The 71,733-nt window shown below is 37.7% G+C and overlaps 5 protein-coding genes across 14 annotated transcripts in view; 2 read left to right on the forward strand and 3 right to left on the reverse strand.

Moving 5' to 3' along the window:
- Positions 1-6,049: 6,049 nt before the first annotated feature.
- LOC149833625 (uncharacterized) lies at positions 6,050-20,669 on the forward strand. Its single transcript, XM_090010910.1, has 3 exons — positions 6,050-7,396; positions 9,654-10,677; positions 20,101-20,669. Exons 1-3 carry the CDS (start codon positions 6,218-6,220, stop codon positions 20,334-20,336), a joined length of 2,439 nt encoding a protein of 812 aa, XP_089867036.1. The 5' UTR covers positions 6,050-6,217; the 3' UTR covers positions 20,337-20,669.
- Positions 20,670-20,978: 309 nt separating this feature from the next.
- Positions 20,979-28,514, reverse strand: LOC149833626 (uncharacterized). Of its 2 annotated transcripts, XM_090009776.1 has the most exons (8): positions 28,304-28,514; positions 27,948-27,976; positions 25,404-25,488; positions 24,039-24,075; positions 22,894-22,967; positions 22,709-22,802; positions 21,804-21,886; positions 20,979-21,676 (listed from the first exon to the last, which is right to left on the reverse strand). In XM_090009776.1, the coding sequence occupies exons 3-8, from the start codon at positions 25,473-25,475 to the stop codon at positions 21,500-21,502; spliced, it is 537 nt and encodes a 178-aa protein (XP_089865902.1). In that variant the 5' UTR covers positions 25,476-25,488; positions 27,948-27,976; positions 28,304-28,514; the 3' UTR covers positions 20,979-21,499. The 2 variants fall into 2 exon arrangements, with proteins under 2 accessions (XP_089865902.1, XP_089865903.1); XM_090009777.1 differs by lacking the exon at positions 25,404-25,488 and having other exon boundaries at positions 27,948-28,514.
- Positions 28,515-29,849: 1,335 nt separating this feature from the next.
- On the forward strand, positions 29,850-45,085 carry LOC149833627 (uncharacterized). Of its 5 annotated transcripts, none has more exons than XM_090010913.1 (7): positions 29,850-30,381; positions 30,752-30,969; positions 38,860-39,160; positions 39,264-39,349; positions 39,462-39,553; positions 41,182-41,490; positions 44,535-45,085. In XM_090010913.1, the coding sequence occupies exons 1-6, from the start codon at positions 30,112-30,114 to the stop codon at positions 41,442-41,444; spliced, it is 1,230 nt and encodes a 409-aa protein (XP_089867039.1). In that variant the 5' UTR covers positions 29,850-30,111; the 3' UTR covers positions 41,445-41,490; positions 44,535-45,085. The 5 variants fall into 5 exon arrangements, with proteins under 5 accessions (XP_089867039.1, XP_089867038.1, XP_089867042.1 ...); XM_090010912.1 differs by lacking the exon at positions 44,535-45,085 and adding an exon at positions 42,626-42,788; XM_090010916.1 differs by lacking the exon at positions 44,535-45,085 and having other exon boundaries at positions 29,852-30,381; positions 41,188-41,952.
- Positions 45,086-45,341: 256 nt separating this feature from the next.
- Positions 45,342-53,559, reverse strand: LOC149833628 (protein DEHYDRATION-INDUCED 19-like). 3 transcript variants are annotated; one of them, XM_090010919.1, is made up of 5 exons: positions 53,226-53,559; positions 52,942-53,090; positions 51,641-51,733; positions 48,542-48,798; positions 45,342-45,804 (listed from the first exon to the last, which is right to left on the reverse strand). In XM_090010919.1, the coding sequence occupies exons 1-5, from the start codon at positions 53,296-53,298 to the stop codon at positions 45,786-45,788; spliced, it is 591 nt and encodes a 196-aa protein (XP_089867045.1). In that variant the 5' UTR covers positions 53,299-53,559; the 3' UTR covers positions 45,342-45,785. The 3 variants fall into 3 exon arrangements, with proteins under 3 accessions (XP_089867045.1, XP_089867043.1, XP_089867044.1); XM_090010917.1 differs by having other exon boundaries at positions 45,342-45,764; positions 53,226-53,549; XM_090010918.1 differs by having other exon boundaries at positions 45,342-45,764; positions 48,542-48,802; positions 51,654-51,733; positions 53,226-53,547.
- A 14,210-nt stretch (positions 53,560-67,769) lies between these two features.
- The window catches only part of LOC149833629 (exonuclease DPD1, chloroplastic/mitochondrial-like), a 9,325-nt gene continuing 5,361 nt past the window's right edge, over positions 67,770-71,733 (reverse strand). For 2 of the 3 annotated variants that reach the window (XM_090009779.1, XM_090009778.1), the window contains exons 3-4: positions 68,671-68,876; positions 67,770-68,221 (exon numbers count right to left, since the gene is read on the reverse strand). In XM_090009779.1, the coding sequence (XP_089865905.1) occupies positions 68,028-68,221; positions 68,671-68,876 (400 nt within the window). In that variant the 3' untranslated portion in view covers positions 67,770-68,027. The remainder of the gene's footprint in view (positions 68,222-68,670; positions 68,877-71,733) is intronic. The other variant, XM_090009780.1, reaches the window with a different exon arrangement.

Below are 71,733 nucleotides of genomic sequence, written 5' to 3' on the forward strand. Positions count from 1 at the left end.
CAGAGTGAGCAATGAAGAGGGAGGGAGTCACCGAAGTGAGCAACGAGAGAGGGGCAGGGGATCATCGAAGTGAGCAACAAAGAGGAAAGGGGGTTGCTAGATTGAGCAATGAGGAAGAGGGAGGGAGCCAGGCACGGGGGTCACCGAAGTAAGCATTGCATAAGGAGCTGGGTCGCTGGAGTGAGCAGGGAGAGACGATAAAAAGAGAAAGAGAGAGGCCCTTGTTAGGCGGAAGCAGATCAGGTCATGCTGAAAAATGAGTGTTTTGCTCATGTTGACATCGTGGCAATCCCATTTGCATTTTAAAAAGCTCAAAAGTCAACAAAAACCACGTGGAATTCATCCAAAATGCAAACAGACGGTCACGATGTCCGCATGAGCAAAAACGCTCATTTTCAGCATGACCTAATCTGCTTCCCTGTTATGCCCCCCTCTTAATTTTTTTTTCCAAATATTGGTTAAATGGGTGCACTCTACAACGATGACATAACTATCGTCATTATATAGTAATCCTATAACAATAATCGTCAGATCTTGCCGTTATTAATTAATAATGGTGAGAGCTTCCGATTGTTAAATATATTCATTAATGTGTTTTAACATAATATCTAATGGTCAGAAAACTATCACCGTTATATAGTAACCCTATAACCAGATATTATCGTTATTGATCAATAACTGCGAGATCTTCTAGCCATTAAATATATCTATTAATGTGTTTTAATGCAATATCTAACGACAAAAAAATCTTGCCTGTTACACATAGGCACAGGAGCAAGGCATTCATGGGGACATAAATGTTGGCTTTATTAATGAAGCTATATATAACGATGACATTTAGAATTGTAGTAAAGTAATAACAACGAGATATTTATGTCCCTACTTTAGCAGTGAGATTATTTGTCATCGCTATTGACCTCATCCTTGTGTATGATCAACCCAATGCTCATCACACGAACATGCCATAAGTGTTTCTAACATCTAACTTTAAAAAACAAGGATTTTAGTGAGCAAAGAAACATGGGATTAGTCAACTTGCATGAACTATGAATTCTGCATAATATGTCAATATTTGTTGAGGTTGTTTCTAGTAAAAACCAGTCATAGTCTATCTTGGAATGTTCACTTCACACACTCATTACAAATAGGTTTAACTCATCCAATCATCACAATATGTCATATTGCTTTTGGGATGGTAATAGACATACCTTAATCATTTAATTTAAGCTGACACTCTGAGTACAGATGTATGACATGAATAACATTCTTGAAAACCTTGTCATTTAGAAATGTATTATCTTAGATATCTTCAAGGATTTCTCTTCCTCAGAATGAGCTTGTAGAATTAATGACAACTTAGGTAGGACCTTCAGGGATAAAACCAACAAAAGAGATGAAAAGAGTTTGTGGGAAGGAATAGGGATAACCCAAGATCATTAAGTTTAGCAACTTGGGATTTTCACAAAGCAAAATTTCTTGGGCCAGCTTCTGTCATTGAGAAAAGAACAATTACAATAAAAGTTACAAACAGTAAAACTGACAAAAAGACCACTCACAGCCCAATTTGGAATCTATGCCAAAATGGTTGGTGACAGGCTACGGTACGTGCCACACCCTCCTTTAAATATTTGTTCCAAACTCCCAACCAATGTTGTCAGTATCGGTATCGGCCCTTAATCTTTTTGTATCGGACGCCAATACTGGCTGAATCGTTCGGAATCGGCCCAAAAATTAATGAAAATTATTACGTGTCAATCATAATGTGACACGTGTTAAAATCATTAAAATAATTTAAAAATAATATTACAAAATTGATGTTTTTATATTTATTAAAAATTAGTTGAATCGGCTTTTCAGCTTATCAAAATTATGCTGATACGATGCATATAGTCCGATACACACCGATACTGATAACATTGCTCCCAACTATAAGACTTTTAAAATACCCAATTTAAATGGTTGAGAATAAGATGTACCATTCAGCCATCAAACAAGGCTGGGATTAGTCCGAGATAAGTCGCTAGTGGCTTGTGTTCTAACTTTTTGTTTTTTTGAAAGGCGAGCTGGGGTTGGGCGGACCCCTACCCTAACAACAACAGCCCCATGTGGCCTTCAGCTTGACACAGGACCCCGCTTATCACATGGTATACCGCTTCGCTTCGGTGGTGCTTGTGTTCAACTTATAAAGAGTTTGTTCGAACTCGTAAAATAGATTCCTCAAGTCCGACATGAACGGCAAGTGTTTGTCTTAGCTCGGTCGGTGAGTAGCAATAAGTATAATTTACATGGTAGATTGTAGATGGTTTGCCTTGCAAATTCCTTGGAACAATGTATTTATATTGTAAACAAGTCTGTTTTAGCTTGGCTCAATAGGTTTAAAGGGCAACTTTTCTTATTTTTTAATTAAAAAAATGCATTTCTTTTGTAAACAAGCTAGCTTCAGTTTGCCTCAATGGAGTTTGGCATAGTGGGATGGGACCTAAGCTGCTAGGCAGACGGTTTAGGTTCAAATCCCATGGATGTCACTCCTTGCACAAGCTAAAAGAGTGGCAAATCTTTGGGGGCAAAGGGTAAGCTCACCGAGTTTTACGCTGTCAAGGCATGGCAGTGATAGTAAGTATGGCAGGCAGAGCCAGCACGGCTAGATCTTTGATCCTGGAAGCAGTTTCTTTATGTAATTATATAAAAAAAAAAGTTTGGCTGGAGTTTGACTCATTTAACTCAACCTTGCCATGAATTTGAACTTGGCTCAGCTTGCCATACGAAGGAAATGAGTTTTTTTTTTTTTTTTTTTAAATTTATAACCTGAAGAAATTGCACCCTGCACTAAAACCTAGTCGTGCTGGCTCAGCCTGCCATACCTACGGTCATCGTGCCAATAGCGTAAAACTCCGAGGCTAGGACCCCCTGCCCCGGGGTGAAGGAAATGAGCATGAACACTCTTTTTTCTATTGGTTTGTCCCTTTTACCAGTTCTACGTGCGATTTCCATTGTGTCACATTTGGATCTGGTTTGGCTTGGACTGAGCACTCAGCATCCATCCCTGGTCTGGTTGGACGCTTTTAAACCTAACCGTTCTAAGGCCAGACTGGGTCAGGTTCGATTGAGAGGTTTTGTTATTGTAAAGTTATCTTTGGGTTTTGGATCTGAAGCCAGCTGGTCAATTGGGTGGACCATCATAAGTAATGGTGGTAGATATGGCAATAGACCCATACCGTATTGGGTCATGGTTTAAAGCATTCATCACACTGTCCACCCTTCCAGTGCAGGTTGGACCCCACATTATCCATGCACAAGGAAGTTGACCCCACCATGCCCTTGTCTGAAGTGTGAGATTCGGAGATCCACGATCCAAAATCCAAATCATTGGAAGTACATCTACAGGGGACCCACCAAAGAGCATGATCTTGTAAATGAGTACCCACCCCATGTGGGTTGGAGTCTATATCACAAACATTCACCGACACGAGGACGCGTGACACGAGGATACGTGACACGAGTTCGACTGATAAGTTCAAAAACTTTTCAGAACATATCATACAGCGGGCACCAAATTATTTTTAATCAATAAAAAGCTATTTTTTCATATTTTAGTAGTAAAAGTGTATGTTTATTAAAAATGTAAAAAATATAAAATAGTTTCTAATATTAAAATAACATCCCTTATTGTTCGCATCCATCCATGTGACGTGTCTGCTCGTGTCATTAGTGACACACACCCAAAATATCGTGTCCCCATGGCATAAGTACATGGCTAAGGGAAATTCAACAATACTGGTGCTACCAGACACTGACTTGCAAGTTTGAAATTAAATAATAATGCATGAGAATATGAGATATTTCAATTGTTAATCAATAAAATATATATTTAATATTTAAAATACATTCTTATTAAAATAATATTGAAAATATAAAAGCGATTTAAGATCCAAAATGTAATAAACAGGTCACACTTTTTTCCTTTTTTGTTAGTGTACAAATCAGGAAATAATCGGAATCCAACTGGTTGGGAATCTGATCCAAGCCCCATGATCCATGATGGTGCCAACACTCAATCCGATCTCATTCATTTATGCATGGATCCACACCTTATTACATCCCGATACGGATCCATTAAGTTGGAGACCATAATCTTTGTATTTTTTTTTGGCATGTATCACTAGATTCCTCCAGACTATTTTATTGCTAAAAAAAACACTGAGTTTAAGTGAGCTGAGTTGGATGGATCTGTTCCCATTAAAATCAGATCCAAAATGCCAGATATTATTCTTAAGGCGCATCCCTTATAGCAATACCGTTAATTATGTGATTTACGAGCAAAATATAATTAGAAAGCTGCTAAGTCAGGATTCAAACGCATATTGGACGGGGTGTGGATGTACATGTCTGATCCAAGTGATCCAGATTTCAGTAGCAACAAATAATCCCCAATCTATCGCACCACCGAGAAAATCGGAGCATCTCTGATCCGATCCATTGAAGTGGAGATACCGTCCGTCCTCCTTCGTCAAACTTGATCGGGTCAAGTCAATTCGTCGGGCCGGTCAGTACTGTCGAGTCGCTCGGCCGCGTGTCTGGCGAGCCCCACGCGACACGCGTAGAGTTGAGCCAAGAACGTGCTGCTTTTCTGCGTCAGTACGCCTCGTTTCGCCGCCTTCGTAAATGCCACCCGATTATCGCAATTATTACAATGATACCCTCAGCCTCTCCCCAATGGCGAAAAAGGTGCTACGTACCCAGACCCGCAGGTTACGTTCAAGTTGGGGGGGGCAATGGGTCTTATGATCCGATCTTGACTTGTACCGGATCCAGTAAGGTCAGGGTTTGGTATTTATCTGAGCCGGACCTGTGAGGCTTGACTACCGTACCAAGTTGCGTATTGGTTATAAAATTTCATATTAGACCCGGGTCAAACCCAATTTTTGATTGAGATCTGCAAATTTAATATAAAAGACAAAAAAATATTATTTTACTCGATATGGATCGGCTCTGGTTTATGTAATATTTATTGAATTTGTCATGCTGTTCTTGTGGTAAATTAAATTTATTGAATTTGGTTTGGCTTAGTGGGATGGGGGGGGGGGGGCATACTGTTAGATGGGCAGTCTAGGTTCAAATCTCATGGGCGTCATCCTTTGCGGAAGGCAAAGCTTGGCGACTCTTTGGGGGTAGAGAGGGGTAAGCCCTCAGAGTTTTGGGTCAAGAGGTAAGCCTTCGGGAGTTTTATGCCAATATGGACAGAGACCGTAGTATGGCAAGCTGAGTCAGCATGGTTAGGTCTCTGCACTTGGGGTAGTTTTTTCAAATAAAAATTTAAAAAAAAGTTAAATTTGGTTTAACCTGAGTTTGGAGTCTGACCTTCCTAAGTACAAGCCATCGGGTCATAAACATAAAGATTTTGATTTTGTGGTTCTGTCATAGTTATCAGAAGCACCTCTCTTCTCTAGGAAAGAAGTGCACTTTAGAAGCGGGAAGCGTTAAGCTTCCCCCCAAAGGCATAAACACGGAGTAAACTTGCTTTCCATTTGTAAGAAACCTGTTTTTCACTTGCTTTCTGCTTGTTTCTCTTTCATTTTTTTGTGATTTTCATATTAATACATATTTTTTGGCTTCTCCTTATTCCTATTAGGTCCAGTAAACAAGGTGAACGAACCGAGATTGTAATGTTAAAGCAGGACTCATTCTTGTGGTGAGCTAAGCCTGAGTTTGGGCTTATAATGAGCCTTAGTTTAACGAGCCACGTTTAAGTTGGTTTGTTTATGCTTCCCGCTTCTCACTTCTGTCCTTATGCTAGTTTTAACATCACTTCCCGTTTCCATTTTGCTTCCTGGTAACTGTAGTTTCTGCTAATAATTTATTCAGGCACAGGTCAAATAGTTCAGATCGGGTATGTGACCCGTTACTGGATTGTGAATCGGGTCTTTGATCCGCGGTTCGGGGTACCCAATTACCTCGTCCCGTAATGTATTGATCAAGAGTAGGGGCATTATCGTAATTGTTGAAACGCGGTGGCTTACAAATTCTATTCGTTATTGTAGGCGCTACTGGTTTTGGGATTAATCTCTCGCCTGCCTTCGTCTCTCTCTCTCCTCTCTCTCTCTCTGTTCAATCGGTCGATCGCTCCCTCGCTCGCTCTCTATGGGATTGTTCGATTAGGGTTGGCTTTCCTCCTTCTGCAAGTTCTTGGAATTCAGAGAGGGCGATCTCTGCGTTGGGGATGAGTTGGGGCAAAAGTTCGGTGAAAGAAGGGAGGAAGAAGAGGAGGAGAAGCCGGAGCTCGGACGATTCCGATGAGGATTTCGTCGTGGATGACGAAGAAGAGGATGATGAAGATGAAGATGAAGATGAAGATGATGATGAAGACGATGATGACGACGACGACGAAGATGATGATGATGATGATGACGACGACGAAGATGATGATGATGATTACGACGATGATGATTGTGAAGACAACGGCGACGCGGATGACGACGAGGAGGAGGAGGATTATGAATTCAGCGGTTCCGGCGATTCGGAAGATTCGGATGTGAAAACCAGACGGAAAAAGCCTAGCAGAAGATTGTCGATCAAGAAGATGCGAAGGAGAGATAGGGTTGGGGACGAGGAGGAGGAGGACGAAGATTTCGATCCTGGATCCGAGTATAGCACTGGGGATGAGGATGAATCGGCGGTTGTTAATAAGGCTTTGGTCAAGAAGAAGGTAACAGGAGTCAGGTGGAAGAAAACCAGAAGAAGGGCAGGTTCCAAGCGTCGGAGAAAGGCGCGGAGGTCTAGGGTTTCCGAGAAGAGGAAGAGGCGTGTTCGGAGAGATGCTATGTCGGATGATGATGATTTTGTGGTTGATGAAGATGAGGCGAGTAGGAAGAAGGTAAGATTGAAGCCCAAGGCCGTTAAGAAAAGATCAAGACAGATTAAGACGATAGAGTCTCTATCAGATTTGGATTCGTTGTCGGATTCGGATTTCATAGTGTCTGATGAAGAAATTGATATGCTGAAAGGAGTTCCGGGTGGTACGACTTCAGCAACTCGCTCGAGGAACTCGCTTGGATTGAAAAGGTGTCAAGTTGCGGGTGATTTGGATCACCAAGTACAGAATGGAAGGATCTTAAGGCTGGCTGAGAAAGCTGACGGAATTGAGAGCAAAGGCAAGGAGAAGGTTGCGAATTTGGGTAAGCAAGTGTGTGGGATTTGTCTATCAGAGGAGCGGAAGGGTATGATTCGTGGTAAGCTAAATTGTTGTGATCATTTTTTCTGCTTCATTTGCATAATGGAGTGGTCCAAGGTGGAATCGAGGTGTCCCATGTGCAAACAGAGGTTTGAGTCGATTGATAAATTATCCAACTCGGGGATTTGCCTAAGGAATGTAACAGTGAGGGTTCCCTGCAGGAATCAGGTACCTGCTTTTTCCTTGAGCCTGTTCAGTAGCTTTTCATAATTGTGCTTTCGCATTTTTTTTTGTTTCATGCCTTTGCGCCCATCCAATTTATCCTCCCTTTCTCCTACTATCTTAAACTTGATCGACATCATTGGTTTGCAGTAGACTTTTACCTTAACCTTCACGTTTGAACCACACACACTCTCACCACTTTCTTGTCTCCCTGTAGGCTGATCATACTGGTTTCTAGGTGGTGATAAGTCTTATAGAAATCATTGGGTTTGATAGATGCAAGCCTTTTCAGCTTGTTACTGACTGTCAACATAGAAGTGACAATTTTAGGAACTCATTGCTCAAGTTCACAGTCTTACGGTATAATGGGGACCGGACATGATAATCTATTTCATGATGGCATCCATAAGTTTTGCTGTCCAGCCCTGTCCTATACGCATGGTTCACTAACACACGACCTATTAGTATTTGGATACAAATTCTTTCCATATGTACATACACAAACGTTAACGGATGTGTACTGGAATTTGGGTCAGGGGCCAAAAGACTGATGACCACCCAGCCACTAAATCGTTTATAAAATGTGAGTATGGTATTTTATATCTAAAGTATCTTGATCTGGATTGGATCAAACTGCATATGGTTCTAATATTAGGACCTGACTGTAACATCTTGATTAGTTATCAGGCTCAACCTAGATAGAGTTTGCTAAGTCACAAACTCCTATTTCTAGCTGCTAGTAAGGACTTGAGTTAACCCTATGTTTGTTTAGATCTGCAAAGCTGGATAAAAATACCTTCCTTTTGGGCACTGAAGCCTGAAGTTATATTATGGTGTGCAGCTTGACCTGGGACCGCCTGGTTTTAGTCTCACATTTGACCCGTGGGAACCAACGGGTCCCTGTTGGACCCATTGCTTCTCCGCTGCATTATAAAAAGAGGAGGGGGCGGAACCTGTAAGTTGTACACCCCCAGGGGTGTGACTCACACCAGGTGGAGTTTGTCCAGTGAGTCAAACACAGCCTAAGGGTTTTAACTTGACCTATTATGCACGGAATGTACTGTCCATTGGAATTGTCCACAAGGCAACAACATGTTTTTTACTCTAGACTGCATGTGGGAAATCTGTGGAAACTTGGAAATCCTATAGTCATGAGAGCGTGCAGTACAACATATACCACATGTTCACATGTTCTATTCTTTTCTATAGTCAGGAAGTTAGCTGTTGACCTCTACTTTCAGGCTAAGTCCATGGATGAGTTAGCTGTTGACCTTGTTCTACTTTCAGGCTAAGTACATGGATCAACAATAAGCAAAGTTATGATTGTATCTCAGTTATAAAAAAAAGAAGGCAATGATCTGTATATCGGGGGAAATGATATCTTGAAATTGCATGCCATGACGAACATCCAAAAGGTTGAAATTTCATTGGCAACCTTGTGGACTAGAAACATGCAGGCCAAAGAGGATATTTTGTCAGGAAGCAGCTAGTTGGCAAGTTATATACAGCAAATATTTTCTTCCTGTTATGCATCATCTTCCCAAACACTGTTTTGAATGAACTAGGAGCAGACAAGAAAGAGTGAAGAAGACATCTTTTGGTTTCCAAGTCTGACATTTTATATGTTTTTTATTTGAACATTTCTGATGAGGAACTCCTGCACCTTTTTGATGAGTGGATACTTTTCATCATATAAAGAAGAGGGTAGGTTTAGCTGGATGCAACAAACTCTGTTTCAACTTTCAACCATTTCTTCCTATATCTGAAGTATAGCTTCATCAAACTCGAATAGCAGAGTGAAAAATGATTCTCAGTAATGGACAAACTTACTACTAGTATGATGAATGCCATAATACTGTGATACTGTGAGAAGGATAAGAGTTCCAAAAATCATTTTGCTAAATTGAATTTTGTCATGATTTCTAATAACTTCTTGTCATTTTATTATGAAGGGTGAACATGACACAATAGTATTGTGATATATCATATTAATTTATCATCATTTTGTTGCAAAAACGATTATATCATGCTATTATCATGATATGTTAAGTTTATTTGCAATTTATCTTGATATTTATTCAAGTTTGCATATGACTATTTCTGTATTTTTCTTTGTCACAATTCTTAAAGTGGCAAGAAGCAAGAAGGTACAGACACAAAAATCTTTCATTTCTAGTGTTTCCTGGTAAATTTAGTTGAACTTTGATGCTGATTTTCCAGTGAACTTTACTTCTCTTTATAAGTTCCTTGGGTTTTTTTACAGGTTTACCAGCCTTCAGAAGAAGAGTTGAGGAGTTACCTTGATCCCTATGCCAACATAGTTTGCATGGAATGCCACCAAAGTGGTGATGATAGCCTCATGCTGCTTTGTGATATCTGTGATTCCTCAGCCCACACTTATTGTGTTGGTCTTGGGATGGAAGTTCCTGAAGGCAATTGGTACTGTGAAGGTTGTAAAGCTTCTGATCCCAGATCATCTAACTTACAGGCAGTACAAAATTCTGTACCAGATCAGTTTGCTCATAGTGGTTTATGTTCTGAAGATCCTACTGGTGGCAATAATTCATACATTCAAACACCTTTCAACCCTAGTTCTGAATGTTTAAAAACTTCACCAAGCCAATCTTCCTGTCAAAGAAGTGATGTATCTCCTAGATTTCCTTTGTGTGGAGATTCTGTAATTACATCACAGGTATTGGGAGCAGGTGCTTCGACTGTTATGGGTAGGCGCAGGTTAAGACACCAGATACACACAATGCTTACTAGTAATAGGATGAGTCCCACTCCTAATTTGGTTGGTGTAAGTGATAGGTTGGTAAATGCCAACTTTGAAAGTGATGCAATCAAGTCTGAAGTTGAGCAAGATGGTGAAGAAAAGGAACACTTTGGGAGATTGGAACATGACAGATCTCATGATCTCGTTGATAATGAGAGGGGCTGGTGTGGCAGTTACAGTTTGGTAGGTAGCTTTGGACAAAGTTCCTCCCAGCAACAACATATAGATTGCTCTTCTAGTGCAAGTTTGAGCTGTTTTAGAAGGCATGTCACTCAATGCCAAATTAGTTCCACTATCAACAATCCTGATGATGAAAGTATGTCCAGTGATCAGCTTAAAGAAACAGTTCCTTCACAAGCAGCATGTGCTGAGGAAATGCAAGATCTGGTAGGACGGCACAGCATTGGGTCAAACAATGAGCTAAACAGCTCACAAGTACATGATGCAAAAGAACGAGTCTGTTCTTTGGTTAAACGTCATTTGAGATCTTTGGTCAGGGAGGGGACTATAGGTATTGATTTTACTATGATCAACTTTGTACATCTTTCTTTGCAAGCATTTTGATGTTATTGTGACTGTCAATGTGCAATATGTTTCTTTATACTTAGATGCAAGCATATTGTCATGTTTCCATGCTTTTGCTTCTTATAGTGTGAAGTGATATTTCAAATGGCGAGATTATATTGGTAAATTGTCACCTTTTTTTAGTGAAAGTAGAAGTTTAAGAACATGTTTATTGTTTAATGTATTTTTCAGCTTTACATGACTATTACTGATAAGCTATGTAATGACTTATTTACTTTCCTGAGCTGTTAATGTTATTACAAACTGTGGCATACTGTTTTTTTTATCTCCCTTCTGTATTCTTAATAAAGCTTTCTCTTGGATTATTTCAAAAACTAGAACAAAAAAAGGAAATTGGAACTTGCAGCTATGTTCTTCCCAGCTTATCTGGGATGCGATGAAGAGAAGAGAAAGTAACCATGGACTTGTCTGATTGCTTCAATGAATTCTTGATGGATTTATCTCTAAGAGTAGTATGCAAGTCTAATAGTTAACAAAAACTAAAAAAAAAACTATATTTTCTGTGAGGATAGATCTAGTATCACACTTGGATATTTGTCTAATTAGGTTTTTGAGCAGTAATGTGAGGTTGGTCTGGAATCCTGAACTTTCTTATAATGATCGTGATATATACATGTACACATGCATACACGTACATGTAGATAATTGTTAAAATTGTATATACGTATTTTATAGATACGTTTGTATATGTGTTATGTATATACATATGTGTACACATTTGTATTATATATATATAGTGTAACTAGGATAGTTTTTCTTTTTCTTTTCTAGTTCTTTTTGAACCAGTCAACACATGGTTGACTAAGTCCAAAAGCGACATTGGAGCAGGTCCAATGGCTCTATTTAGAGCCGTTGGGCTCTTTGGAGCTCCCATGATATTTATAAATAGGGGTGAAACCCCTCTCATTATGTTATGCTTCTTGCATGGGTTTGACATTAATAAAATATTATTTTTTATAATTTGTGAGCCTGTGTCAACTTTGGTGATTTGGTAGACTTTGTTGTAAGCTCTCATTTCCTTACAATAATATTATAGTTTTGCTAGTTATTCTTGTGGAATCATTTCACTTTCATCAGGTTCTTGGTGAATGTGATGGCATGATATTTTCCCTTTTTCTTGAATTTCATGTTGGTAGGCCACGTTTATCATTCTGCTAAGGAACCTTCCTGCATTCCCCATGTCAACTTTCCAATCTCCTTACAGTTGAACAACCCATAGTCAATTGGTAATACATTTTGTGTTCTTTATTAGGAGTTAATGTGCTTTCTTGATGACGTTCCATGTGTCAGATATGGTTCTCCAAGCAGTTGTGCCCACTCTCCCTTGCACATCCCTTTAGGCTATCCATAAGCATGATCCTTCCCTTTTTATCCTTGTGTCTTTGGTGACCAAGGGGAATAAAATGGGTGATGTCTTAAGACTCTGGGGGAGATGGCTGAGTGGTTGACGGCTCCAGTCTTGAAAGCTGGTATAGTTCTGAACAAAGAACTATAGAGGGTTTTACAACTGGAGGCCAGCCAATGTGCAGTCAGTGAGGGGGGGGGGGTCCCTTGGATTATCCAAAAAAAATATATTAAGGTTTGAATGGTTCTCTCTCCTTTTACTCATTGAATATATTTATTTGGTTATTGTTTGTTTTGGTTTGCCATAGCTGGCTTTGTGTGTGTGTGTAATTGTGTATATATATAGAGATAGATAGATAGATAGGAGTAATGTCTAACAAGTAATTTGTTTGACGTGACTCAGGCACGTGCGTTTGTTAAAAAAAATGGCCTTTAGCTGTGCTCTCGACCACAGCTAATTCACTTAAATCAACATCAGACGTACGTTCGACTGCACACCCGATGTTTTGGGCGTCCACCATTACTTTGTTTCGTGTGTGTGTGTATGTATATATATATATATATATATATATGTGTGTGTGTGTGTGTGTGTGTGTGTGTGTGTGTGTGTGTGTGTGTGTGTGTGTGTGTGTGTGTGTGTGTGTGTGTTCGCCACTACCCTCGGCAATATCGAATAATTCAGAACTTAATTTGAAAGTCATATTTTGACCTAGATGTTTTCAGGATGCCACTAATAACCAATGAACGACAAGTGCTTTTCCTATTTCAATTTATGTGCACACACACAAATTAGTTGATTCCTTAGTAATTGGTTTTTAAACTACATTGACCACATGGTGGGGGATTTGGGAAGATAAACCACTTAATCTTTGAAGGAAAAACAAGACATCTCTCCACCATTCACCCCTATACACAAGGGCGGAGCCAAGAATTTAAACTGGGGTGGGCACAAATGCACAATAAAAAAAGAAAAATAATTTCTCTGATAATATACATATATTGAATACTAAAACATATATATATATATATCAAACACTAAAACAAATCAGAAAAAAACACAAAAACCCATCAATCCATAGCAGAAATCAAAGATGTAATCATGATTATTGCTATTTGAAAAACAAATACATGCTAATTGAAAAAAAAAAATGTCTCGGCCAAGCTTTCAGAATGGGGCATGTGCACTGAGGAGCTCTACTGAGTAAAAAATGCATCGAGTGTATGAATGTGCGGTATGTGTCTGCTTGATCGGTGATGTGCGGTGGTAGCATTGCATGCGATAGGCAACGGTATCGTCGTTAGTGCATCGATGTGTGGCAGCACAGACATGAAGCGTTGTTTGGTTAAGCAGTCCCAACAGATCAGAGGATGTTGCCTTAGAGATTTAGTTAAGGAACTTTTAGCTTGCAGGATGTCTCACACGTAACGATTGGATGCATAGAGTGCGTGTGGGTTAGGGCTAATTCCTCCAGGGATCACCTTAGGTGATTCCAACCGAGTATGGTGACTCGGGGCTAGGCGAGTGAATGCCTAAGTGCCGACGAATGAGTTTGGGTGGTGCTCTTTGATATGGTGTTCAATCATTAACTGGTCTTCGGACTAGGGCCGCAAGATCTTGTTTCTTTAGTGGCAAGGTTTGGTGTAGCGTGCACATGGAGTTGCAATACACTTCATGGCAAGTAAGGCTAAGGCAAGTCTGTGTCATTTTCGAAAGTGATAGCTGGTATGAGACGGTTATGCACTAAGTGGCATGAACTTGATAGAATACGCATTTGGAAATGCGCTTGATTAGCTTCCGCTAGGCAGCTACGCACGGGGTGGTGCGCAGGGCCAATGAAATGATTCGACACACGGAAAAGTGTTGGTACGCGGCCTTTGGCCGTTGGGCTGACCATGTTGGGCAGTCTGGTGCATCACGGGCTTGTGAAACATTCTATGCCCGTGACAAATTAGCTGCGAGTGAGCTACCGAAAGGCTTGAGGCGGTAAAGAAGGACTGTCGCTCCGCACTAGCCTCCTATTAAAAGAAATAAGCTTGTGTCTATGCTAATTGAAAAAACAAAACCTAAAATTCTAAGTTCTAACCAAAGTCAAGTATTCATTCTTCATGTTTAATGCTAATTAAAAAGAAAAAACATAGCACTCTAAAAGCATAATCCAAAATTCATGTCATTTAAACAAATACAAAAATGATACCCTAATTCTTACATCATTAATTATGCATTTATGCTAATCAAGCATGTAGAATCGTGTTTAATGTTAATTAAAAAACACAAAAATACCTAAATTAAATATTCATCTCATTTAAAACTAAATTTAAATATAGATATTATTTGAAAAAACACAAAAAAACTAAAACCTAATTAAATATTTATGTTATTTAAAAAAAATAAGTGAAAACCTCAAACCTAGCAAACATCATTCATATTTTTCATACATGAACTAATTAAAACAAAAAATAACAAAACTCTCAAATTTCTAACTAAAATCAAGCATGTGGATCATATCTAATGTTGATTAAAAAAAATACATAAATAACTATTAATATCCAACAACAACAACAACTACGCCTTCATCCCAAAACAATTGGGGTCAGCGATATGAACCAAAAAAGAAATTCATTTTGGGTCTTCCACATGAATCCTTTTCCTCCAATCATTTCTATCCAACGCCATGTCCTCGGTGAGGTTCAAAGCATTCATATCCTTTCCTATCATCTCCATCCAAGTCTTCCTAGGCCTACCCCGACCTCTTTTAACTAATATATTTCCCATTTCTCCAACCTTCTAACTGGAGCATCATTAGGCCTTCGCCGAATATGTCCAAACCACCGTAAACGATTCTCTCGCATCTTATTTTCAATGGGTGCAACACCTACCTTCTTACGTATCTCTTCGTTCCGAATCTTATCTTTTATTGTATTTCCACACATCCATCTAAGCATCCGCATCTCAGCTACACTCATTTTTTGAATATGATGTCTCTTGGTAGCCCAACATTCCGTACCATATAGTAAAGCGGGTCTAATAGTCGTCCTATAAAACTTTCCCTTCAACCGCAATGGCATTCTACGATCGCACAGCACTCCAGTAGCACTTTTCCATTTCATCCACCCAACCTTTATCCTATGATTTACATCTCCATCAATTTCTCCATACTTTTGAATGATGGATCCCAAATATTTGAAATAATCATTCACCGGTATATCTTGCTCACCAAGCTTCACTACACTCCCATCACTACTTCGTTGCTTACTAAACCGACATTCCATATATTCAGTCTTACTCTTACTCAACTTAAAACCTCTAGCTTCCAATGTCTGTCTCCATAATTCTAACTTAGCATTAACCCCAGCTCTAGACTCATCAATCAAAACAATATCATCAGCAAACAACATACACCATGGTACATTTTCTTGAATTGATCTCGTAAGCTCATCCATCACTATCGCAAATAGGAAAGGGCTTAAAGCAGATCCTTGATGTAACCCAACCGTTATCGGAAAATTGGTTGTCACCCCTCCACAAGTGCGGACATTGGTTACTACTCCTTCATACATATCTTTAATTATACTAATGTACTTGAGAGAAACACCTTTCTTCATCATTGTCCACCAGAGAACGTCCCTAGGTACTCTATCGTATGCCTTCTCTAAATCAATAAAAACCATATGCAAATCTTTGTTCCTCTCTCTATATCTTTCAATAAGTTGTCTAAGAAGATGTATAGCTTCCATAGTTGATCTTCCAGGCATAAAACTAAATTGATTCTCCGATATCATGACAACCTTCCTCAACCTAGACTCAATCACCCTCTCCCAAAGTTTCATAGTATGACTCATGAGTTTTATACCACGATAGTTTGTGCAATCTTGTATATCACCCTTCTTATATAAAGGCACCAAAGTACTCTTCCTCCACTCATTAGGCATCTTATTTGTTCGCCAAATCAAGTTAAAAAGATTTGTCAACCATTCTAAACCTTTCTCTCCCAAGCATTTCCAAGCCTCGATAGGTATACCATCTGGGCCAACTGCCCTTCTTGATTTCATTTTCTTCAAAGCCTCTGCAATTTCTTTCTTTTGAATCTTGCGCATGAAGTCACGATTTATCTCATGAAAAGGAATGGAGAAGTCTCCAAGATCTTGAGCATGACTATCATTAAATAGCTTATCAAAATAATCTTTCCATCTCTCCTTAATCTCCTCATCTTTGACTAAAACCCTTTGCGTTTCATCTTTGATACATCTAACCATACCCAAATCCTTCGATTTCCTATCTCTCATCTTTGCAAGCCTATAAATATCCTTCTCGCCTTCTTTGGTATCCAACTTGTCATAAACCTCCTTATATACCTTAGCCCTCGCGTTTCGAACAACTTTTTTAGCTTCCTTCTTTGCTATCATATACTTCTCCAAATTCTCATTATCACGACTCTTACTTAGATTTCTATAACACTCTCTTTTAACCTTAATAGCTAATTTGACATCCTCGTTCCACCATGATGTATCCTTACCTAGTGGTGCACCGCCTTTATTGGTTCATTTTCATAGGATATGACAGTTTTTATGCTGGCTGTCACAGGCCTACCGCAACCCTCCTCCTTTATCCGGGCTTGGGACCGGCAGTGTATAACTACACAGGCGGAGTTAATATCCATATCATTAAAAACCTAAATGCTAATTGAGAAAAAAAACACAAAAGCCCTAAACCCTAGTTATTGAAATGCAACTATTTAAGAAAAAGTAAATAAAAAACCTAAATCCTAATCCTAACAAACAACATTTTTAATTTCATATGCTAATTGAAAAAATTCATGATAAAAAAAATAAATAAATACTAATTAAAAAATCACCCAAAATCCTAATCTTAAAAAAGAGGATAAGAAAAAAAAGAAATTGGATGGTGGATGGCCAGACGCAGGGCACCGGCCTGAGCATGAACGAGAGAGAGGATCTGGTCTTGTGCGTGGTATGGTAGCGGTGTGCGTGGTGCGTCGAAGGCTGCCTCTGAACCAATGGCAATGGTTGGAGCCCTTCGAAACTTCGAGTGAGGTGGCTTGTAATTGATGGGCCTCTCACATGTGTCTTGTGGCTGTGGGGTTGAGGGGAGTTGGGGAGGGGCACACATAAAGGGGAGAGAGAGAGAGTACTCGCCAGTCGCCACTAGGCTCGGAGTCACCTTGATTGGGTTGGGCACGAGTGGTGCCCACCCTAACCCGAGGCACTACCCACCTGCAGTCCGGTTTAGGGTGGGCACTGCCCTCCCTTATCTATTACCCCCCTTGCGGTGATTTTCTAGGTTAGGGTGGGCACCTATGTCACATGGGTGCGGGTGCGGGGGTGCCACACTTTAAAAAAACTTGGGTGCAAGGGTGCGGCAAAATATATATATATATATATAATTTTTAAGTTTTAACAGTTAACAACAGTAACACTAATGAAATAAAAAACAATTATCATAATATCATCAAATCAATTCATCATCATGCTTGCAATAAATCAAATTAACAATCTAAAATCCTATTCTACATCATAAAAACTAACACCACAATTAAATCAACCTAAATATATTATAGAAACAATCAAATAAGGTATAAATAAATACTGAAAGGTACGAGAAAAATATATAACAATAACATTAATGCAAAGTAAACACTCCTAAGCATGGGATTATAAAAAATATATATAAGTGTTAGAGTCTGCACTTTGCAGACATATGTTTTCACTTAACATGCATTAAATTAGGTATCTTTAGTTTTATGATTTTATCATGTTTATATGGGTTTCTAAAGAGATCCAATTAAAATTAACAATCTATATTGCAGCAAAACTTTGTGATAAAAAATCAAATGTTTTGGTTGAATTAATTCGATATCAAAGCATATTTTCTAGTAACAAGCCATGATAAATGCATCTGCAATACATGCATGTTCGGATTTAGGAAACACACCAACAACTATGCTTTCTTTTTTAATTGGTGTGTGTGTGTGTCACAAATATCACCCACATTTTGAAAATATTGTGAAAACAAAAAATACTATTTATTATTTTTAAAATATTATCTATTTCTTACTAAATTAATTGAGTCCAAAGCATGTTGCTTAGTGAGTAAGCAATTATAAACATATCTACAGGTTCAGATTAAGCATTAAATACATCACATGTAAATAAGAGTTTTAAAGGAATCCAAAATAAATAAATAAATAAATATATATATATATATATATATATATATATATATATATATATATATATAAACTGCACATATTAGGCCTCATTTCTCGTTTTGCCCCATTCTGCCCCATGGTTTTGAAGTGTCTTATGATAGATCTGAACCATTAGATGTGTTTAGCATGCTAGATTTATTCGGAATCGACTCTTGGATCATGATTTTTTGATGAAAAAATATGTTTTTTTCACTTATGAGCAAAAAAAACTGTCACCGGAAAAACTTGTATACAGGACAGATTCCGGTGATCCAAAATATGTACCGGTCCTATCGAAAGCTTGAGGGGATTGAAACAGTTTCGGAGAGAGAGATTGAGAGAGAGAGAGAATACGTACCGGAAGCTCGAGGTCATCACCGGCATCGGGAGACGGGTCGCAGCGTCGGCTTCAAGAGGAGAGGTCATCGCCGGCGTTGGGGTCGGGAAATCGCAGCGTCGGTTTCAGGAGGAGAAGTCGGGAGGATTAGGGCAAAAAAAATTGTCCTAATCCTCCTCTCCTCAGCCCATTTCATCGGGCAAATATTTTTTTTAAAGTCCAAAAGTTGGACATAAATGACCCAGGGTGTGTTGACCGCACGCGCACCCGCATCGCGTCGCTTCGACGAGGGTGCGGCCGAATCCCTGTGACATAGGTGGGCACGTGCCGACCCTGCCTATTCACAGCTCCTTCCCTGCCTATTCGCAACGTGGTCAGAAAATGGTAAGACTTGCATTGGCCTGTGCCCGGTGGGACTCCATTTCCCCTCATGACTGATTGTTATTATTTCATTTGTTATCCTTTCTCTACTTTTTGTATCATTGCATTTTCACTTATCTTTATGGTTGCCTCTTATCACTTCCATCTCTTGTGCTTTATTTTTCACAAAGGTAAAGATTGGTGGGGATTGTTGTATCCATATGCATATTTAGAGTATGGGCCACCGCCGATGCTTTTTATTTTCCCACTCTGTATGTTAAATTTGGAAAGAAGCTGGCAAAATGTTTGTTTATGCACATCCTGAAACATGAAAGGAGAAAGCATCACTTCTAAGAATTAAGAGCATAAATTTTGGAACGAATGATGTTGAAACTCAGGAGAAGGAAGCGTGCATGGGCCGTCACTAATTCTCTAAAAATGTTTAGGACCTTCCATATTTCTGTTATTCTTAGAAAGCACTGGATGATTGATGATCAACTAGCAATATGTTTTCCTTTTTCTCAGATTAGTTTATTGTGTTCTTTTTTATGCATTCCCTTGTTGGCAGGGTTGACTTCAGTCAATGTGTTTCTTTTCCCTGTAATTTTTATTGATTGCGCTGTGAAAAAAACAAAGAATGCTACCCTTTATGTAATGCAGAGTTGAGTTGCAAAATCCTGTGTGGTTAGGCATATTGATCTAGGTTTTATGATTGCTATAGGATGTCCATCTTCTTCCGTTTAATTCGGACTCTACTACTAGAAATGGGATTGCATGATTGTTGCGGTATGCCAGACATCTGTGTGGAACAATTCTCACGTTCTTTCCAGATTTTCGTTCCATTTTATTTCAAAAGATTGAACCACTGCCTATAGGGCATTACCTCCTTTTCCATGAAAGATTTTTCATGACTACCGAGTTTGATAGGCGGTGTCATAGAGCTTGTGATTCGTCGCTTCCTTCCCGTTCCGTTTCTCTTTTTAGCATCTGGTTTGGCTTTGGTTAGAGTTGGTTTATATTCTTGCCAAAGGCCTGTACTTTGTAAAGTTACCAAAAGTTCATGACTACTTCACACTAACTATTCTTTGCTGGCTCAATGCAGACCGCTTTGAATTCAAGGATATCGCCAAACGATCTACCCACACAATTCTAGCGGCTTATGGGATTAAGTGCTCAAGCAGTCATGCTATGTTGGTTCCAAGACCAAGTTGTTGCCACACTGGAGATGGCTTTAAATTGGGGAACTTGATAAGTGGATGTTGCTCTAAATGCTTCAATACATTCCTAGATGATGTGGTGCAGAGGATTACAAGGGGAATCTCGAAGGGGAAAGATTAGATACTGATTCTTTCTTAGCTTGCTTTTCTTGGAGACAATTAGGCTGCCTTTTTTTTTAATATAAATTTCACGAGCTTCATTGCTGTTTTTTTTGTGAAAGGCAAGCTGGGGTTAGGCTGACCCCTACAAGTTATACAACGATACCATTGGGATTTGAACTTGCAACGTCCCAACACAGGTGACGTGCACAAGCTTCATTGCTGTTGCTGCTGCTTTTTACATTAAAATTTATTGTGTGTAGATGTTCTTGTAATACCACTGTCGGTAAAAAAAATTATCCGGCGACAATTCTGTGATTATCAGTCAATAAAAATTTCATATTCTTTTTTGGCACATTGGATTGCGTGGGAATGGGTAAATATTTGATATTAATGATAATGCTGTGCTATGCAATATTTGTATTTTGACGTTTTGTATTGTGAAAGACTGAAAGTTTTGGTGCATTGTAGAGCTGTTGATTCTTAAATATTATTGAAAACTCGTTTAGATATCAAAATATCATACTTTAAAATCATGATTACCAGAATTGAAAGTTGATACAAGAATGGAAGCAGAAAAAGAAAAGTGATGTTAAGTGAATATAAAAATTGTTATAACTAAAAATTACACAATAATATTTAAAAATAAGAAGCAAGATAGAAGTGACTGGGAAGCAAGTAGTAGGGTTGAGCTGCTTGCTGGCCCCATGACTGGACCGGTTTTTGGGGACCCAGCTCAACCCAGATTGGTGTACGCTTGGCTCATCCATGAGCTGGATGGCTTGGCCCACGCTCTAGCCATTAATGGTCAGCTTCACGTTCCAATATAGGTTAGCCCGTTGCCCACTCTTAACAAAGAGGAAGTGATTCAGAAAGCGAGGTGAAAGCGTTTGGGAAGCAAATAAGAAATGCAGCTCACACTATTATAGGAAGTGTACTTCCCACTCACAATAAGCACTCATGTCCTATCATCCTTTCGCAGCCAGCCATCGCCATCTTAAACCATGCATTATCTGCCTACCACAAGTTGCAACCATAACACAAACTAGACCCATTGAGGCGATAGTGTGAATAAATTTTTAACCAATTGGAAGCATTTTTTGTACAGCAATTACTGCCCCGGAAAAAGAAAAAAAAATCCCACCTTGCCTCCAACATAAAAATCCTTGGAAAGCAAGTAATTCGTCATGGCGTTCTATCAACATGCTTGTCCAAAAAAGCTTTGGCGAGGTTACTGAAAGTCACATTCACTGCTTCTGCCCCTGCATATTTTCTGATTACTTCAATCACTTCAGGCTTCAAAATCTCTTCCTTGGTCACTGGATTGCAGAGATAATATAGAGCTCCAAGACCATAATTAACCTTGAAACAAAAAAGACCGGTCACTTCAATTATATTATCGTAGGAAAGAAAAATTTCAATTCACAGAAGAGCTTAAACAGATTCAATTAGTGCTCCAACATTAAATATTTGGGTTTCGAAGATTTACAGTGTTTTTTACTGGACTTGATAGGCACTGTATAATCAGTGGGATCCCTCCACACTGAACTATCACCTCTGCATTTGAGGGGTCTGCAGTAACAACAAACCAAACTATTACTTGTGCCATACATTAAAAGAACTGCCAGTGGCGATTTTTATCATCAATTTAATTATGAAAGGTACACCAACAAATTTTCACAACTTCTGCGCCCTCCTATCCATTTCAGTTGTGTATTAGAAGAAATTGAACATGCACCAAAATAGAATTGTGATATCAGGAGCAATGTTGTCAGTATTGGTATCGGCCCTGAATCGTTTGGCCACCGATTCAGCTGTATTGGCCGATACCGATACTCAAGTGAATCATTATCGGCTAAAAAATAATAAAAAATTATTATGTGTCAATCATAACGTCGCATGTGTTAAAACCATTAAAATAATATTAAAAAATATTTTTTGGTATTTTTTACATTTATTAAAAAATAGCTGATTCAGGCTTGCAGCATATCTATTTTCTGCTGATATATCGGCCGATACACACTGATACTGATAACATTGATCAGGAGTGCAACTGTCCATCTTCACAGAAAATGCCTGGAAAACAGTGAGGTACAATAATGACTTAGCAAGAAGCTAGTTTTTTTTTTGCAACACAATTTTTTCAACTAAGAGACGGATCACATGTTAAAAATGGAAACGGTTAATGTCGCACAAAACTGCAGAGAAAAGGTCAAGGGCTGAGATTTTTTTCTGATATAGGACTGCCTTAAAGGTTAAACAATGGTAGTAATAGCAGCAGTGGTAGTAGTAGTGTCAGAGACAGTCAAAACCACACAATGCATATACTGATAATAAAATTCTGGTTACTGCCTGTGAATGGGTTATGCAAGAATTCATGTTTATTAGTTTTACCAGCACAAGCATTACAAATCCCACCAGCTCCAAACTCTACCAACTTTTCATTCGGTTCAGTGATGCAGTCCAGAAATAGTTCCAGCACATTCAGCTGTGTATAATAGAAAAATGAGATTTTACTCATGTTTGTGACATGGTAAACAGCACATTCATACTTTCATAGGGGTTCATAAGTTGGTTACCCTACGAAGAAAGTTGTAATTGTATGGATCATATGCAAAGTTAGCCAAATGGGCAACAATTTTTTCTTTTGATTCTGCACCAAGAAAGAAAATTGCATCAGCACTAGTACACGTAAGACACTATGACACATGAGTAGGATTCAATCGCATCACAGATGCTTCATGCTAAAAGAGGAATCTCTTAATCAATTGATCTTATTCATGAATATGAAAATACTCATCTGAAGCCAGAACAGGCACTCAATTACATTGCCTACATGATTGACAACCCATTTCAACAACAGGCATCATACAAGAAGGAAGCCTGAGATTGCTGATATAGATGAATAATATACATCTTGGTTATTTGACTTGCCATAAAAAACCAAGACAGTAGCATGAATATCAACTGCTGAGCTTGTAACATAGATCATGATAGGGATGGCAGTGGACAAGGTCTCCACTCCCGCCCCATCTCAAAATTCTGCCCTCCATCCCCACCTCCATTCCCGGTCCAAATGGGGCGAGGCAGAGCAGGGCCTCGTTTCCCCTCGGTCCACTGCAATCTTTAAAGGAGAGGAAAGTTTACTAACGGGGATCAGGGACGGGGCGGGACGGGGCAGGGTGGGGCAAGGGAGGGCAGGGCAGGGCAGGAGAATGCGTAAGTCCATCCTTGCCTCCATCCCTGCACAGGTTTTGATTTTAACCTCCATCCCCCACCTTCATTCCCGTTTCATGTCCTCCATCCCTGGTCCAAACGGGGCAAGGTGGGGCGGGGCCCCGTTTCTCCCCGGTCCACTGCCATCCCTAGATCATGGTGTTGATGCATTGTTGTCTAACCAAAACATTGTTTTGTATTTGTTTCTCTGAAATAAAATCATAATTTCCTTTCTCATTACAAAAACAATTGAAGCCAGAACATGTAAGCATCCACCCCTCAAACACAGATTCATGAACACACACATGCACATGCACATGCACATGCACACATATAACTCATCAATTCACAAGTACATCATTCATGAGAACCGTAGGAATGAAGGGTCTAGGGAGAGATTGTGAGACAAAGGTTAGCAACTAATAATACCAAATATAATTAACCAAGACAAGCAGTAAATATGGAAAATAATCATATTAACTTAAGAGCTTCATAAATCTGTGCATACCTTCATCAGATGTCTTCTGAAACTCTGTGACCAATTCCTACATTCATATACTAAGAAAACCAAATGAGTGTGCATGTAAAGTTAAGAAACAACATAATATTTTGGCAAAAAGCAAAGCAAAGTTACTTATCATGATGAGACTGATGCTATTTAAATGTTGTTCTTTGTTAGTGATCTTCTATCAAAGCTCAATACTGCTGTGGTTAGAGATGGTTGAGAATGTCTAAGATTTTTCTTTATTTTTTATTTTTTTAGATGCTACTACCCTATGATTAACTTCCCTTGAGTAGGTCTACATTATACTATGCACACAATGATATTATTATTTAAGAACTCAAATGTCCTTATCCCTTTAGGCATAAAGGCAACCATACAGATCCACAAGTTACCAATGAATATTGTATGTAGATAATAGAGGATCATCTAACATAAATAGACCTTAAATGTTGTAATATATTGAAGATTCCAATCCTTTCTCTAGGTTTTAGAGTCACTAGTTAACTGCTCTAAAACTTAGTCAAGTCGATGTTATAATCATCAAAAGACATGAAAATAAATGCAAAGAAACAGAAAACAATCATACCTAGTTTTGAAACTTTACACGGCCTTCATAACTGGATAACAGAGGAACTAGAAGCATGACACTTTGTGCACGCAAAAATGACGGTGCATGTGAACTCTTTATAATATATATGTGTATATATATATATATATATATATATATATATATATATAATCACATCTAGAGAGAGAGAGGAAGGAATGAAAACCTACCCACTAAAACACATGACAAACATAACCACCACACGTTTTATTGAATTTTTGGTGTTTTTTTCAAAATTCCAGATGTGATCTATATGCTTGTTTTTATAGGAATCAGTTCTTGGAGCATTTGATTCCGATGCATGGATAGGTTTTTATAAGTTTCAAAAATCAACGGCATAAACCAAGCCTAACTCCAGACCATAGTTTGTTCAGGCATCCATGCATCAAACTAGGGAACCATTGATACATCATACATGTTTATCTCATCCCCGAGGAAATGTTTTGCTGTGTGTGATGGAAGATAAGATGGTTCGATTGAAACGACTTGAGAAACAGCGAGGCTAGAATCTGATAAAACATGGAATAACTATCATTGGTTCCAGAATATGCCCTGAATGTTATTGACCATTAGGCTTCCAGTAGCAAAGCTAGAAGGAATTGCAAGATATCAAATTACTCAAACTGCAAAACAACCACACACCAACAACAAATAACAACAATAATGGAAACAAGAAGCTGCTCTTAACACACATAAGTCATCAATTAAACCTCTGCTTACAGCATGAGTTCCAAAATACAGAGCGTATGAACAAATAGAACCTGAAGGTACTTCTCCCTTGGGGTCCCATACTTTCCAGTACGCTCTAGTTGCCTTGCATCATTGGTGAACATCCCTAGCCAAAAACTGAAAACAAGACGAGGGTAGCAAAACTAATGAGAAGGGAACCACCTTTTTTTGTTTCTTCAATATTCCTTCTATTCCAAGTTCAACCCACAAATTTAAAAGTTGAATTTTGGGTCAGCGTTAATACAAAATGTACAAATTAAGGAAACCATCCAACCATCCAAAGAATATACAAGACCACATTCCTTTATGAAAAGGAGCAATTTCACTTTAACTGAGAAACTGGGTGTTTTGTATCTCAAATTCAGAGAGTGCATAAGAAACATTTCCTTCTTGATAGGGGCGGAGCCAGGAATCTGAACTAGGGTGGGCACAGATGCACAATAAAAAAAACAAATTAAAACCCTAAATCCTAACAAGCATTATTCACAGATATGCTAATTGAAAAAAAAAACCTAAAATTCTAACAAAATCAAGCATGCATTCATCGAATCATGTTTAATGTTGATTGAAAAACACACACGGAAATGCCTAATTAAATATTAATTTAATGCCTAGTGCTAATTGAAAAAAAAACACAAAAAACTTAAAACCATAACTAAACATTTATGGCATTGAAAGAAAATAAAAGGACCTTAAATCCTAACAAACATCATTCCGAGATATGCTAATTGAAAAAAATAGAAAATCCTAAAATTCTAACCAAAATCAAACTAGTGTTCCATCTTGCAAATAAGGCATTCATTGAATCATGTTTAATGTTGATTGAAAAAGAACCACAAAAATGCCTAATTAGACGTTCATGTCATGCCTAATGCTAATTGGAAAAACCCTAAAACCATAACTGAGCATTTATTTCATTAAAAAAACCAATAAAAAGACTCTAAATCCAAAAAAACATCATTCATAGATATGCTAATTGAAAAAAAAAACTAAAAATTCAACCAAAATCAAGCATGCATTCATGGAATATGTTTAATGTTGATTGAAAAAAACACAAAAAAAATACTTAATTAAATATTCATGTCATGCCTAATGCTAATTGGAGAAAAATACAAAAAACCCTACAACCTTAATTAAACATACCTAAATAAAAAAACCCAAACACTGTCAAACATTGCTCGTGCGGTGCATGAAAAAAAAAGATTCAGCTATACTACCAAGAGAGAGAGAGAGAGAGAGAGAGAGAGAGAGAGAGAGAGAGAGAGAGAGAGAGAGAGAGAGAGAGACCATGTTGAGATTCAAGAGAAGGGAATAAAATCACCGTATGTATAACAAAATAAACAAATTTTTTTTTACAATAAGATCCTTTTTGTTTAGATGGAAAACCGTTGGGCCTTCTTAAAAAATACCAAAAAAAAAACCTAAAAGCTGACAATGTTTTGTAATTGAAATTTTGAAAAAAAAGGTGGCTTACAAAAGCATCAAACAATTGCTTAGTTTTTAGGAATGTTCTCGTGCGATGCACAAAAAAAAAACAAAGGGAAGGATTTAGCTACACTAACAAAACTATTATTGAAATTAGAAAGAAGCATTGCTGAATATGAAAACAGTACCAGAATTCCTCTCCAAAATTCAGTAAGTAAATAAATGAATAAATAACCAAAAAACCGAACATAAATATCATTTAGTGATTCTACGAATTGTAACATCTAACCAAATAAAAGACTTAAAAAAATTATTTCTTCAATCAAAAGGAAAGAGGCCAATGGAATCCATAGCCTAAATCAACCTCAAATCTTACCATTAAAAAAAATATAAAACTACAAGAAAAAACTGAAAAAACAAACAATTTCCAAAAAAACCTCGAACGAACAAATTAAGAAACGGACCATGTGTGACTCCAAATCAAATTCATATGAATCAGAATCGCAAGAAGCCGCTTGCTGATTCTGATTCTCATGCAAAGAAGCACCATGTGCAGACTGCGAGGGTAAAACACCTCCAGCTGTGCTCTTTCGTTCTATGGGTGACCACCAGAACGGATACATGTGCTGTCTGAAATCAATATCGCCGACACATGGTACAGCTTATTTGATTAGGGAACAAGTGCACAAACAAAGATGGGCGGTGGACAAAAATCAAAGGCTAGGCACATCCACTGGAGTTATGACCCTCCAACTTATCCACAAGAACAACCAAAAACAAAAACAGAACCAAACAGACAACCAGATCAAAGAATGCCAACAAGGGAAGAAAATGGTTTGCCTTTCCTCGGGAGAGGAAGAAGAGACTGCAAGTGAGAGCCGGAGGGCAAGACAGAGAGACGGGGCCCCGTGGGTCTGTGGTGACTGTGGGGTCGCGGTGAGAGAGAGAGAGAGAGAGAGTGCCCACCCTGACCCATACCCCCTTGGGGGATTTTTGTGGGTCAGTGGCTCCGCCCCTGCCTCTTGAAATAGATAAAATTCAGGTTTTTTGAACTCAGAATAAAGGGTGGGCATCATCAGAAAACAACCAGCATGCCTTCCCATGACAATAAAAGTAAATAAAAACAAACAAAGGAATCAAGAAAAACTTACATGACTTCTCCTTTCTGCTTTTCTTCTTCCTACAAAACCAACAAACATTGGTGGATGTCAGGTCATTTGTCAAATGAGTTTTTTTCTCATTTGGCAATCTTGTCCGTTGAGAGAGGTGCACGTGGCACTTTAATTTTCCACCGTTAACGGCGTTCCGTTAACGAAGTTCAACAAAATTAATAAAAAAAAGTGGATTCCTCTCTCTCCCTCTCTCCCTCTCTCTCAGTGCTGCTTTCATTGAAACAACGCATGATTCCTCTCTCTCTCTCTCTCTCATGGCGTCCTTCCAAGAAAACTCTTGACTAACGGAGAAAATACGGCTAAAACATGGCCGAAAAATGGTGGGCCACCGTCACCTTCTTCCTCACTGTATCGTCTCTTAGATCGGTCTCCAGGGTGTCGATAGCAGAAAACGCAGTGGTCCACGCCGCAGCCCCAACTCATCACCCGCATTCTCTGCCCGATTCCGAGAAGGGAATGATGATTCTCACCAGAAGGAAGAGTTTTCTGCAACCTCCAGTCTCTGGAAGGATTTGAGCTCGACCGAACGTCGTTCTGGTGGTTGGAACTCTGAAAGGGCGTCGGTTCGGAGTGAGAGTGGCGTCACGCCGTTAACAGCGTTTGGGTGAGAAATGAGAGTGACACGTGGAATAATCATAGCACCTCTTTCAATGGGCGCAGATCAGGTCATGCTGAACATGAGCGGACATCGTGGCCGTCTGTTGTTTGCATTTTGGATGAATGCCACGTGGTTTTGTTGACTTTTGAGATTTTTAAAATGCAAATCGGACGGCCATGATGTCAGCATGAGCAAAAACGCTCATGTTCAGCATGACCTGATCCGCTTACCTTTCAATGGACATGATTGTCAAATGAGAAAAAAAAAATCTCATTTGACAAATAACCTGATTCGGGTGATCACAAATATTTGTGCAATCATATTGCACCTGATCTCAAGGGTGATTTTGTATACAGATGTAATTTCCTTAAATTAATACACAAGTAGTCTGCATAACCCCAGCTTAACAATAAATAAAAAAATGATCACCTCTAGCTAAGAAAGCAAAGCCCTTGTGGGCATTAATGTATTCATTTCTATCATATGTATTTGCAGTTTCATGTTTTACTAATCATGTTACTACATTGAACCTCATCTTGCTCGGGGTCAATCATCTCTAGATCGTACAGTGGTTTGCATGGTCAGTATCATTTCACGACTTCAGGCATCCATTGGTTGTTTATCATCTATGGGCCCATTAAGTGAACCATGTTCCTAGAATAGTTTTTGTCTATATCACAAGGACACCAACCCATACAGACAATATTTTATTAATTTTAATGCATTAAGGTTTTGTTTTAATAAAACTGCATTTTTAACATTAAAATATCAAAAAATTAGTTTTTTGTTGATTAACAAATAAAAAATTGTCTTGTAATTTTTTTTTGAACTTGTCAGTCTTGTGACGAGTCCTCATGTCCACGTGTCTTTATGACATAGGTCCTTGTTATATAAAAGGAAAAAATAGACATATTCATAATCAATGAGATAACGAGATGATCAGGCAGCACTATCACAACCGAAGGGATTAAATCTAAAAAGAATTATCCCTTGATTAAAAAAAAACATGTGGGGGCATTCTCGTAGTTAGAGGGCCCATGATAGGGTTAAGAAAGTAATCTAAACTAATAAAATTACAATCCCCATATTTAGCAGTGTTTAATGATTAACCTGAAATCCCAAAAGATTATAAACCATTTAATATTGAAACCAATATGATTTGTTTGCTTCTTCTGTCATGAGATGAGAGCAGCAATTCTCTACTTCTAGACGCTTCTGGATTTTCTCTCCTCCCCTTCTCGTGTTGTCTGTGATCTCTGATATTCTGAGAAGCACAAGAAGAAGAAGAAGAAGAAGGAGAGAGAGAGAGACCATCCGTTCTCGATCTCTTCGCCACCGAGCCGGTGATTGCCATCCCTAGCCCTAGGATTTTAGGCGGAGGGGTGGAATTCTAGGGTTAGGGTTTCTTCTGGGTTTTGCCCAATTCACTCCTTCCGTATTTTCGTCCGTCTGTTCGTTTTTGGGGATTCGTAGGCCGATGTGGTGAACGGAGGGCGTGGAGCTATTGTGGCGGATCTTTCCATTTCATCTGAATTAGGGTTTAAGATGTTTGGGGATCGGTTCTACTACCCGCCTGCTGCTAGAAGGCAGCAGCAGTTGCAGAGAAGCAGGCCCAGTGACGGGAACCCGGCGAAGTCGAAGCCGGTTCCTGGTATCAGGACGCCAGAGAGCCGGGGAGAGTCCGCTGATCCCGGGAAGCAGGTTCCGGAGGAAGACTCCGATGTGTGCTCTCCTTCTGTGGATTTCCATTCTGGAAACTTGGACCGGTTCCTTCAAGCCACAACACCGACCGTAACTGCACAGTGCTTCTCTAAGGTACGATTCTTACTAATTATTTTATTCTTCTGCTTTTGCTTAATTGGAAGAACTGCATTTTTTACTCTTCGATTATTTGGTTCCATGATAGCTCAATTCGTAAAGTTTATCTAATTGAAATGCTTGAATTCTTGCGATCATTTAGTTCTTCGGTTGCATTACCATGCAATTCTTGCTGTTCTTTGAACCTCTGGTTTTTTTTATTTCTTCAATTCTACAGCTTTTTGAAATTGCAAAAATTGCATTTTTTTCTCTTTGATTGTACGTTCATTTAGTTCTTGGGTTAACCCATGAGAAGAAAAGAATTCTCGTTTCCAATTTGTTATCGTTTTTTACTTCGTGGATATTTAGTTCATCGTTGTGTTTTCAGCAGACAACTATGCGGGGATGGAGAAATGGTGATGCCGAGTTCCACCCCTTCTTCACACTTGGTGATCTATGGGAGTCTTTTAAGGAATGGAGTGCTTATGGGGCCGGTGTGCCGTTAGTGTTAAATGGGAGTGATTCTGTTGTTCAGTATTATGTACCTTATCTATCTGCGATCCAACTGTATGCAGATTTATCAAGTTCTCCCTCATCGAAGCCTAGGTGTGTTTTCTTTTGGTTGTAAATTTTTGTGTTACGTAAATTATACTTGTCATTATGTTAGTTTTGCATCAGTGCTTAGTACATTTCTTCCATTTGATGATGAAAAGATTTTGATGATTTACATTCTTATAGTGCCAGTGAAGGTAACGTGAATATTTGATTGACAAGTGGTACGATGTATGGTGGACATATGCTTATCAATCATTGTATAATGATAAAAAAGTTTCTTCTTAGAGTAACTGGTCTCTGTGTGTGTGTGTGTGTGCCTGCACGCTTGAGCATCCACTGGCTGCAATACTTGTCAGCAGAGACCTGTGTTATAGATTAGCTTGAAATATAAAAATAATCACCTGCATCATTTTTTATTATGTACCTTTTTTGGAGATTTGAGATCAGAATGTTAACAGCTTCTGTTATACTTGCAATGGCATATTCAGAATGTGTTTCAGTAGTCTTTTTTGGAGATTGGATGATTGGATGGCGATTTTCACATCTTCGGTTCAATTGTTTTATTTCAAAGAAGACAGTGCTGAATATTATCTCCATCGGGTTCCTGAAAATGTTTTTTTTTCTACATCTTTTCATTTTCAAATGTTTTCAACATTGCCACAATGTGGAGAGTGCTTAATGTTAGTCTGAGTGCTCTTCATATGTGCAGCACTTCTTGGTGCCAGTCCTACTGGACATTCTTGTTAATTGATTGTGTTTCTTTAGCTCATAGCTTCATTCTAATGGGTGATTAAATATATATGCAGCTGGTGGGAAAATTTTGAGGTTTTCAAGACTCAATTTGACTAAGACAAAATTTTGTAAGTTTCATCTTGGTGGAACAGCTCCAAAATTGTGATTTTGGATCCTCCAAAGTGCAGATCGTGCTAAGGACCATGTTTACCTTCATCCATAATAAAGCCGGATATCTGATAACATGCTTAAACATGTATTTAATAGAAAACCAGAGAAAATTGGGGATCAGAAGTTTTGCTTCCCAAAAACTCTTTTTACTAACCCAAATTGAGATTTTGTTTTCACTTAACAGATACAATTTGTACGGACCTATGGTGGCAATGTGTGTTGTTGGGAAAACTGTAACGTAGATTTCTACTTTGACTGTGGATATTAGATGAGATTACAACATTGTCTTGTGAATAACTTAAATGGATAAATGAATCACTCAATTAGTTTGAAGACTGGAGTCTAACATAAATAATCGTCTTATTTGACTTGAACTTTCTTTTTGTCTTGATTTCTGGTCGGAAATGCAGAAGCAATGAACTTTACAATCAGACCATAAAGATTGTTTCTAGATCTCAAAAATCCTTTTGGAACAAGATCACCAGAAGTGAACATTCAATTTGTGCATTTTAGAAACTTGAGTTACTGTATTCTTGCCTCATCGATATTCTGGGAAACTATTGTAGGTGGTATGTTTCTTTGGTGCCCAGAAGCGTTTGTTAGATGCACATGTTGGAAGTTGTCTGCTAGAAGCAAATTGTTTCACAAAATCAAAATATATGGTTTGTCTAAGTAATAAGGAATTTCTTCCTTTTTGCTAGAAAACTTTATAAATCAATCAAAAATATAGTAATTACAAAACAAAAGGACCACAACAGTGGGATTTTATTGAATTGAATAAAAAAAAAGAAAAAAGGCTGCAATCAATGCTTCTAGCCTGTCAAGATCTGATCTACGCTTTGCTTTGATAAGGTCATGTTATAGGTGCATGAAACTGTATAACAATAACCGTAGGTGCAAGGGGATAATGTTGATCTGGCCATAGTTACCTCCACGTCACCTTAATCCATTAATTCCAAATCTTAAACCAGTATTTCTTTTTGTGTGTCAAACTCGAGGCATGTCATCGATTTCTTTTAGGCTCCAAGCATTGTTCCAAAATACTCTCTATTTTGGCGATACCAGGAAAAAAAGGAAATTAGATACATGGCTGCCCAAAACAATGAGTTATTCTTGTCATATAAGGTTCAACTATTAGCAAGTTGATATCTTTGTTTTTGTAGAGTACATGCTGAGCTTATAAAGAAGAATTGTGTGTGAGGAGAAATGTGCAATCGACAAAGGATCCAAATGCCATCATTTGTCGGAAGATTATCCACATTGGGTTCCAATAGCGCAAATATAAGGATCTAATAACCATTGTTCTTTACCTGTTTCCCAAAGAATGGCGTCATGGATCTCACAAGGCCTTGAAGGTTTCTTTGCAAGTCTTCTCCAAAGTCCATGAATTTAGGCTTACTAGATTTATTCAGTATTCCTTCCAGCAAGGCATCCCATTTCCTGTGCATTCTTTTCATAAATCAGGACCTCTAGACCACTTAATATTTGCTTTCCAGTGATGAGATTCAATGGCATAGTTTGCTTTCAATAGATGGCCATGACATTGACTCATGAAATTGGGATGTTAGAGAGGGTTGAATTAAGGAGAATACCAATGGTTCAAGGACAAACTCTCTTTGGTTAAGTCACATTATCATAAAAGGGTCTTGGGTTAAAATCCCACGGAGGCTATTCCCCTGCTTGATTATCAAAAAAGGAAAAATATAGAAGAATTTAAATTGAAATGGCTCCAATTTTCTAGGCCTAATGGCAAACCAAAGTGTTTTCTCTTTTCTTTCAAAGCCCCAACTTGACTGGGACTACTTGATTGAATTGCCTCATGAGTACAAAGGTTATTTAGGATCCTATGTCACATAGGTGCGAGAGCGGATAGAGGTGCGGATGAGATGATGCAGCACCTTAAAAAAACTTGGCTGTGGGGGTGCGGGGAGGGTATTATATATATATATATATATATATATATATATATATATATATATATATATAAACACTTTTAAGTTAATACACGTATGTATTTATATATATATATATATAACATGGATAAAACTGAACTTGGTTGGGGTTAACTGAATCTACTTTTGGACAGAAATGAACGTCAGTGTGGTTGACTTCACCTGACACAAAGGAAGCCATGTCCAAGTGTCACACCTGCATGGTGCAGGTGTGGTGCCCTATTAGAAGAGTCTGTGTTACATAGTTAGGATCCCAGTTTAAATTGTTCATCTTATGAACTGTCACACATGGATACGGATGCGGGTGCATGACACGATGCAGATACGCTTAGTTGTGATATGATAGATTTCAAAAACTAGGACACGGGGACATGGCTGTACACACACATAGATGTACTATGTATGTGTGTGAGTGTGTAAAACAACAATTTTAAATTACTACAATTAGGACATCAAATAATGAAACTAAGTTGAGATTGAAGTGTAATGTAATTGATGACATTTTAAAAGAAAAATAACTCAAGTGAATATGAAATAAGTAAATAAGATCATAAAAGAAAATAGATAAAGCTAATGACACAATATTAACTGTGCGTGAAACTGGTTTGACTATGTTGATGAAGTGTCGTATCGTGTCCGTGAAGTGTCCGAGTGGTGTGTCGTATCAGTACGGGGTTCACATTTTAAGTGAAGTGCCCATGTGACATAGCTTATGACCATTGAGATTTTCAAACTACATTAAACTGCTAAAAATGCCAGAATTAAATGAGTGTGTGTGTGTGTGTGCATTTTTTAATTTTTTAGTTGGAAGATATAATTAAAAAATATTGCATGCATTTGAAAACTGTAATTTTTGGTATCTTTTCCTATTTTGATGATCTCAAGATGGCCCCTCAAAATCCTTTGAATGTGCACCTTCACACCGTAGACTCTCCCACTCTGTGTGCAATTGCATACGCTATGTGCCTGCATGCGAGTACACGCCTTTTTTTTATAGATAGTGGTCATTGAGCAATATTCTTAGGGCTATCAATGGTGAGAAATCCATAACTCAACTAGTCAACAATTCATACTACTGATTGGCAATAACTTGTGTTGGTTAAATATTGATTTAGGTCCTATGTCACATGGGTATGAATACAGAGGGTACAACAGGACACTTTCAAAAAATGTAGGTACGGGGACACGACTATATGTGTGTGTGTGTGTGTGTGTGTATGAGAGAGAGAGATGGTTTTATGGATTTCTGTCCAAGATCCATGTTTGTAAATATAAAAAGTTAATTTTATTGATGTTTTTAATAAATGTGAGGGGTAGACTGATATTTTTGATAAAATAAGGGTTTAGCTTGTATTTTTAATAAAGAAGGGGTAAAAAAGGCAGGGTATAAATAAAGGAGGGAGAGGCGGCTAACAAAACCATTTGTCCCACCACCTCTCTCTCTCTCTCTTTGCAAGGGAGGGGGCTCGGGAGGGTTTATTGGATCAAGGCCCTTTGATCCAAGGTCAAATAAGCGAAAAAGAGAAAATATGGGTTTTCAAATTGGATCTGTGTTGGACCAGAGCCAACCCCATCCACCCGTACCCGTGCTGCATCCGGTGCCCGTACCCGTACCTAGGTGTGTCGACACGGGTACGGGTGATGGTTAGCTGTGTCCCTATTACTTAGTTTAAGTCTGACCGGAACTCAATCATGCCCTTATTCCAAGCAATATTATTTGTCTGGAGCTGGATATTGATCTATTTAGGACTAGATAATTTGGATTAGAGTTTAGATCCATTTGGGTCGGACCCATTTTTGGCTTATGTCACATAGATACTTCACTTAGCATGTGTATCCTGTGCGACACAACATGATGTGGCACTTAGACACTTCAAAACGCTTCATGGATATAGTTAAACTAGTGTCGAATGAACAGTGTGTCATTATCTTTACCTATTTCTTTTTATGATCTGGATTGCTTATTTTAGATTCACTTGTGTTCTTTCTTTGTCATCAATTATAATACATTTCAGTCTTAACTTAGTTTTGTTATTGGATGCTTATGTATGTATCAATGTTGTGAAAAGCGTTGAAGCTTAGCGTAGCGCTCCACCAAAAACTGAGGCGAGGTATAAAGCACAAACCTAAAAAAAAATGAATTTATAAAAAACTTTAAAAATTTATCTAAAAATAAAAGAAATACTTTATTGATGAAGCAACGACCATTAAGAAATAGAAAATCTCAAATAAATACCAAAAAATGTGAGATTAACATGTAAAAGTAACATTAATCCAACTTGATCTATGTAGGTATCTAAGAAATAAAATATGAACATTCAATAAAAAATTAAGAGCCAATACCTATTGAAATTCAGATTCATACTCAATAAGAATCAACATATATTACGCAAGAATTTCATGTTGAAACAACAAAGCAAGCGCCAATACCTGTTGTGTGAAAAAAGATAAGAAAACACACACACACACACACACACACACACACACACACACACACACACACACACACACACACACACATATATATATATAGCTATGAAAAAAACTACACAGCATAAGAGGCTTGTCAGCAAAATATAACATCCTAACGTGTGTGCATATTTGTTTTCCACACAAATATATATATATATATATATATATATATATATATATATATATGTAACTGAGAAACTGATTATATATTTGAGAAACTAATTACATGACTTAGAAACAGATTATACATGAATTATATAATATATATGTAATATACACTTGTCCAAACACAGAATATATATGTTATATATGTATATAACTGAAAAAACAGAAGCTGAAAATGGAAAAAAGAAAAAGGAAACAAGAAGAAGAAGAAGAAAAATAGAGTGGTGGGTGAGAGTTCAGAGGAGGAGGAGAAAAATAACATGAAAGGGGAAAAAAGAGAAGACGAGGACTATAGAGAAAATGAAGAGGAAGAGATAAATAGAGGAAAAGAAAAAGAAAAAATTTTGCGTACCTCTGGGTGACAGGGTCCTTTTTCTTCTCGCTCGTAGCGAACCGAGAGAGAGAGAAAAACAAAGAGAGAGAGAGAGAGGGAGAGATAGAGGGAGAGGAAGACAACGAGAGAGGGAGGGAGACAACAAGAAGAGAGAGAGGGAGACTTACCGAGAGAGGGAAGGTGAGACCTCTTCTTCTTCTTCTTCTTCTTCTTCTTCTTCTTCTTCTTCTTCTTCTTCTTCTTCTTCTTCTTCCTTTCGGCAAAGAGAGAGAGGGAGACAATGAGAGAGAGAGAGGGTGGATGCCCTAATCAGTCGGGCCTCCTCCTTTTTAGGTCAAATGGACCCCATTTGATCCAAACAAAAAATGAGGCGCACACCTCAGGCTCATATCGTATAAGGCATGCGCCTCATACAATTTGCGCTTTTTATGTGTGCCTCAAGGCAAAAGGGCCCTCGCCTTTTGGCGAGGTGTGCCTTTTTAACAACACTGGTATATATATATATATATATATATATATATATATATATATATATATATATATATATATATATATATATAGGTGCAAGTCCCCGTGTTATAATCTTTGACCATGTCATACCAAGTGCATCCACATCATGTGCCTTTCCCGCATCTGCATCTACATGACATAGTTTATAGCCTTACCAATGGGATTACCCTTGCCTCAAGTGCCATGAATTGGGAGTGTTTGGGAACTAAGTTATGGTTAGGAGATGGATTTCAAGTTGGATTGCCTCATCAATGTGGTGAACCCTTGCCTTAAGTGTTCAACTTAGTTTTATTGTTGGATATTCCTAATATAGCGATATAGAATTGTTGGTTTACACACATGCACATTTATGTGTATGTATATGGCCATGTCCCTATGTTTTAATTTTTGACACACGCACATATCTCTGTGAATGTATATGGCCATGTCTCCGTGTTTTAACTTTTGAGAATTGACCGTGTTGTACCAAGCACATCCGCATCATGTCCCTTTTCCACACCTGTATCTACGTGACATGGTTTATAGCATTATCAATGCGATGAACCTTGCTTCAGCCTTCAAGTGCCATGAATTAGGAGTGTTCGGGAACTGAGTGACATTGGGGGGTGAATTTCAAACTGGGTGGCGTTATCAATGCAGTGAACCAAGTGCTGTGAATTGGGTGTGTTTAGGAACTAGGTGACATCTAGGCATGAACTTCAGGTCGGGTCAGCCAATTGAAAAAGGAAAATTGCAGCCCATGCTTAGGCGTAAGTCAGTTAGCTTTGTTACCAATAACTGCACCCAAGCTCAGCCATGTTGGGCAGGTTCCAAAAGCTCATCAATGACCCAACCCAACCTCCACTTTAATGATGTGTGGTCCCTAGAATAAATTGTATTAGGATTTTGCCAGATGTGAGTCCTTTTATTGAGTTTTCCAGGTTATTTATGTTTCCTTCCCTTTTAGTATTTCTACTTTTGTTGGAGACGGATCAAGCAAGCTGTTTTCTCATTAAAATCTGCCAAAAGATATAGAATCGGGATTCTATTTTCATCATTTTCACCAAGCGTTTGGTGTTGAAACATCTAAGTTTTGTGGTCACAGGTTGCTAGTTGCCTAGAAAATTTAGTACTTCATTAGGATCCACTGAGCCATAGCGAATTTGGTAGATCAAACTGTGGAGTACCCTTTTGGATCAGGGGTTGTGGAACAAAATATAGAATTCTATTACTGTGAGCAAGATGATACACTGATATGCATATTATTCCTTCTTTCAATGATTTTTTCTACTAATGCTCTCTCTCTCTCTCTATATATATATATATATAAAGTTAATCATTAAAAATATATACTCTTATTCTTTTCTTTTTCATTGATTTCTCATGTTGATATTTCGTATCCATGCCTATGTCCACATTCAAGGGGCATAATTTTACCCTTTAGATTTGGTATTAATTTCATATAAAGCAAGATCAAAATGACAGACATATATATGAGGTTTTACCTTGAAGATCAAGTTAGGGTATAGGAACTATGAGATTTGCATTAAATACTGTTGACAATTTTGCAGTTTTTCCTAATGTAGTTTTCCTTCTCTTTTCCCTCTTCCTTTTTCTTCTACTCAGGCGACCTGGTGAGGAGAGTGATGCGGAGTCTTTCCGGGACACAAGTAGTGATGGTAGTTCTGATCTTGACTATGAGAGAAGCTTGAAAAATTCAAACAAGGAGGCATGGAGATGGCGCTATCCATCATACGAAGTGAACATGCCTAGGATGGATAGACAGTACTCAAGAGAAAAGTCATCAATAAGTCAAGAAGGTTTTTCAAGTGATGACAGTGATATATGTAATAACCCTCACAATTGTCTCATATTTGAGTTTTTTGAACAAAATCCTCCCTATAGTCGGCAGCCTCTAACAGACAAGGCATGTTTTGGATCTCTACACAGTTGGTTGGGCATTTTTACTTTTGATGATTGTTTCCATGATTTTATTGGGTTTAATAAAATTGATGTTTAACTTGTTCCAGATTCTGGATCTTGCATGTCAATTTCCTAAACTTAAAACATTGAGGAGCTGTGATTTGTTGCCTGCGAGTTGGATTTCTGTTGCATGGTGAGTTTCAATGAGTTTTTATCTAATGTCTCTGCATATATTGTATCTTTTCAACGGACAGTCTTGTAATCTATCTCAAATAATTAAGCAGTACAAGTGGAACTTGGTGCAGGTACCCAATATACAGGATACCAATGGGTCCAACACTGCGGGATTTGGATGCTTGTTTTCTAACTTTTCATTCTCTCTCCACACCTTTTCGAGGTAGGGGTCCTTCTCAACCTATTAGCGTCTTCCAAAATTCACAGAGACATGCACACACACTACACATGCACACACACATGTGCAATGCCCATGCACATAGATGATCCTTGCACCCTTGCTCTGCCACTCTTTTCCTGTGGATTGGTTGAGAGTTACGCAGAGGTGGCTTTGCCTTTTTGTCTTATTATTTGTCACCAATGGTTGGTTGGCATGTGTTTGTGCCTCCCTTCTCTTTGTACACACACCCATGCACAAGCGCATCCTTTCCGTATTTTCCCTCGTTAATTATGCATATGCAACCTCTAGAATGAATTAGGACCACATAGGTTGATTAGATGTATACTGGTCATGTATCTAGCAGATGTTCATTTGGAGGCTAAAATTTGCTGAAGTGCAAACTGCAGTGAATATCCGCCCGTCCCCTCCCCTCCCAGGGCCCAACCCCAACCCTGGCTACTGAAAGCACAACCTGTCGCTTATCAGGTTTCATTTCAGCCTGGGACTTATCAGGTAGGTACTGGTTGGATTAGGTCAGGCCCTTTAAGCTCGATTAGTGAATGGGCCAGGCAGGATGGGACTCCATTGAAATGATGCTTCAGGCCTACCCCGAACACGGCTGTTTACTAATCAGGCTGGGTCAGGCTCGGAAGGACTTACTGGGCTTTGGGATGCTTGGCACCCCTGGGTGTGTCTCTGTGTGTGAGCATGCTTTTCCATTGTATTTCCTATTTTACTTTGTGACTTGTTCCTGTTGGGGTATTTTGCATAGTATCTACAGTCTAGTCTCATGCATGAGTGATGAGTTTAATTATCCAATTATCAATATCTGCTTTTGATTGGGCTGTCAATTTGGTTGAGTCCTTCATGACATGAGTTTGGCGTATTGCTCTGCACCAGTACTTGCCAAATGAATCTACGTGCCTAAACTTTGAAGACTAGAAACTAGTTAATTCTTGGCGTGGAAAGCCTTAAAAAATGGGTGCTTATGCATATCTGAGTCCTTTTTCTGAGAAATGATTTTTGGCTGCTTCCAATCAAAGGCTCAGGTTTGACAGTGGCTCACATGAGTGTTTCTGGAGCTTAGATGAGTCAACTACATGTTAATATTATTTAGCTCATTGGTTTTATTGAAGAGTCAGATATTGTCTTTGGACTTAGTTTTGGATGAGGCCATATACTGCGACATTGATGTTATGACCTTATGACCAGATCATAGTTGCAGACGAATCCTGAATCCTGATTTTAGATCTTGCATCTATCGCTGGTACTTCTTTGGCAGTGGGACTTTCAAATTAAGATTTTTCACAATTTTGTTAATTGATTTGAATTAGACAGTGTAGCATTAATCATAACCTAATCCAGGGAACGTGCTAGTTCATTGCTGTGTTCACGACTGGAATTAGATTCTTGCAATATTGACAAGTTTTTGCTACTTGGACTTCTATGTTCCGTATCACCGTTTATTAATGTTTTTTGTCTTTTTAGGTCATTATGATTGTTATTTTGTTGGTTATGTCTAGAAATTGGATCGACACATGCAGACAATTGCATGCCTGCATTACATCCCTCTTGCACAAGCACACATGCACTCACTTTGATTTCCTACTGATAACACTTGTTCTTGCCAGTTGCAGCAAGTGACCTTGCACAAATGGGAGGGATCCATTCCAAATGTTCTAGTGCTGCCCTTGATACATCTTCAATGTTGTCACTACCTGTTTTCGGTCTAGCCTCCTACAAATTTAAAAGTTCTGTATGGATGCCTACTGGAGCTTATGAGCGCCAGCAGGCCAGTTCATTGTTGCAGGCAGCCGATAACTGGTTAAGGCTTCTCCGAGTCAATCATCCTGACTTCCTTTTCTTCGTCTCACATGGTGCTCACTGGAGATGAGGATAGAAAGCTCATGGTGTTTGGGATTTTGAATATGGAGAAACAGGTAAGCTTTTATTCCCAGCATCGTCTAGTGTCTGCACTGAAGAAGTTTTAAGAAATCCGAAATTTCTGTAAAGAAAAAGGAATGACTATGGTTATGCCAGGGGCGACACCTCGAACTTGAAAGAAGTGCAGGGAGTAGAAATTGTCTTTTTTTTTTAAAGGTGGGAGTTGAAATCATATTGTGTTTTATATTTGAACGAATCAAAGGGAATCGGCTCCCTTTGTTTTTCCCCATACTCCATCACATGCTTGGATCAGGGGGAGGTTGGGTTTGTTTTGTTTCCTTCCTGGTTGTGTTGATGGAGGGTGTAATAGCTATCATGGTTTTCCCCATTACTCTTAGTGGTGATGTATTGTACTTGCACCCTTAGCAAGAGATTTAGCTGAGCAGTATTTGATGGTGATGAAAAGAAATAGATGACTCAAGTCAAGATTATCTATACAACTTTTTTCAGGTTAACAACCGTATTTTCTTTGTGCGATTATGCTTTAATTCTTAACATTGGATATCTGGGAATTAAGCTAAAAGGCATTCGAGCCAGGGGCTAAGTGCCATGATTTAATAGAAGACTGAAGGGGCGTTATTTTCACCCCAAAATGTGGGAAAGCGACCCTTCATATGAAAGAGGGCCTCTTTCCCACGGATGGTGAAACTAATTTGCCCACGTTGTTTCATGGGAAACCCCAAGTTTCATATGAAAACAGAAGCAATTTCCCACGGAAGGGGCTGTTCTGCATGGCCTCGTTTCCTCAGTGTGCAACAAATGCCCGTAGAAGGATTCTCCATTCTTGTATCAGTAATTAAATAATTTGGGAAATAGCATATGATGCATCTGGTATCCCATCTTTTGGTGATGTGTGAGATTAACAGGGGCTGATGGTTGGTATTGCATCAATATAACCAGCTTGGTCAATGTATCTTGGTGTCTAGATGCTTAGGCATCTGCTGAAGAGAATGGGGTTTAGCGACCAACTTGGTGGTGATCCGTTTGCAGTCCGTTGGGTGGTAGCTTTCTGTAGGAATATGGGGTTTTATTCGAATGGATTGAAAACTCGGTTATACTGGAAAAAATTTATTCATGCTTTACAATGCTATAATTGGCTTATTCTTTTTCATTTTTTTCTGTGTTGAGAAGAGCGTTACCAATGGAGAACCGTCCAGCCAAAGAAAGGTCCAAGGTCTACAACCAACAACGAGCTAAAGACTTCTCTTCTCCAATGCTTGAGCAACTCATCGATCGGATTTCATATATTTGTTTTTTATAATTTATTTAGTAAGAAATATGCTTTACACGAGGATTTTACGACATAGATATGAAAAATTAATAGCTCACAATGCATTTAAAACTTCACAATACAAAGTATTGTGGGCTGTTGATTTTTAGTACTTTAAGAAACGCATTTAAACATAGAAAATTCATAATCCAAAACATGGTGCTTTACTAAATGAATGAAAAAAATCTAATATGTAATGTCCCATCGATGAAAATTTCGATCTTTAGAGAAGGAATACTGTCAATTATCATATGTTGTAGATTTTGAACCTTTCTTTGGTTGGACAGTTTTCCTTTTCTAAATATGTATAAGAATAATATTTTACTGTATAAAAATATTTTCATTGCATCAATACCATGCTGAAATTACAAAATTGAAAAAACAATATTTTGAAGATATTATGGCTTTCGGGTATGTTGGGAGAAAACGGAAATGTGTAAATGTCAAACAGCTATTTTTTTTTCTTTTTCAGGGGAAATCTCTAATGACATAACACTTGGGGGCATTTGCATGTTGTGGAAGGATGCTCCATGCCGCAATCAGCGCGGAGCGTCCTGCGTATAATGAATCGGAGACCACACCCCGCAAAACGGGAAACGTTTCCGCTGAGGGGGGTGGGGGATGGAGCCCCACGGTTTGCATTGCTGCGATGGGCCCTGCAGAAACGCATCGAATGTTGTGTTTCCACGGAAAGCTGGGGCTTTCCGTGGCACGCAAACATGCCCTTAAACGAGACACCAAAAGAGTAATTGCCGCACTTTTTTCGTCACCATCCCTCACCAAAATAACGCACTGAAGGAAGCCTCTAAAAGCAAGAGAGAGAAACTGCAAGAAAGTTGGCATTAGAAAACGTGCAGAATATGCACCTCTCTCTCTCTCTCTCGTATAAAAAGTCTTAACATATTGTGTTTGTGAAAATGCACTGATTGATGCAGCAACGTAATGATACTTTTGAAAGTTCTGCTCGATCGGTTGTGCCGATTCTGACAAAAAAACTCCATCCTAGGAAAAACAGCCACTTTTTGTACCCGTCCTGTGCTTTTCTTTCTTTTTTTCGCCAGGTAGTTGCTCTCTTTCAGATGTCGTAAGAGTTAGAAGTCTTACAGAGTTCGGACTTTTTTATCTTATTCAAGTGTAACTAGGCACATTTATATATGGATGATGATATTTGCGGGACAAATCTATTATTAGTCATTCCAATTTGTGTGCATCCGACAGACATTAAACCTATGAATTTGATAATTATGAATTAAGAGCTTTAACCATTCATTCAGTGATGCTTCGTGGAGACTTGTTATCGACAGGGGTGGTTTTGTTTCTTCTGAAATGCTAAGCCACTGCTGAAAGAAGTTTGTAAAAGCGACGTCTCCATATTAAACAGGACATGGAACTTTGGAGTAGGGCCAAGACTAAGAGTCTCATTTTGAGATGCAAATAGCCAGTTTATGAAAAGTTTTGAGTTAGGTTCCATCTTTAATAAACTTTTTCTTTGATTTGGATTAACGGCCGGAACCAGCCCAACCCGCCATGGGCTGAGCCTGGGCCAGAATTTTAGAGGTTTATGCTTTTATGTTTGAATTGAAAAGGCATCTCCCTGGCCGCCCATCTCTATTTAATCTGGTCTTCACCCTGCCTGGCCTACCGTGGCACCTGACAACTCGCCATCAGAGTACTAAGCTCTCTCAATTATTTTTTTCCAAATGGTTATACCTCTTTACACTTCAGGGTTTTATTTGATTCTTGTTTTCCCGTTGTTTTTGGTAATCGTAGCTTTGTGAGCAATGGATGCAATGCAGAGAGGAGGCGTGTTGTAGAATCAATGAGGGGAAGAGGCTAATTGGGAGCTTAGCTTAGTGACGAATCCGCGGATCCATCGAAGACCTTTCAAGCTGACTCTCGACACTGCTGTGAGCATCACGGATGTAGCCAAGACCCTCACAAGGGCGGCAGTCTACAATCAGTAACAGCAACAATACATTTGTCCTCATTTAGGACACCCTAATTAGCAGAGATCCCTTGGGTTACTTTGTTTTCAGCAGGATGATGTAGAATCCCAACCCAAACTGACCCAATGGCCAACAGTCCACAGGCTGGCCTGAACCGGGCTTATGGCCCCACCTGTTGCCCACCCCAAAACTGGATCAAGAACACAAACTTTTAGTTTTAGATTGGATCTACCTGCATCAGCCCTTTGTTCCATGTAAATGTAGCACAGCGGAAGGGGCTTGTCTGGAATCTGGAGCCTTGGCACAACGCTTTTTTTTTACTAGTCTCAGAGAAAAGGATCAGGGCTGAAAACCATACAGCAGGTTACATTACAAGCATAGTTTCATTTTCTTTTTCTCTGTTTTTGGTGTTCACTTTTCCTTGAACAAAAGAACTTCAATATGAATTAGCAATTACGATTTGAAGACCGCATGTATGCAAGTCATCCGGATCGAAGCTAGAGGTACAATCAATCAACCCAGACCCCAGATAGAGTCTACTCAACTGTATTTCGTTAAATCATAATCTGTACTGTTCACAATAACTGACTGATAATTAAGCAAAGATAAACACAGATTCTGAGGCGACATAAAACACAAATCTCATCACAGCGGGGTGTATTTTCATTAGAACGAACTGCTTCCATTTAAACAAGAAAGCTGTTTCGGTTCAAGTCTACGGAAAGAAAATATTACACATACCTGCCCTAATCTATCAACAGTGCATTATATAATATAATACCAATCCACAACACCGCTTACCACGTATGAAGAAGATGATGGGTTCCCCACTTTGGCTAAAGTCAAGCAAACAAGCCAATCCTTTTCTTCACCGATTCACCATTGCTGTTTCCTGGCTCTGGGGAAACACGTCCAACCAGAGGTAGAGTGACTGATATGGATTTGAATCCTTCATAACGTGTCCTCAAAAATGGTAGAGAGCAAAAGCTCCTGCACAAAGCTGCATCTACGAGCCCTCTCCTCTTGGTCCTTGTCTGATACAGGTGGTTCAGTACTGGAACCATATATTTTCATGTCAGACTAACATATTGATGCTGAAATCATACAAAAGGAGAAAAGTGAATAGAAAATATGTGATCTTGAACTGAATTGTTGTGAATTTTTGCTCAATGACTAATTGGATACCCAAAAAATGTGAAGGCAAAGTTTATAAGGTTGTTCAACGTACAAAACGGGAACAGGATGAGTTGTCATTATGACATGCATTATATGAAACACTGTTTGGCACAAAGAGAGTGGCAGGAGCAATGAAGATCCAAAATTCACTGGATGCCACCTTGGATGCATATAGATTAGCAGCATTATGCCATGGGACGACAGGGCGAGATAGCGTACAACATGCTCACATGATAAGAGTGGCAGCAGGAGCAATGAAGATCCAAATTTCACTAGAGGTCACCTTGGATGCATGTAGATTTAGCAACATCCTTTCATAGGCAATAGGCTACACGATTAATGCATAAAAGGTGACTGTCATCTGCACTGAAGGTTAGCAGTCATGACCGTAATTACCAGGTTATCTATCTCGGCTAGAACTCACAATCCACGTTCCAACATGCACCAGCTTACTGGGGATATTTTAGCCCAAGTAATCTGAGAAAGTGATGAACTATGAGCATGACTACGCAAACTATGGTCAATATAAATGAGGTGCTGAGCTCCACGCATACAACATGCTAACTTGGTGACCAAAATGAGATGTTGGGTGATTGAACATAACCCCATCAGAGGTAAAAAGGTGCTTCCATCAAGGCCACATATAAGTAATGGTACCAATAGAACGAGTGGTAAATGGTGGAAATGGTCCCAAACTCCAAAGAGAAGCAAGCTACAACGTTCACCTCCTATCAAACTAGAAAATGCCATAGCAAGCAAACAAGATTAGACTTACATAACATGCATGAACAAAGAAAAGCTAGGGCATAACATTGGGATGGTTAGAACTTAGAAGCTGACGAGGTTTGAAACAAATACCATGACCCAAAACTGATTTAGTGGTGTTGCCATTCCCTATGCATTTTTTAGCTTTACCCAAACAGCATGATCCCTGCTGCATTGAATGAAATCCCACTCATATTAAATCTTCAAGGTTCTCCCTAAGAGCAAATTTGCCACTAAACACTCTGGCAGACATACATGGTTACCTGCCTGAAGGTGAAATCAGAAATATAGGTGAGTGTCATTCTCACTGTTTACATAGTGCATTGAACAAAATAACAGCAACTCATACAGTAAGGTTTGAATCACAGCAGGGTCATTCCCCAGCTTGGCTATCCCCTCACCAAAAGAAAAAGGAAAAAAAAAAGAACTACTATCCATTACATGCTGCCAATTGCTTCTTTATGCTCTCTCTTGTAACAAATGTGACAATTATACAATGATACTATCAGAAATGTTGTATATAGAACACACTACTATCATTATAAAATGCCATCAGCATATCAGACCATCAATGTGCTCATGGTTGGCATAGCTCAGTTTAATGCAAAAACTGTCTCAATTTAAGATAATTTTTATAGAGCATTGCAAGGTATGTTACACACCGTAACCATTTCAAATTCTATTTATTGAAGGCATGCACATTAGATCCACCTATCAAACACACACACGTGTCCCTGTGCCCTACATTTGTAAAATCCCAGTAACTCCATCATATTCCAAACAAGGGCAGGATGGTCTCACACACATAAACATGCTCTCTCTCTTTCTCCATGTAGGTGAGACGTTTATCTGCGTCATCCAACAACTGTTCATTAATAACTGGCAGAATGTCACTGACTCACTGCCATTTACCATAGACACTGCCACACAATGGTTACAGTCAAACCACAACCTAGTACCCAAAAGGGAAGAGAGATGCTTCTAACCTATTTCACATGGACAGTTAAAAACATGACTTGCAAACTTGGTGGTTTCACCTGCTATCCGTTATTTATCCAGGATCTATTATTGTTACTTTGACTGAACACTATTTATGAGAAATTCCTATTTTTATGTCAGCTTTTACCTTCAATATCAGTTTCTCAGACAATCTGTGAACAGTTTACTTGTTTCAAAGTGGCAAACATCCACAGCTTGGCCTAATTATTTGGCATAATGAAATCAGATATTCTCATTTGAAACTAAAGATCTGGTGTCAAGTTCAGAATATAGTTGTAGATCTTCTATGAGAAGCAAATTCCTACAATCACCTTAGAAGAGGAATAATGGTTTCCATGACTAGACAAACCTAGATGACCATGGTATAAGACTTAGGAGTTGTATTATAATTATACCTTCTGTTAACAAAAGAATTGATAAGGGTCTCAACACAGGTCTAATTTTACCGAGAAAAGAAAGAGCACAAGAAGTTTGTATTTCATCAAAGAAAGGAAGGATGTGAACAGGGTCAGACCTGGCATGATATTCATTTAGGGCATGTTTGGTAATGTCTCCTGAGGTTCAGATTGTCATACAAATGAGAGTGAATCTCATTTGCACAAGCAACCAAACATCAGAAAGTGAGCTATGAGAAACAGACTCTCATTTGCATTGTTTTCTAATTTATGTGAGATTCAGAATCACATAAGGCCTCATGTAATTCAGAATCCTATGACTCCAAATCAAATTTGATTTGAAATCATATGTCGCCCCAGCAAAACCAAGCATAGCCTTAGTGAGTAGGAAAATCATTCTGATTTTAGGGGACATGCCAGGTATCATGGCCTACTCACTGCAAAAGCTCTGCTCATGGAAAATACAATGAACTAGAAACAGTCAAATGGGCATTACCTTTCTGTCACTTTCTCATCTATGGGTTTTTTATCGGAAATCCCATCATCTGGTGAATGAGACTCTGGTTTTGCTGGAGTATCAACCATAGGCATACTGTAAATGAATGATGACAACAAAGGGTCGGGAGCTGTATTTGATGAAGCAACTGGATAAGATGAAGCAGCAAACAGCGAATGGAGGTGCCCTTCTCGCAGTTCCTTGCTCAACTTTGAAAGTGTAGAATGAGAGGATCCTTTTCGGAATCTCCTTCTCCGCTGCATTTGAACTTCCAGTCAAGGAACACAGGAAGTACAGTTGACATTTCTTATTAACATCAGCAACTACTTGAAAACCACAGGCTACTGAAATGGTAACATGCTTTAAGGATTTTCATAAAATGTTAAAAAACCAAATCCAGGTCAAACATGAAGTGAAAAATAAATAAAGAAAATTAATCACAGAAAGGCAACCACCTTGACACTTGACAATGACAATACCAATTCAAAATTAGGGCAACTGTTTGGGTGTCATTTTTCAAAACTGTTTTTTATGATCTGTTCATAATTATATTTCTTAAAGCCATGTCTATCATTTTATCTATTAAAATGGTGTTTGGATGACACTTTGCTGTCTGAAATTTTGCCTTCTTCTTTCCTGCTTTCTGTAAACCATCATTTACGGCTACCATCATCATTGCCAGACATGACTTATGCAAATTTCATCAACTACCACCATTCACTTGATATCATCATCATTATCATCTTCAACAACTTCTAGTTGTTTTGATGTAAGATGGAAAAGGGTAGATGAGAAAGCCACACCTCAAAGCATAGAAAGAGGGTTTTCCACTCATGGGTATCTCAAAGCATACATATATGATTCCTTTAACAATCACCATGGACACAGGGGATGACATCTGTTAATTTTCTGGATCTTTTCAATTGCAGTCACCACCCACAGGGATGATAGTTCCCATGCTGAACCATAAAAAGATTGAGCGATTGATTTCACGAGGAGAGAGGATTCTCTAGCCATGCATATCTAGGTACCCATGGGAGAAGGATGGTGAATGGACGAAGAGAAGAGGTCGGGATGAGAATCCTGGAATTTACGGTTTAGAAATGAGGCCATGAAAAAAATGGCTTTTGTTTTTTTTCCATACATTGTTTCAGTGCTCAACATAAAGCCTAGGCCGACTAGTCCCGTTTTGAGAGCTTTTGTCATCCAAACACAATTTCCCAATATTATTTTTACTAAATGAAGTGTTGATGCCTTAGTTGTCAAAAGCACTAGTCGGAACCCAGTGCAAAAGACCCCTAAAAAGACTAGTCGGGCTAGCCAGCCTAGGAGGGACCAAAAAGATAAAACATAAAGAAAACCAAAAATGATACAATTAGTAAATTTAGCAAAAAAATATGATTGTAACTACGAATGAAGTACAAGTGTGTAATTCAGTGTAATCATAGTCACCTATATCGTTAAAGGTAATTTCTCGGCAAGGGTACTTCTTGGAAAGATTTTCAAAAGTTGATAATTCTCAGGAGTTTAAAAAATTGAAAAAAAAAATATAAATAACAGCAATAAAACTAAGAAAATAATAAGTTTTGCATCATTTTTCTTCCAAAAATATAAATAAACATGTTTTAAAGGTTTTAAAATATAAAAAAATGAGAAATGCAAACTTAAAACAAAAAGAGATTTCCCCAAAAATATTTTGTCTTCTGCGATATTTTGAAAATATAGTGAGATGTTACCTTTAATATCGGCTACCTTAAAACAAGAAAAGGGGCAAAAGGAAAAAACAAAAAGGGGAAAAAGGAAAAAAAAAGAAAAAGGATAAAAAAGAAGAGAAAGAAAAAGAGGAGGAAGAAAAGGAGAGGAAAAAATAAGAAGAGGGATAAAAAGGGAAAGAAGGAAAAGAAGAAAGAAGAACAAGGAGAGAAGAAAGAAAAGGGTTTGGGATGGGAATGGGAAGAAGAAGAAAAAGAAATAAAGGAAGAGAAAAAATAAAAAGGAAAAGGCAATCATGTCTCAGCGGCCTAGGTGGGGATAGCTTAAGCGTTGCGCCTAGGCGGCCTGGGCTGTAAAACAGGCCCTACTGCCTAAAGTAAATTCATAAGCCTAAGTGGTGGACTTGCGCCTAAACAGCCTAGGCACCACTTTTGACAACTAAGGCTGATGCTCAAATGAGGGTCACACAAACACCCCTGAGATGTTGCCATACTATCTCAATTGCCTATAAGTTAAACTCAGTGGAAAGCAAAATGGAAAACTTTAGTCTTGCTGACAAGATGATGAAAGTATTTTCACACCCTTGTACTCCATTGTGTGTCAGGGAGAAGTCTGTTACTTGATAGTATGAAAAATACCTCTTCTGCCCAATATCATTAGACTTAAAAGAGCGGAAGATCAGGTATAGACCAGACCTACCTAACGACAATCTCAACCATGATGAGTATTGTACAGGGAAACTCCTCACCAATCCAAAAACAAAAACCTATTAAAATTTAAGATACATTAAAATCACAAAAAAACAATTAAGAGTGTGATATATTGAAAATACGTACATAATTTTTACTGCAATCTTATCAGGACTTTCTCATTTTGTCTTGCTGATGTGTGTGACTATGATGGGTAGTCAATACAGCAACAAGATATTTAACAAATTGCACGGTTTTGTGTCTTAAAATCCAAGGGAAAGCAGAAAAGAAGATGAATGACCTAAACTGTACCCCCACAAAGAATAAAATTAGGAATCAGTTAATATCCCTTCTTTTGTATCACTTCCAAGTCATAGGCTGGCCCCAAGCATCATCATCCACAAAGTACATGGTTAGAATAGAATAGCCATTCTTGACCCAAACAGACATTTCAAGACTCGCTTTGACTATTACACATTGTGAAAGTAAATACTTGACAGTCTGATTGGCCATTAGAATAGTTTAAGTACTACTCGAACTACAAAAGTTGGCAATCCATATAAAAAGCTATCACAGAAAAATAACATCAAGTGATATTTAAGAAGATGCAAATAATTCATTAGAGGAAAAGAAATAGCCTAAAAACACAATGTCCGCCAATTTATGCAATACAACATAAAAATCCATGTAATCCTACTTGAGAAAAGGATATCTTAAAGAAGTGCCCATGCTGCATAGTGATATGCCCGACCAAATCCATCCCCACCCTAGTTCCACACACAGGGCATACCTATGAAAACACAAGAACAATCAGGTTAGAGCAGGAAACTAGCTAATAACAATGTTGTCGGTATCGGTATCGACCCTCAATTCGTTTGGCCACCGATTCAGCCGTATCGACCGATACAGATACTCAAGTGAATCGTTTTGTATCGGTCAGAAAATAATAAAAAATATTACGTGTCAATCATAACGTGACATGTTAAAAGCATTAAAATAATATTAAAAAATGTTTTTGAGTATTTTATACATTTATTAAAAAATAGCTTAGCTTATTCAGGGGTGAAGGGTATTGATTTTCTTCGGATAGTATGAGTACCGGCAGATACTCACCGATACTGATAACATTGACTAAAAACAAAAATAACAAAAAACAACAGCACAATTATCAGAGGAACTGAAAAGGTTCTCGGTGCAGTTTTTTCCTCACATTTAGAAGGATTTTCATAAACAAAGGCACGATTTCACATATACAATCCTCTGATCCGTTCAGTCAAACTGCTATTAACAGTACAGGTAACTAATCGCAGTTCAAGAACGATATACTTCAAAATACATTATCTCCCCTATGTAAAATTGTAAAATAGAAACATGAATGTGTTTATGTTACTGGAAACCCATGTCCAATACTGTACGTTCAGATTCTATAAAAACTATACATGAATTTCATAAGAGAATCAGAGGCAAACACCATTCACAAACAAATTTTCTTCACGACTCCTTGAGCAACAAGAGATCCCAATCCAACCCAATAAAGTTCTGAACATGAAGGTGAAAAAATGCCAAAATGGGTCACCCAACATCTATAGCACATAAAAGAACTATTGACGACAAAGCGCACAACATATATGGTTGCCAGGACGAACCTCCCAAACCAGAACCTACTCTAAAGCCCATAGGCCATATACGAAAACGTTAGTGAGAATAATCAGGATCATTATCATCAACACTTCATTGACCATCAAGAACTAAATCAAACTACAATTTGCAGCCGCACGGCTCTATTTGAACAATAGATTCATCCAATTGCAGCGAAAATCCCAATCCAACCCATAAAAATCCACAAATCCTAGACCTGGATCGTTTAGGAACTAACGCAGCAATCCCAACAGAAAAGGATAGACCACATAATGAACAACAAAGGGCAAGGAAATTCCATCGATCATTTACCAAAAACACAAAAAAGGGAGGATTTCCTCAGAGGGAATGAAAAGCTACCGCATTTTTCGCCTCGACGGAATGCTCGTCATCTATGTGACAACAGAGACCTACGATATCAAAATCCTCTGAACAAAAGGGGCACGGGAATTCCGCACGCAGATCCTCTTCCCCATCGAAATCATCAAAGCTCAACTGAAGATCTGCACCTGAAACATCCATTAAAAATAAATAAATAAACCCAACAAATCAAACCAAACCCCTAACAAAAAATCACACAAAATATAAAAATAACTCCGAAAAAACATGAAAAGGGAGACAAAGAGAAGGGGGGGGGATCGAACCGGAACGGATTTGAAGGGCCGATTGGTGACGCTTGGAAGCGGAGAAGAGAGCGGCCCACGAATCGGCATCCATGGATCAGATCTCCACCCACTCCCCAAACAATTTGAAACCCTAATTTTCTCTAACAGCCCCTACGAACACCAGAAAATTGGCGAGAGAAGAAAAGCCGACGACGATCAGAACGCGAAATTCAAGAGAAGAGATCCGTGCCCACGAAACCCTAAAATTCGGGGTGTCGAATCGGAGTAGGGGAGAACGAATTTGTGAGGCGCTCTCTCTCTCTCTCTCTCTCTCTCTCTCTCACACACACCAATATCAGCCCCACACTGTCATGTCGGTGCTGGAATATATGTTTTTATAATTTTGGGTGGCCAAGGGAATGACCCTACGTTGCCCAAAAATTTCAAGGATGCCCCTTCTTTGGCTTCTATTGGAATGACCAGAATACCATTATTAACTTGTTCTGGCTTTTATGAGAATGAAATTAAATTAAAATGATCATTAACCCCAAAGAGATTAGTGTAGTTGGAGTGGGCTTAGGCTGTGGGACAGGCAGTCAGAGTTCAACTCCCGCAAGAGGTAACCCCTTGCGCAAGCTGAAGCAAGCATGAGCCCTGACATTTTCTTGCACTGGTGAACGATAAATATAAATAACAAGTTCTTATTTCACCCATAAATGCTTGGCTCATTTGGTAAAGGCAACTTGTGAACCTCACCAAGTTGACAGAACGTCACGAGTTTGAAGCCCAGAAGGGCATCTCTTACCGCAGGGTCGAAGCTGAATATACTCCCCGGCGGGTAAGGTGACCTCAAAAGTTTAATGACTAAAGAATCTGGTATGTCGCTTGTGTTTAAGTATTGCTATTGGCTAAGCATCTAGTGTTATTAATGGGGCCAAAGTTTGGAATTGATTGATCTTACATGCTCAAGCAAGGATGTATTTTTGAAGAATATAATTACAATAGATTGGTTGAAAATACCCTAACAGTGTTTGATCTATATTTAGGTCGTTCTGACTAATCCATGTATCTATGAGAATTTAACTTCATAAGAGATTTTAAAGACAAAGTATCGAATCAGCCTGTTTTTTTGTATGTACCAATTGAAGTATTGGACTTATGGCTTTTAGCATATGTACATCCTTGCATAACTCAAGAGACCATGATTTTTTTTTCTATTTTTTTTTTTTTTGAAGTTGATGGAATTGATAAGGGGGTTTGTCCTATTTGACATAGTAAGGTGCTCACGTGATCACTCTATGGATGTATTACTATCTAGTAATTAAAATAGGCCATTGTGAGTAAGATTTGATCTGGATACCCCTTGGTTAAGATAATGCAACCCTGTGGAACTAGTTGTAAAAAGCATCCTCCTAATTTGAGGCCTTTCTTTCAGTAATAGAGATATTCTTAAGAAAAGACAATGCAAATCATTATATTTATTAAACTTAAATTAATAAAATATTCTTTTAATCAATGAACTAGTAATACAATAAATTTCAAAGCTTTGTTTCAAGCATGTTATTTAATTTAGATAGCAAGTTAATTGTTGTTGTTGTGTTTGTTATTCTTTTAAATCATATTGGTTCATGATTGATACAATGTTGTCCAAATTAGCTTATGAACCGAAACAATTTTTAAAAAGATTAAGAGAATTGCACGATTCGGGCTAGAACTGGATTGGGCAGAATTGGTCAATTTAATGCTTTTGAAATTCAAAAAATCATTAAATTCAATAGCCATGAAGCGAATCAATTTGGGGCTGATTCTACCTAAGTCAGTGCGATGCTCTCATCAGCTTCTACGGTAGTAAGGTTGATCTTGGCAGTTGGTTGGGTAAGTCAGATAACTAGGCATGTATAGTGGGTTCGCCAAGACCAAAAGTCTTTGTAGTTGATTCTTCTTATTATTTTTTTACTCAAAGAAACCACCCCCTTGATCATAGACCTAATCGCATTGGCATTTGATTAAAAGGCAATAAATACATAATGTAATCCCAATGTTTTCTCAAGGGTTTTGTCATCTAGGTTGGTTGGCATTCTCGATATTTCCGCGATCACGAAGGTTGTAATGTTACGAACGCGGGAGGGGTGAAAAAGGAATCACGTGTGTGGTACCTCAGCTAACCAGAGGTGGTCAGCTAAACCCGAGAAAACAGGGGAGGCATGAACCGTGGTTACTTTTCCTTGTGATGGTTGTCACTTGTCAACCAGAGTTTACCGACTGACTTTTTTTACGCGTCAAGTATTAAATGTTTTTAACTTTCTCTCAATTTAATTATGCTATGCTCGTGCGCAGCCTCCAATTTACCAAGATGTCCTCAGACCCTTAGTCAAGGACAACAATGATCTTCCAAAGTCCTAAAAAGATTCTTTTACCTTTTCTTGGGAGTTGATGAAAACACTTGTTTTTTTTTTGCGTTTGCAAAATCATTATGTGGTACTGCCAAAATATGTTGGTGCTAAAGTTTGGTGTGAGATAAAAGTTTCCAAAAACATATCTTTCTTGTGGATTGAGTTGAAGATGTGGTTTTGTTGTAAACTCCATTCCTAATGCAATGTTTGGGCCAAGAGCATTGGGGAAATCTCAACGCTCTTTCCTATAAAAACAGAGTGTTGAGAAAAACCGGAACACACTTCCAATTCAAGATACCCAAATAAAACATTTTAAGTGTTTGGAAAGGAGGAATTGTCAGGAATGATAGGGTCTGTTCGGGAGCATTGCATTGAAATGAAAACACTATTTCTATATACTGTCAAAATATAGTTTTACTAAAAATGTAGCGTTGAAGATGGAGTTTTCAAAAACATCCTCTCACAATTAGTGTTGAAATGTGGTGTTGGACGGACAACTCTATTGTCAATGCAAATATTTTGGCAACATTTCTGCTTTCAAATAGCAGAGAGCATGCAAGCACTAGGGGTAGGGGAAATCACAACACAGCTCCAACTCAAACTTCCAAACAGAACTTGCATGGTATTGGAGTAAGCAACATGGATTTCACAATCTTTTTTTTTTTTTAACAATTGATTAAGTAATACATAGTAATGACACCGATAAGGGGGGCGAACAATTACCCAAAAAAACTAGGAGATGAGACAAACCATACTGCTAAGAAACATGTGATTAATCATTTAGCTAGAAAATCTCATTTCTACATGCAAATCGTAATCTTAGAAAAAGCATTATGTGCACAAGACTAACAATTGAACGTATAGTTTGATCACATAGATTCACTTCTTAATACAAAGTGAATCTCATTTGAACAGTACCTCAAAAACAATTAAATATAAAACTTTTTTGGCACAATATTCTAAAAGCAAGCCTTCTAAAGAATAAGTTGGCACAAAGCTTAAAAATGAGTTTTAGAAAGAGAATTTCATTTGTGTGAGATTCAGTAACTCATAAGGTCTAGTAAGATTTGAAATTTCATAAGATTTTAAAAGTGAATCTCAGATATAAAATTCACTTTTTAAATCTTACTTTTGGGTTACGTGCTTACTTTTTATGAGGCTTGAGGTTTTGTACCGTGGAAGTTTTATGTTTGATTACTTTTAAGATAGTGTTCAATTGAGATTTATTTTATAAATCTCATCTTATTCCAAATTACATAAGATGCAACCAAACATTAGAGTTAACATTCAACATCGCTGCTTCCTTCCTTCATCCTATGCTTATAGTTCATGTTCTTTGACAACAATGACACCAACTTAATTGGAGGTAGGACTGGTAAATGAGCCGAGCTTGGGATGTTCAAGTTCAGCTCATTAAGGGTGCACTCTTGCTCGGCCTCAACCTGTGAGTTCATCATGAGCCAAGGTTCAGTTCGTTCCTAACCAATCAAGAGCTAGCTCATTTTATGAAAAAATGATTTTTTTTAAAGGCAAGCTGGGGTTATGCAGACCCCCACCAGTTACTATTAAACATACCACTGGGATTTGAACCAGCAACGTCTCCTTGTGCACTGACAGCTCCTACCAATCATGTGGAGCCCCATTGGTATGAAAAAGAAATAAAAAATGTTTTTTACTTATTTTTAAAGCTTGATAACATATAAATATATATAGTACATATATTCTATATATAATACATTTATAAAACATATATATTATGCATATTATGTATATAACGTTAGCCAACCTTGTGAAAAATGGATTTCAGAAAAGAGATTTCAAGCCTAGAGGCACGTTCTTAAGATCGCTATCTTTAGAACTTCAATCGCCCCACTCCTAAAATTCCGAAGATGCGAAAAAGGGTTTTGTTACAACTGAATTCCCAGGATACAACTAGGCTTGAACCTCAAGAGAGTCACTGCTTCGCAAGAACAGACAACCTCTCTCACACATGAACTCTGCAAGCCAAACCGAGAAGAAAGAAAGAAGAAAACTGGAGAGTCAGAAATTTCGATCATTCAAAAGACGGAAAAGAAAGAGATTTATAGACTTGTGAGAAAGGCCAAAACTTTTTGAGATAAATGAGATTAAAGGCCATAATCCAGACGATTTGAAAATAGGACGAAAAGGTCTTTGAACGGTCACCCACCTTTGACTGTCAATCAAAGGCCTTCAAAACCGTCCAACAGTCACAATGCAACATAAACTCAATATAAATGCTATTAAAACCTTTCAAACGGCCAAATATCTCAAAACCGATAATCCAAAACACCACATTGTGCCTCAAGTGCACGCACGCGCGCGTGTGCGCGAATGGTGCGTCTGTTGCTGCACAATGCGCAGCAACGTCTGCAACCTACCTAAAGACTCAAGGCATACCAAATTAAAGAATAGATAACAAACTCTCTATTTAAACCTCTTGAAAAACTTTTCTCTCTTAGATATGGGACTAAACTTTTCCAAAACACTTTTGGTAGTAAACAAAATCATCAAGATTTAATATTTTAAAACTTTCCTAACATATAATATATATATATATAGTATGTAAAACAAACTTATACTAGCCGAGCTTGCCATGTTTATGCTCGGCTCATTTACTTAAACGGGCTGGTCTGTAGCTTGGCTCGCTGATCTCAAATTTCAAGCCGAGCAGAACAGTGAGCTCCCATTTTCTCTTTGCACAATGGACTACATTTGTTGGGGTTCGGTGGAGAATTTAGTACGATCCTAGCATGCAAGCTGGTGAAACACTGTGGAACTTGGATTGCCAACAAAAGTTTCTAGAAACTAGGAAACAAGGCTAAGCTAGGAGATTCATACGTTCATGTGATAATTAAATGTGGTCTAAATATGTGAAGAGCTTAACCGGGACACCAGCATTTAGTGAGAGATCAAGTGGACTATATTCATAGTGATAACAGTTTAAAATCACAATTATTTGTCTGTGATTTTTTGGTGGGATTTTCAAATTTTCTATATTCTCAGGTTATAATCGAGAAAAAAACAGCAAAATAATCAAATCGTAAGATAAAAGGTGATATATCATGGCATTCTAAATTTACTATGGTTGCAACTCATATTTTATATAAACAATGATAATATCTTAATATATTCAATATACATAATATATTACATGTTTAAAACGACTAACATAAAATCACATTTTTTTTTCTGAAAACGCATTGTATGACATCGCAGCTACAACTACTCCATAGTTGGAAGGAAATTGGAGAAAAATTTCCAGAGTTAGCCCAATGTAGCACTGTAGTGCACCATTCTTTTAATTGACTTAACTACAACAACAACAACGCCTTCATCCCAAACAATTGGGGTCGGCGATATGAACCAAAAGGAAAATCATTGTGGGTCCTCCACATGAATCCTTCTCCTCTAATCATTTCTATCCAATGTCATGTCCTCGGTGAGGTTCAAAGCATTCATATCCTTTCTTATTATCTCCATCCAAGTCTTCTTAGGCCTACCCCGACCTCTTTTAGCTAATATATTTTCCCATTTCTCCATCCTTCTAACCGGAGCATCATTAGGCCTTCGCCGAATATGCCCAAATCATCGTAAACGATTCTCACTCATCTTATTTTCAATGGATGCAACACCTACCTTCTTACGTATTTCCTCGTTCTGAATCTTATCTTTTAGTGTATTTTCACACATCCATCGAAGCATACGCATCTCAGTTACACTCATTTTTTGAAAATGATGTCTCTTGGCAGCCCAACATTCCGTACCATATAGTAAAGCGGGTCTAATTGTCATCCTATAAAACTTCTCCTTCAACCGCAATGGCATTCTATGATCGCACAACACTCTAGTTGCACCTTTTCATTTCATCCACTCAATCTTAATCCTATGATTTACATCTCCATCAATTTCTCCATTCTTTTGAATAATAGATCCCAAATATTTGAAACAGTCATACACCACTATTTCTTGCTCACCAAGCTTCACTACACTCTCATCACTACTTCGTTGCTTAATTGACTTAACAAAGACTCTTCATATTATAGATGAAAATTTGAAAAGGCTTCCATATAATAAGACTATAAAGGAGCTAGGCTAGTCCATAAACAGTTAAAGAAGCAGGGCACTTCCCTTTTTTTCTTGTATTCACATTGTATGCAGTGCCGCTGCATGGTGGGCATGTAGCAACCTACTTGACAGCCATCCATCTTGGCGTTTCTCTAGATGAGTGGTGTGAATCTTGAGAAATGTTAAGATAGATGAGATTCGCTAGGTAAAAATGACTTTTTTTTTTACCAATGGGGGCTCCTCTTGTCTAGTAGGAGCAGCTAGTGCACGTCACCTTGTGTTGGAACGTTGCAGTTGCAGGTTCAAAACCCAATGGTATAGTTGTATAACTGGTAGGGGTCTACCTAACCCTAACTTGCCTTAAAAAATGACATTTTTTTTTATGACGAGAAACCTTTTTAGAAATAGATTCATTAGGCTATCCAAGAATAGGCAATTAGCTCATAGAGCCCAATCGAAGTGGAAATTCTAAGGCTTTTTCAATCAAGAAGTGAAATAAAACTTGCCAATCCCCTAGATTCCTTTGCATGGCTCAAATCCAAACACAACCTTTAAGTATGAGATATGTTTGTCAAATAGCTCATAAAGTAGTATTTGTTGAAAAGAAGTTAATTTAATAATTCTTTTCTCTTTTAATAGGGATTCTTTACCTACTTTTATAAAGCATGGTGATAGAAAAAAATGAAATGAGTGAATAAAAATTTGTAAGAGAGGGGGTTATATATTTTAATATATGCCAATGTACTTGAAATATTTGTTGTTTTGTAACTATCAAAATAATGCTGATTTGCTCAAGACGTGTACCATTTGTCACTTTGTTAAAAGACAAAGACACGCAAGTCTGTATCTTGTCATTAAACTGCAGGCAATGCATTTTCAACTCGTAGGCAAAATTTGCTCTCTTGTCCTTATTTTGACCGTGGGAACTAGGGCTGTCAACGGGTCAGGTACCAGATCCATCATGGTGTATCCCAACCCGCCCAAATAACAAAGTTTCAGTTTTGGGCTTTGTTTGATAAAAAAAATGAAATCTCAAACCTAAGTATGTATAATTTCATAAATTTACTTTTACTTAAAATATATATAAAAAAATGATGATAGCAAAATGATGTGCTTTTTAAAATGCCTCACAATTTACTAAATTTGTCGAATGGACAATATCATAGGTTTATAATTTTTTCTTGGCGCTTTTACCCCTCGCAAGTGTGAATTTTTGAGTTTCACACGTCATGATGCTAAAATAATATACCCACAAAACTAGTCAACAAAATCGCATATGAGATTGCAATATTCTAAAAATATTGTAAAATTTTAAACAATTTGCAAAACTCGTGACAAGTTTCACGCAATAACCTGCAAAAATCATAAAATTTGCAGAAGTCTGATAATTATAAAATTTCAAACGAGTATCGCATGTAGTATTGTGAAATTATTAAAAATTACAAATGACCAATATTACAAGATTTTGTATTCTAATCACACCTGTATTGTGCAATTATTTTTTCTTGGAAAATTTTGTCCCATATAATATAAAAGCAAAGTTAGGGTTTCATAAAAACTAGGTTTTTTGTGGTTTTCAACCAATAAGAAATAATGACAATTTTTCTAAGGTCAAGCATCGACAGTGAGAAGATCGATGACGCTATAAGCGAAAAATCATCAACGATGAGTTTTTTTTTTGTAAGAGCGTCTTATGGTATGGGTGAAATTGAAAATGAAATCTACAACTCATTCTCATCATATAAAACAAGAATGATGATGATGTATCTCTCCATCAACATAGAGTCGACGTATCTCATAGTCAATGTTTCATCACATGGTATGGGTAGGACATGCAACATTCTTGAGGCTTCAGCTCTAACGAACTCTGAGGACATGCATCTTATGGTATGGGTGAGATAGAAAACCAAAAGTCTGCAAATTAGTGTTCGATGTGGTGATATGCAAGAAAACAACACAGAGTGTTGTGTTTTCTCTCTATCAAAAATGCAGTAATATACAACATTCTTGAGGCCCAAGAGATAGAAATACCTTTGCACATAGTATGTTTTCTCTCCATCAAAGAGATAGTGAAAAGCAACATTCTTATGAAAGAATGAAATGAATGGAATATATAAGTGACTTTTCCTTGTGAAAGAATAGTTTCAATGCAACGTAAGTGCGACTTGGCTTTATAAAAGAATAGAATGAATGCAATGTATAAGAATCTTCATTTTGTAAAGGAATAAAATGAATGCAATGTATGAGCGATGTCATTTTGTGGAAGAATGGTGTTTCGTTTCTCAACCCTTTTTTTGGATCTTCATGTCTTATTTTTGCAAACCCCAAATTACGACCCACCTCCAACTATTTTTCTGGTGAATCTCAAAACGAATAAAAATTTTTGCAAGAAAAAAAAAACTTTGCAATATTAGACTTTCACAAGAAAAGAAATTTTGCCATATTAAACGTGCAAATCCTTTATAATTTAAAAGGATTAAACTGAAATTCATATGTACCTTGAGAAATTCATTACTGACATGAAAAATCACTATTTACAGACACATGTTCTTTCCTGTTATATACATATTATGCACAGTTAATTCTCATAAACAAATCAATCACATGTTACATAAACAACACATATCAAACAAAAAACAGAAAACAACATTCTTGTGGCAGATCCTCTGCAATTGTTTTTACCTTGGTAATAGCTTGTACCCTCTTCTTTAATAAATTGCAAAAAAAATGACACATATTTTCTCAAGGTTGTCTTTTGAACCATGTGTTGCATTATTCTAATAACATTATGTGATGTATCATAATTATTTTTATAGATATTGCTGGGATTTTGAAATATTGTACCATGATTGCAAACATTGATTAAAAGAGAAACCATGCAGTGTTTTTTAGAATATTATTAATGTAAAGATATTGTGCTAATATCACCAATATTATCATTATATTTTCAGGATTTTATTTAATTATGTTTTAAAATTTTAAATGTAAATTTTCCTTCTTATCTTCTTTATATTTTAAAAACTTTTCTACCTTAACATTTTTGACAAAATAAATTTTTTATTATTTTATATCAACTTTTTATTTTTTGAATGCCAAGATTCTTCAAGATATCTCATTGGTTGGAGACCACAAAAAACCTAGTTTTTTGTGAAACCCTAGCTTTGCTTTTATACTATATGGAACAAAATTTCGCAAGAAAAAGTAATTGCACAATACATGTGTGATTAAAGTATAAAATTTTACAATATTGGTCTTTCACAATTTTTAGCAATTTCGCGATACTGCATGTGATACTCATATAAAATTTTATAATTATCAAACTTTTGCAAATTTTATGATTTTTGTAGGTTATCGTGCAATGCAAATTGTTTAAAATTCATTTCACAATCTTTTTTTGAATATCGCAATCTCATGTGCGATTTTGTTGACGAGTTTCGTGAGTGCATTATTTTAGCGTCATGACGTGCGAAACTCAAAAATTCACACATGCGAGGATTAACAGCGATAAGAAAAAATTGAAATTTTGCGATATTGTCAGTTCGGAGAATTTGATAAATTGTGTGGTATTTTTGAAAACACGTCATTTTTGCCATACATTATGTTCATTTTTAGAATATATATACAATACTTGAGGCAGGTCAAGTACCAACAAAAAAGTAAGGTTGGATAGAGTATCTGACAAAAATCATAGCGCAAATCCGACTTGCACATTGCTCAGGTTGAGTTAGCACTTTTTATGCCCATACTCAAGAATTCAGGTTCAGGCCAAGTGGTGTACTTGGTATAAACCAAGTTTGCTTTACAACCCTAGTGGAATCACTTCATAGCTTAGTACTCTTTGTGGGGCCCCACTCGTAATAGACACACTTCAGGCGGATCTCCATACCAATAATATCAAGATCTCTCTCTCTCTCAACTGCTTCAAGTTTTTTTCCAAAACAATGGTCTACTGGTGCTAGTGATCACCCATAAATCTTGATAATTGATATTGGTCTACTTATGCCAGACCAGCTAGGGGCCAGAGAAGAACTGGGTGTTTTAGGATGTTAGGTGTGGAAACCAGTGAGAAATCAACAAAGAGAAGCAGAACAACAACTTTCTAATAAAAGGATATTTATTAAAAAATTAACATTGAACCTTCAACTATTAAAGAAACCATGAATATATATATATATATATATATATATATATATCAACCATAATTATTTATTAGAGTTTCAAGGTTAGACATTCAAGGAATTGAGTAAATCCTAGAGGGTCAACACACATTATAGGCGCGTTTGTTAGAGAGAGAGGTCTGCCAACTAACAAGCAAATAAGAGGTTCATGTTGTCAAAATAGTAAACTTTGATTTCCTTTTTTTTTTTTTGAAAAAATGATCATACTACCTATGAGAATAATGCTATTTTATAAAATAGGTGCAAGATACCACAATATTTCTCGAATACCCACCCACTCAATTTTTGTAGAATACAAGGGTATTTTTGTTGATTTTACCCTTTCGCTAAAATATAAAAAAATGGCTTTCACCCAAAAATCTTTTTTTTTTTTTTAACTCCACTTGAAAGTGTAATTGAGATTCGCCTAGAGAACAAAACAACGAAAGTATAAAAGATAAGGCCACTACTTTCCTTCGGTATTTTTTTTTTTGAAAAGAAAATATATGAGCATATGCTTAGTAGCACATTCTGTCGATCCCCTTGAGGAGAGATGTTCACCCTAACATTTAGGATTGTAGACAAAGAGACTAATGCATCATGAAAATGGTTTTCTGAGCGTTTAAAAGAAAAGTTACAGACTTTACATGCATCATCATCATCAGAAAAGATTAACTATACTATACAATAGACAAAAAGACTTGCAAAATGTTGTATCCAGCTATTCTCAAATTCTCACGTTGGCTATTACATTAAACATCTCACAAATAATTAAAAAAATGTTTTTGGATTAGCGCTTGTGAGGCATTGGTGGAATCCAGCTAAGGCCTATACTAAACTCTAATAAAGAGAGAGCAAGAAAGTGATGGGGGAACATTAGGGTGAACTGAAAGCAAACTAAAATAAAAAAAGGGATGGCACAATAACAACATAAAGATTTTTTTTTTTTTTGGTTTTTTGTTGTTTTGTGCATTGTTGACTATACTGAGCTCTCTTATATTAGACTCTATAGACACAATTTGATTTGGTTTGTACAATATTAACCGTTAAACTTTTAAACAAAACTATATGGGTTTGACTAAGGTTTGTATAAATGTTGGTTTTGGCTATTATATCTGCTGTTATTGGTCATATATATTGAAACTGGGTTCCGCATTAACACCTTAAACCGACCCACCTGACCAAGTTTGTAAAGCTCTCGTGGGCGCCTCTGTCTGGTTCTAAAGCATTTTTTTATAGGTTACGTCACCCATCTCACATTGGCAGGCCTTTGATTGGTAAAACATTTAAAAAAAAAAAATGGTTGGTATAACTCTTAAGGTTCCTTTATCCATCGTCAAGTACACTCAACTTTAGCTTTATGACAAGGGTCAGTCCTGTGAGTTTAGAACCGTGGACGTCCAGTTTCTTTTAATTTGAACCATCTGCCAAGAAAAGGTGGGGCCACTGGCAACAAAGTCCGAAAAAGAGAAAACAAAGTTAAAAAGATGAGAGAGAGTCATTAGAGTCCTTCATAGAAACCTCACAAAAAGAGCACACCGCCCCCTACCGAAACCAAGAACTCTTGGTCACGTTTTCATGTCGTCAAAGCAATGGCCTCCACTCTGTTCTTTACCATCTACCTCTGTAACAAATATCGTGAAATTTATAAAAATCTCACGAGAAATTGCATGAAAGTTTAAAACACTAATTTCTTGTGAGATTTTCAAACCGTGACAAATATCGTGATATTTACCGTTTTAGCAGATATTTATTGTGGTATTTTCATTTTTAAATTTGTTTTATTTATATTTTCTTGTAAAAAGTATTAATATTATTATTATTTTTAATTAATTTTTTATTGCCAAGATTTTGCCCCAAGTTTTTGGACTCCCCAGATTTTGCCGTTTTTAACTTTTGTCACTATGCCATCTACTTACAAAAAGGTGGGGGCCATCGGCAAAAAAAAAAAAGCCAATACAAAAAAAGAAAAGAAAAAGATAAAGAGAAGAGAGGGAGAGAGCTGCAGAAGTACAGTTATAGACCTATGTTTCCATAGGGGGCTTCGGTTGTCTGGCAGGAGCAGCTAGTGCACGTCGCCTTGTGTTGGGACGTTGCAGGTTCAAAACCCAATTGTACAGAAGTACAGTTATAGACTCATGTTTCCATACAGCTTGTCTGGCAGGGGCAGCTAGTACACATTGCCTTGTGTTGGGATGTTGCAGGTTCAAAACCCAATTGTATAGTTGTATAACTGGTAGGGGTCTGCCTAACCCCAGCTTGCCTTTCAAAAAAAAAAGATATATAGCCGCAGGGAGGGGCCAAATACAACCACCCTGCCATACATGCCCGGGTTGTCAAAAAAACTAGTGGTATACTCATGCACCAGCAAGGTTTGATCTGACGTTTTCACCCTAATGAACCCACCATTGTTATAGACCTACGTTTCCATAAGAGAGATAAATATTCAAAATTTATATCAGCTACTGCACTTCACCTTGTGTTGGAACGTTGCAGGTTCAAAACCCAATGGTATAGTTGTATAACTAGTAGGGGTCTGCCTAACCCCAGTTTGCCTTTAAAAAAAAACGAGATTAATATTCAAAATTTTGATGACATAACTGCGAAATATTCAGGGGTTCAACTTTGGTGAATAAATACTCAAGTTTCTGATGGCATGAATGCAGTATACAAGGATTAAATTTTTTTAGTGAAAAACATTTATATTAAGGTCACATTTGCGTGTCACGGAAACAGGAGGGTTTTCCCGAAAACACACTAAGCATGAAGCATTTCCGCAGTGCCCACCATGGCTAGGCAAATACTGCCCTCTCTTTCCCTGCAGAAAGAGATGGCTGTTTTCAACGTGATCTGTGCCCTTTCCAGTGCTGAGTCTTCTTCCGATGCAGACAAACGCCCCCTAAGGGCTCGTTAGATTTGTTGTAAGGAGGTTGAGCTATTACACCGGAGATCCAAATGCTGTGTTTATCCATATAACAAGGTCAGTCTTGTGACCAACTTTCACAAGATTCAAGAGAAGCATTTTCAAGCGAGAATCACAACCACAATTGCACTTTCTCATGTTTCACTAAGCATGAGAGTACTGTAATTGTGCTTACAATCACAGGAAGCTGAGAAAACCAAAGAATCACTAGGCATTATAAATGTACCCTAAGTTTGATAGATTCCTAGTTAAGCCCTTTCTCACTGTAATAATGCTTGAACATTTCAAAAATGGGTTTAACATGATTTACATGAAAATTTGATGCACCGTTTGTCATGCTGCGACCAAATGCCTGAAACACATTGATATCAGGTTGACACAATGGTTCAATATGAAAGCAATAAGAAACTCGATATGAAAATCCAAAGAAACCGATCTAAACCAAGGGCCCATTTGTTTCACAGGAAAACAACCCATTTTTTATGAAAATAGCTCTTTTCCCACCATAGATATAACAAACAGCCAAACATGGTCCTCACAACCTCCCTCATGGGAAAGAGGCTTCTCCCAATGACTCTGGGAACTTTCCCGAGAGTCGTGCCATCTCTTGCAACAAATAGGTCCCAAGTATTTCGAACTATGAAACTTCCAAGGAAAATACTGGAATTTCCTTATTTCTTTTGATAGGCAAGCTGGGGTTAGGGAGACCCCTACCAGTTATACAACCACACCATTGGGATTCAAACTTGCAACGTCTCACCACAAGGTGACGTGCACTCAATGCTCCTACCAGCCCCAGTTGGTGAAAATACTGGAATTTCTATGAGAAGTCAAGGAAACCTGTAATTCTAAATTCAAATGCTCTCTCTCTCTCTCTCTTTTCGACAGAAGAGAGAGAGAGAGAGAGAGAGAGAGAGAGAGAGAGAGAGAGAGAGAGAGAGAGAGAGAGAGGGCATTTGAATTTAGAATTACAAGTGCACGCGATTATGTGTGAATCTTGAATTCCAATTATGTATTAACAGTGTGGCAAGGAATCAACTTTAATCAAATTACAAAAGAATTGTTCAGGATATGCCTGACACAAGATTTAAATGGTAGGTAGTTGGGCCTTCTTGAATACAAGTACTGAGACAGTGATCCAGGCAATGGGTACAACAGTGACAACTTTATCTAATTAGATTAGAGACCAATTTATTCCCCTTAAAAGAATGAAATTTCCGTTACACAACTAATGAGAAGGCACACAAACCACCCCCTTGGGCATAAGTTACAGTTACAGAGACTAGTCAGCTAGATCTGAAGCCTTGAAAGATCTATCTAGAAGACCTGAGACTGGCAGTTTCAGATCACGTGTCAACCTCTGCAGCACCGAAGACAGTGTGTGGACATCAGACATTGCCCTGTGGGCATTGCCAGATAGGGGAATATCATAATGCATGCGAAGGGCCTCCAATGACATGGACTTCAGCTTTGTTCCTGAGAAAACAGCGTAGAACTATTAGCTTCTTAAACTAGAATAGGTATAATCATAATCTACAAAGAACCTAGAGTTCATAAGTCTTCCATTCTTGTGCAAGAAAAAGAGAAAGAAAAGGCCGATGCCAAGACTTGAAGAGAGAGAGAGAGAGAGAGAGAGAGAGAGAGAGAGAGAGAGAGAGTCATTTGTAGAATTGTATAAGCATGCAATTATGGTTGGTGTGAGCTATTCTTAGCATTGTATACACCAACATTTCAACAATTTTAAGCATATAAGAAAAGGGACATATGGTAAACAATGGACAATATCAAAGATGTAAGATAAAATATATGGCAAGATGCTAGATAGAAATTCAGAGAGAATGAAGACAAGGATTGAATATGGTTACTGAATGGAAATAAATAAATAAAAGCATCAGCAGGGACATGGCAACAAAACAATATCTGACCATCAGGATTCACCAATTCACGAGCAAGAGCAAGTGTGTCCAGAAAAAGCCAATCTGAAGGAACTTCTACCGAACAACGGTTGAATTCTTTAATCAAAAAGGGGACATCAAAACGGCGACTGTTGTGGGCAATCCATAGGACTGGCCTACCTGGCTTCCGACGTGTATTTACATAATGCAGTAAGATGGGAACAAGGTCTTTCCACCTGCAAGGCAAAATTCTGCAGTGAGCAACAGATTTGTGCAACAAGAAAAGTAACTAAGGCATTAAATAAAAGAAGAGCACCATATATCTTTGACAATGGTTTATGTTTTTCTAGTTTGGACAATGCATCTTTCAAGTTTCAAGACTATGCATCACAGTTTCTTTAGGTTTATACTCAAATTAGAAAAATTTGTTTATCTATTTATGGATTTCTTAAGTTTGTAAGATACATAAAAAACTATAAAGAACAAAATATTTTGATATAATGGAGTATATTCTTTCACAATAATCGTGATTAATGACAAAGGAAAATCATAACTTGATCTAACAATAATCAAAATCACTTCTAAACTGTGAACATATTAAAAACAGAACAAACCATATCCTTACAGTCTTGGGACCATGAGATTAGAACAAAAAGTTTTCATATGCAACCCAACTTGTTTTCAGTCAAACATGAAAGTGGGGTATCAAGAACTGAACAAACGGTAACAGGATACCTACAAACAACCACGGGATTTATGAGAAACTTAACAATGTATGCTATCAAATGATGAAAAGAGAAAATTAACCTGGCTTCAAATGCTCATTGCCATGTGAGAATAGAAAAGTACAGAGTCAATATTATTGTAGTAAAACAAGCACCTGAGTCAAAGTAATGCATGGAGGCCAAACTCAATGCACCCAAACTTGTGGCCTATAGAGGCTACTAAACCATATTATCTTCCGATATCACCCACAAACCACCCCCCTTGACACCTCTCCCCTCTCCGACCTCTTTTTCCCCCTTCCTTTTCTGCTTTCTCCCCCTTATTCATCATCATGACAGTCAGATCTGTTTAACAAAAGATCCACTTCCTGCTATTTCAAAAAGTGTTAACTTCCACCAAACAGCCACACTAAGATGAAAGCTGTTTATTAGTTTTTTAACAATCTACTGCCTCACATATCCACTAAACCATAACATCCTCCCTCTTCCAATAACCACCAACCGAAATTGAATTTCCTTGTTGGAAGTCCATTCATTGCTATTGAAAAATTAGAATCTAAAACCAAACAGCCAAATCAGCCAGTGAAAGGTCTCTCTCTCTCTCTCTCTCTCTCTCTCTCTCTCTCTCTCTCTCTCTCTCTCTCTCTCTCTGTGTGTGTGTGTGTGTGTGAGGGAAATCTCACCCCCCTATCAGAATATTGGCATCCAAATCTCCATTGATGAAGGAATGCTTCAACATTCAAAAGGTTGGAGAATATGAACACTTATGTCATATGTCACACTTTAAAAGGGTTTTCGGATACTTCACATGTCATTATATAAGTCATTCTAAGTGTCACGGGCCTATTTCCTTCAATGGGCCAGCGCGGCGCGACGGTCCTTCCCACCGCCGCAAGCCTACTTGTCAGCTCGCTTGCCGATCGCGGAAGCTTGTAATCAGAGTGCAAGAGAGCAAGAGAGAATAGAGGGAGAGAAATTGCAATCACAAGAAGCAATCACAACGAGGGTGAACAAAAGAAAGCTCAACACATTTACTTCATTCACAATTTTGCCCGCAGGCTATTACAGTTCAAGTATACGGGCTGCCCCTTCGGGGTATTGATTCACCTGAACCGGGCAGCTTACATCAGACTCAACAAAAGCAAAACAGACTCTAAACGCAACTGTACACTATAAGTTGTAAGGGAACACTAAGCTTGCTTAAATTAAGTGTCACTATCTTCGAATCACATTACCAGGTTAATATTCCCTTTCTTCACTATCTCAAAGATTATATATATATATATATATATATATATATATATATATATATATATATATATGAAAAATATTTGCTACTAATGAGGGTAAGAAACTAATGAACTAGAAATCATAGGTGAAAATTGTATCAACTCAATCTAACCACATAGATGTTTACAACATGGTTTGCTTGCTAAGGATCAAGCCTTGGATCGTGCTTTCTTGATGTAAAAATGTGATTTTTTGAGCTATGAAATCTTGGCACATTGTGGGCCATTTATTTTTGAACCCCTTTAAAAACCAAATTTACTTGTCATAATCACATGATTCAAAACAACTTTCCTACTAAACAAACCATGTTGATCAAAAGAGTGATTTCTACTCATTGATTCCTTACCTTCATTAGTAGCTAACGATCCCCATATATATATATATATATATATATATATATATATATCATAGTTACATGTATCGTTAAAGGTAATTTCTCGAAGAGATTTTCAAAAGTTGATAAATCTCGGGAATATCTCGAGAGTTTAAAAAATTGAAAAAATATAAATAACAACAAAAAACTAAGAAAATAATAAGTTTTGCATTATTTTCCTTTCAAAAATATAAAGAAACACGTTTTAAAGGTTTTAAAATATAAAGGGAACAAAAAAATAGGAAATGCAAACCTAAAAAAAAAAAGAATTTTCAAAAAATATCGCGATATTAATACCGTGATAATATCACGATAGTTTGTCTTATGGCGATATTTTGAAAATATCATGAGATATTACCCTTAATATCGGTATTTCTCGTGATATTTTCAAAATATCGCCAATATCAGTGACAGTGATTTATATATATATATATATATATATATATATATATATATATATATATATATATATATATTGTCAGTATCGTATCGTACGCTACGATATATCGTAGTATTGATGGGGGAACCGATATGATTTACATAGTAAATCATATTCGGTACGATTATCGTACTGACACTACATGTATCGGTGTATCGTACGAGTTGAGCTTTTTTTTTTTACTTTTCCGAAGCTAAAAAAGTGGTGATTGGCCACTTGGGGGCCTTTTTTTAGCCCCTAAGGGTGATTTTGACCCATTTTTTCAT

Source organism: Nuphar pumila, chromosome 6 (assembly GCF_984573655.1).
Source record: "Nuphar pumila chromosome 6, dmNupPumi1.hap1.1, whole genome shotgun sequence".
Lineage (NCBI taxonomy): Eukaryota > Viridiplantae > Streptophyta > Magnoliopsida > Nymphaeales > Nymphaeaceae > Nuphar > Nuphar pumila.

Bases quoted from the DNA above. Each gene is read 5' to 3' on its own strand.
- LOC149833628 (XM_090010917.1), bottom strand. From the start codon at position 53,298: ATGGATGCCGATTCGTGGGCCGCTCTCTTCTCCGCTTCCAAGCGTCAC. The intron at 51,734-52,941 runs GTAGCTTTTCAT...GTGTTTTCATAG, and splicing joins CCGTCGAGGCGAAAAATGCG to GTATGCCCTGTGTGTGGAAC. The intron at 45,765-48,541 runs GTAATGCCCATT...ATATGGTTCCAG, and splicing joins GATGAGAAAGTGACAGAAAG to TACTGAACCACCTGTATCAG.
- LOC149833627 (XM_090010913.1), top strand. From the start codon at position 30,112: ATGTTTGGGGATCGGTTCTACTACCCGCCTGCTGCTAGAAGGCAGCAG. The intron at 30,970-38,859 runs GTGTGTTTTCTT...TCTTCTACTCAG, and splicing joins TCTCCCTCATCGAAGCCTAG to GCGACCTGGTGAGGAGAGTG. The intron at 39,350-39,461 runs GTGAGTTTCAAT...AACTTGGTGCAG, and splicing joins AGTTGGATTTCTGTTGCATG to GTACCCAATATACAGGATAC.
- LOC149833625 (XM_090010910.1), top strand. From the start codon at position 6,218: ATGAGTTGGGGCAAAAGTTCGGTGAAAGAAGGGAGGAAGAAGAGGAGG. The intron at 7,397-9,653 runs GTACCTGCTTTT...GTTTTTTTACAG, and splicing joins GGGTTCCCTGCAGGAATCAG to GTTTACCAGCCTTCAGAAGA. The intron at 10,678-20,100 runs GTATTGATTTTA...GGCTCAATGCAG, and splicing joins GGTCAGGGAGGGGACTATAG to ACCGCTTTGAATTCAAGGAT.
- LOC149833626 (XM_090009776.1), bottom strand. From the start codon at position 25,475: ATGTTCACCAATGATGCAAGGCAACTAGAGCGTACTGGAAAGTATGGG. The intron at 24,076-25,403 runs GTTCTATTTGTT...ATATGAATGTAG, and splicing joins CAAGGGAGAAGTACCTTCAG to GAATTGGTCACAGAGTTTCA. The intron at 22,968-24,038 runs GTATGCACAGAT...TTCTTGGTGCAG, and splicing joins TCAGAAGACATCTGATGAAG to AATCAAAAGAAAAAATTGTT.